Below are 72,089 nucleotides of genomic sequence, written 5' to 3' on the forward strand. Positions count from 1 at the left end.
GACTAACACCAAAATATATATATATATATAGGACAGATCTTAGTGGGTGTAGAAACCAAAGATGAAACTCTAGTGTTGTTCCTCAACTGCCATCTACCTTGTTCTTTAAGGCATGATCGATTGATCACTGACTTGAACTTATCAAAAAAGGGTAGTCTGACTGGGTAGCAAGTCCATTAGTAAGGCTCTCTCTAGTACTGGGGTTACAAGTACGTGTCACCAGTTCCAGAATTTTTACATAGGTTCTAGGGATTGAACTCAGGTTATTCTGTTTGAAAAACAGTTTACCAAGAGGCTGTCTCCTGATGCTCTAAATTCAACACACACACACACACACACACACACACACACACACACACACACACACACAAATAAAACTGATCTTAACATGGTACTGCTAAGAAAATGAAAGCACAAGTAGCCAACTAGGAGAAAATATTTCCAAGACACATTAAAGTTATATCAAAGCATATGAAAAATTTCTTACCCCTCAAAGCAAAACAATTTTAAAATGAGTGTTTAATTGAATTGCCAATAATTAAAGAAGATACACTGATGGCAAGTTAGTGCATGGAAAGATGCTCAACATCATGGTCATTAGGGAAATGAAAAACAAAGCCATAATGCGGGGTTGACGAGATGGCTCATTTGATGTTTGCTTGCCATGCAAACATGAGGACCTGAGGTCAGACCCCAGAACCCCTGTAAAAAGCTGTCTAGCATTAGAAGATAAAGGACAGCTATACTGATGGTGGCTTCTGTGACCCTGAGGCTGTTATTTCTGGGACAGGCAGATCCCTGTGGCAGATTGGCCTAGCTAATCAGTGAAAAGCAATCCAAGAAGATGCCAGAATTAGATCTGTGACCTCCACATGTGTTTGTGCATACATGCACACATACATACCATTGAAAATCTACTTGGTTATTTTTAGTACAAATGCCACTAGTGGAAGGCAACCAAAACACTTAATAGAAATGCAGAATTAAACAAAGGTTTGGGGAAATGGCTTCAGAGTTCAATTACTTATGAAATTGATAATACACTTACATTATGACCCAGGTATCCAACTAGATATCAACCCGAGCAGATATATATCTAAAAACAATGACATAACAACCTAAAACTAGAAGCACTCTAAGTGCCCTTTAATTAGTGAATATACAAACATGTTGGCACATATGCTCAGTATAATCTGCTGGGGACAAACTACACAGAATGAATAGGTACCAGTCTCAGTGAAAGACTCAAGACTAAAGAGCATATATACAGTATGAGTCCATATATATGATGTTGAAAAGGTGGAAATCATAGAAAACATTTGTTGACTAAGGAGGAGGGACTGTTGACTAAAGGAGCATGAAAGATTTGAGGGAGGCAGTGGGACTATTCTGTTTCTTAATTGTGATATTCTTTTTTTTTTCTTTTTTCTTTTTTTCAGAGCTGGGGACCGAACCCAGGGCCTTGCGCTTGCTAGGCAAGCGCTCTACCACTGAGCTAAATCCCCAACCCCTAATTGTGATATTCTTAATTTGTGATATACAACATAAGTATCTGTCAAAACTATGCCAACAAATAATTTTAATTCATAAACAATACTTTAGTAAGCTTGATTTAAAATAGAAAAAGATGCTGAAGGGAAAAAATAGAATTGAAATGAAGGTAGACCACCTGGCATCATGAATATGATGGTTCTTCTCTAAAAAGAGACAAGTTCCCTATGTGCCTAATGCACATCCCTTCCTGGGATTTTTAGTAATACTGCTACACTTTAAAATAGTTCATTTGCTCTTAGGTTTTGCATAATTGTTCAGAAACGTTGACCACTGTTGGCTACATTCTGCTCTGAAATGCCCTTCTACAGAAACAAGTAGAGAAATAAATATCACTGTTTGAGTCTGGACTCTATCTTAGCATAGTGAAATGTAAATTACGCTATAGCCTAATTCTGCTAGAAAATTTATTTTTCCTGAACTTTGTCCAAATTTGTTTTTTGTAATCTTCCTTGTTATTTAAGAAACTGTAGCCTGTGTGTCTTCTAACCAGCATAATCCAACCGAAACATGGAGTACTTTTTTCCATATATTTGGCACTAGGTAAATATTAATATTAAACTTTAATATTAAAGAGGTTACTCCCTTTTAAATACATGTCCCTCAAGCATTTACAAATTATAAATATACTCTAAAACGAGGAGTTAAAACTGGGGACTGAGTGAGTGTATAAAATCTAGCTTTGTGAGACTGCAGAGGTGACAGCTCTGGTTGCTCTTCCTGAGGGCTGGGATTCTATTTGCAACATCCCCTACCTAGAAATTCAAAACCATCTATGACTCCAGTTCCCAGGAATTCCAATGCCCTCTTCTGACCTCCAAGGATACCAGTTACGTGTGTGGACATATGCATCCATGTGGGTGAAACACGCTTACACATTTTTTTTTTGGTTCTTTTTTTCGGAGCTGGGGATCGAACCCAGGGCCTTGCGCTTCCTAGGCAAGCGCTCTACCACTGAGCTAAATCCCCAACCCCACACATTTTTTTAAAAATCTTTTTAAATATAGAGGACCTGGGGAGATCCTCTCAGTCTAAAAGATGCTTACTGTGCAAGCCTGAGGACCCTAGTACAGGCCCTAGGGCTCACTTCTGTTTCTAAAAGCCAGATCTGTTTTTTGTTTGTTTTGTGTTTGTAATAATAGTGCTGGAGCATCAGAGAGGGACTCTGGGTCTCTTTGGCAATTCCAAGCCATCATGTAAAAGAAGAAGAAGAAGAAGAAGAAGAAGAGGAGGAGGAGGAGGAGGAGGAGGAGGAGGAGGAGGAGGAGGAGGGAGAAGGAGAAGGAGAAGGAGAAGAAAGAAGAAGGAGAAGGAGAAGGAGAAGAAAGAAGGAGAAGGAGAAGGAAGAAGAAGAAGGAAGAAGAAGGAAGAAGGAAGAAGAAGAAGAAGAAGAGGAGGAGGAGGAGGAAGGAGGAGGAGGAAGGAGGAGGAGGAGGAAGGAGGAGGAGGAGGAAGAGGAAGAGGAAGAGGAAGAGGAAAGAAGAAGAAGAAGAGGAAGAGGAAGAAGAAAAGAAGAAGAAGAAGAAGAAGAAAAGAAGAAGAAGAAGAAGAAGAAGAAGAAGAAGAAGAAGAAGAAGAAGAAGAAGAAGAAGAAGAGGAGAAGAAGAAGAAGAAGAAGAAGAAGAAGAAGAAGAAGAAGAAGAAGAAGAAGAAGAAGAAGAAGAAGAAAAAAAAAAAAAAAAGACAATTGTAAGGGGAGGTTCTGATGCTAAGGTCCTGTTCCCCAATTGGTTCTTGATATGTCAGTAAACAAAGCTATGGGCCAATTGTTGGGTAGAAGATAGAGGCAGGACTTCCGGGTCCCTGGAGGCAGGCCGAGGGATGAAAGGAAGAAGAGTTTTGGGTTTTGTTTGTTTTTGCCATGCTTCGGAAGGAGTAGAACACAGCAGTCATGTGAGATCTCTGGAGGTCCTGGGGGCCAGATGGGATTAACCACTGACATTTTGGCCAGGTGGAAGAGACTGGGTTAAGAAACTGACAAAGACATGCTTTTCCAAGTGGGAGATAGTAGTGCCCAGCAATTGGCCAGAAGGCAAATTGTAAAGGAAAAACTGTGTGTGTGTGTGTGTGTGTGTGTGTGTGTGTGTGTGTGTGTGTGTGTCTTATCTTCGGATTCAAGGGAAGCCAGGAGGGGCTGGTGGCACAGCCATTCCAGAGCAAAGATGATAGTGATGAAACTATATGCTAGGGCTAGAGAGTTTTCTCAGTGGTTAAGAGCACTGACTGCTCTTCCAGAGGTCCCGAGTTCAATGCAAGAGCATCATCAGTGAAGACTAGTGTAAGTGAAGCCCAACGAAGACTAGCAAAGAGTAGCAAGGTGAACCAATGCCAGAGCGTTGGTCACTGTCTGTTGGATTATACATATACCCTTTCCAAACATTGCATGTCCTCTTAAGCTTCTACTCTAGCAAAACATCACACGCCCTTTTACCAGATCGCTTCTAGAAAAAAAAAATCACAGGATACAACTGAGTCTCCAATAAAAACAGAAATTACCATATTCATATCCTTCTTTCTGTTTAAAAAAATGTCCTTTTTTCTAACATTAGCAATCTATACAGAATAGGAATAATTATAAGAACTATAAAACTAGTATTTTGGCGCCAGAGGAAAACACCAAACGTCATCTGAAACCCTGGTGCACGGAGGCTCCCGGAAGGAGCGGCACAGATTTTCCCGGTTGCTGCCACAGCAGAGAGGACTTAGGCAGTACCCCACGAGCAAACTTGAGCCTTGGAACCACAGGTAGGACCAATTTTTCCCCTGCAAGAAACCTGCCTGGTGAACTCAAGACACAGGCCCACAGGAACAGCTGAAGACCTGTAGAGAGGAAAAACTACACGCCCGAAAGCAGAACACTCTGTCCCCATAACTGGCTGAAAGAAAACAGGAAAACAGGTCTACAGCACTCCTGACACACAGGTTATAGGACAGTCTAGCCACAGTCAGAAATAGCAGAACAAAGTAACACTAGAGATAATCTGATGGCGAGAGGCAAGCACAGGAACCCAAGCAACAGAAACCAAGACTACATGGCATCATCGGAGCCCAATTCTCCCACCAAAGCAAACACGGAATATCCAAACACACCAGAAAAGCAAGACCTAGTTTCAAAATCATATTTGATCATGATGCTGGAGGACTTCAAGAAAGACATAAAGAACTCCCTTAGAGAACAAGTAGAAGCCTACAGAGAGGAATCGCAAAAATCCCTGAAAGAATTCCAGGAAAACACAATCAAACAGTTGAAGGAATTAAAAATGGAAATAGAAGCAATCAAGAAAGAACACATGGAAACAACCCTGGACATAGAAAATCAAAAGAAAAGACAAGGAGCTGTAGATACAAGCTTCACCAACAGAATTCAAGAGATGGAAGAGAGAATCTCGGGAGCAGAAGATTCCATAGAAATCATTGACTCAACTGTCAAAGATAATGTAAAGCGGAAAAAGCTACTGGTCCAAAACATACAGGAAATCCAGGACTCAATGAGAAGATCAAACCTAAGGATAATAGGTATAGAAGAGAGTGAAGACTCCCAGCTCAAAGGACCAGTAAATATCTTCAACAAAATCATAGAAGAAAACTTCCCTAACCTAAAAAAAGAGATACCCATAGGCATACAAGAAGCCTACAGAACTCCAAATAGATTGGACCAGAAAAGAAACACCTCCCGTCACATAATTGTCAAAACACCAAACGCACAAAATAAAGAAAGAATATTAAAAGCAGTAAGGGAAAAAGGTCAAATAACATATAAAGGGAGACCTATCAGAATCACACCAGACTTTTCGCCAGAAACTATGAAGGCCAGAAGATCCTGGACAGATGTCATACAGACCCTAAGAGAACACAAATGCCAGCCCAGGTTACTGTATCCTGCAAAACTCTCAATTAACATAGATGGAGAAACCAAGATATTCCATGACAAAAGCAAATTTACACAATATCTTTCTACAAATCCAGCACTACAAAGGATAATAAAGGGTAAAGCCCAACATAAGGAGGCAAGCTATACCCTAGAAGCAAGAAACTAATCATCTTGGCAACAAAACAAAGAGAATGAAAGCACACAATCATAACCTCACTTCCAAATATGAATATAACGGGAAGCAATAATCACTATTCCTTAATATCTCTCAATATCAATGGCCTCAACTCCCCAATAAAAAGACATAGATTAACAAACTGGATACGCAACGAGGACCCTGCATTCTGCTGCCTACAGGAAACACACCTCAGAGACAAAGACAGACATTACCTCAGAGTGAAAGGCTGGAAAACAATTTTCCAAGCAAATGGTCAGAAGAAGAAAGCTGGAGTAGCCATTCTAATATCAAATAAAATCAATTTTCAACTAAAAGTCATCAAAAAAGATAAGGAAGGACACTTCATATTCATCAAAGGAAAAATCCACCAAGATGAAGTCTCAATCCTAAATATCTATGCCCCAAATACAAGGGCACCTACATATGTAAAAGAAACCTTACTAAAGCTCAAAACACACATTGCACCTCACACAATAATAGTGGGAGATTTCAACACCCCACTCTCATCAATGGACAGATCATGGAAACAGAAATTAAACAGAGATGTAGACAGACTAAGAGAAGTCATGAGCCAAATGGACTTAACGGATATTTATAGAACATTCTATCCTAAAGCAAAAGGATATACCTTCTTCTCAGCTCCTCATGGTACTTTCTCCAAAATTGACCATATAATTGGTCAAAAAACAGGCCTCAACAGGTACAGAAAGATAGAAATAATCCCATGCATGCTATCGGACCACCACGGCCTAAAACTGGTCTTCAATAACAATAAGGGAAGAATGCCCACATATACGTGGAAATTGAACAATGCTCTACTCAATGATAACCTGGTCAAGGAAGAAATAAAGAAAGAAATTAAAAACTTTTTAGAATTTAATGAAAATGAAGGTACAACATACCCAAACTTATGGGACACAATGAAAGCTGTGCTAAGAGGAAAACTCATAGCGCTGAGTGCCTGCAGAAAGAAACAGGAAAGAGCATATGTCAGCAGCTTGACAGCACACCTAAAAGCTCTAGAACAAAAAGAAGCAAATACACCCAGGAGGAGTAGAAGGCAGGAAATAATCAAACTCAGAGCTGAAATCAACCAAGTAGAAACAAAAAGGACCATAGAAAGAATCAACAGAACCAAAAGTTGGTTCTTTGAGAAAATCAACAAGATAGATAAACCCTTAGCCAGACTAACGAGAGGACACAGAGAGTGCGTCCAAATTAACAAAATCAGAAATGAAAAGGGAGACATAACTACAGATTCAGAGGAAATTCAAAAAATCATCAGATCTTACTATAAAAACCTATATTCAACAAAACTTGAAAATCTTCAGGAAATGGACAATTTCCTAGACAGATACCAGGTATCGAAGTTAAATCAGGAACAGATAAACCAGTTAAACAACCCCATAACTCCTAAGGAAATAGAAGCAGTCATTAAAGGTCTCCCAACCAAAAAGAGCCCAGGTCCAGACGGGTTTAGTGCAGAATTCTATCAAACCTTCATAGAAGACCTTATACCAATATTATCCAAACTATTCCACAAAATTGAAACAGATGGAGCCCTACCGAATTCCTTCTATGAAGCCACAATTACTCTTATACCTAAACCACACAAAGACCCAACAAAGAAAGAGAACTTCAGACCAATTTCCCTTATGAATATCGACGCAAAAATACTCAATAAAATTCTGGCAAACCGAATTCAAGAGCACATCAAAACAATCATCCACCATGATCAAGTAGGCTTCATCCCAGGCATGCAGGGATGGTTTAATATAAGGAAAACTATCAACGTGATCCATCATATAAACAAACTGAAAGAACAGAACCACATGATCATTTCATTAGATGCTGAGAAAGCATTTGACAAAATTCAACACCCCTTCATGATAAAAGTCCTGGAAAGAATAGGTATTCAAGGCCCATACCTAAACATAGTAAAAGCCATATACAGCAAACCAGTTGCTAACATTAAACTAAATGGAGAGAAACTTGAAGCAATCCCACTAAAATCAGGGACTAGACAAGGCTGCCCACTCTCTCCCTACTTATTCAATATAGTTCTTGAAGTTCTAGCCAGAGCAATCAGACAACAAAAGGAGATCAAGGGGATACAGATCGGAAAAGAAGAGGTCAAAATATCACTATTTGCAGACGACATGATAGTATATTTAAGTGATCCCAAAAGTTCCACCAGAGAACTACTAAAGCTGATAAACAACTTCAGCAAAGTGGCTGGGTATAAAATTAACTCAAATAAATCAGTTGCCTTCCTCTATACAAAAGAGAAACAAGCCGAGAAAGAAATTAGGGAAACGACACCCTTCATAATAGACCCAAATAATATAAAGTACCTCGGTGTGACTTTAACCAAGCAAGTAAAAGATCTGTACAATAAGAACTTCAAGACACTGAGGAAAGAAATTGAAGAAGACCTCAGAAGATGGAAAGATCTCCCATGCTCATGGATTGGCAGGATTAATATAGTAAAAATGGCCATTTTACCAAAAGCAATCTACAGATTCAATGCAATCCCCATCAAAATACCAATCCAATTCTTCAAAGAGTTAGACAGAACAATTTGCAAATTCATCTGGAATAACAAAAAACCCAGGATAGCTAAAGCTATCCTCAACAATAAGAGGACTTCAGGGGGAATCACTATCCCTGAACTCAAGCAGTATTACAGAGCAATAGTGATAAAAACTGCATGGTATTGGTACAGAGACAGACAGATAGACCAATGGAATAGAATTGAAGACCCAGAAATGAACCCACACACCTATGGTCACTTGATTTTTGACAAAGGAGCCAAAACCATCCAATGGAAAAAAGATAGCATTTTCAGCAAATGGTGCTGGTTCAACTGGAGGGCAACATGTAGAAGAATGCAGATCGATCCATGCTTATCACCCTGTACAAAGCTTAAGTCCAAGTGGATCAAGGACCTCCACATCAAACCAGACACACTCAAACTAATAGAAGAAAAACTAGGGAAGCATCTGGAACACATGGGCACTGGAAAAAATTTCCTGAACAAAACACCAATGGCTTATGCTCTAAGATCAAGAATCGACAAATGGGATCTCATAAAACTGCAAAGCTTCTGTAAGGCAAAGGACACTGTGGTTAGGACAAAACGGCAACCAACAGATTGGGAAAAGATCTTTACCAATCCTATAACAGATAGAGGCCTTATATCCAAAATATACAAAGAACTCAAGAAGTTAGACCGCAGGGAAACAAATAACCCTATTAAAAAATGGGGTTCAGAGCTAAACAAAGAATTCACAGCTGAGGAATGCCGAATGGCTGAGAAACACCTAAAGAAATGTTCAACATCTTTAGTCATAAGGGAAATGCAAATCAAAACAACCCTGAGATTTCACCTCACACCAGTGAGAATGGCTAAGATCAAAAACTCAGGTGACAGCAGATGCTGGCGAGGATGTGGAGAAAGAGGAACACTCCTCCATTGTTGGTGGGATTGCAGACTGGTAAAACCATTCTGGAAATCAGTCTGGAGGTTCCTCAGAAAATTGGACATTGAACTGCCTGAGGATCCAGCCATACCTCTCTTGGGCATATACCCAAAAGATGCCTCAACATATAAAAGAGACACGTGCTCCACTATGTTCATCGCAGCCTTATTTATAATAGCCAGAAACTGGAAAGAACCCAGATGCCCTTCAACAGAGGAATGGATACAGAAAATGTGGTACATCTACACAATGGAATATTACTCAGCTATCAAAAACAACGAGTTTATGAAATTCGTAGGCAAATGGTTGGAACTGGAAAATATCATCCTGAGTGAGCTAACCCACTCACAGAAAGACATACATGGTATGCACTCATTGATAAGTGGCTATTAGCCCAAATGCTTGAATTACCCTAGATCCCTAGAACAAAGGAAACTCAAGAAGGATGATCAAAATGTGAATGCTTCACTCCTTCTTTAAATGAGGAACAAGAATACCCTTGGCAGGGAAGGGAGAGGCAAAGATTAAAACAGAGACTGAAGGAACACCCATTCAGAGCCTGCCCCACATGTGGCCCATACATATACAGCCACCCAATTAGACAAGATGGATGAAGCAAAGAAGTGCAGACCGACAGGAGCCGGATGTAGATCGCTCCTGAGAGACACAGCCAGAATACAGCAAATACAGAGGCGAATGCTAGCAGCAAACCACTGAACTGAGAATAGGTCCCCCGTTGAAGGAATCAGAGAAAGAACTGGAAGAGCTTGAAGGTGCTCGAGACCCCAAAAGTACAACAATGTCAAGCAACCAGAGCTTCCAGGGACTAAGCCACTACCTAAAGACTATACATGGACTGACCCTGGACTCTGTCCCCATAGGTAGCAATGAATATCCTAGTAAGAGCACCAGTGGAAGGGGAAGCCCTGGGTCCTGCTAAGACTGAACCCCCAGTGAACTAGACTATGCGGGGAGGGTGGCAATGGGGGGAGGTTTGGGAGGGGAACACCCATAAGGAAGGGGAGGGGGGAGGGTGATGTTTGTCTGGAAACCGGGAAAGGGAATAACACTTGAAATGTATATAAGAAATACTCAAGTTAATAAAAAAAAAAAAAAAACTAGTATTTTACCTTGTATATTAAATAAATGGCTTATGTACAATATAGCGAAATAATCTAACAGCCTTATGTTTTTATCAATATACAATAATTTAAACAAAACACCCTTAAATTTCTATCAATATAATAAGCAAAAAACCTTAAATCTTTATGAATATGTAGTAATTTAAACAAACCAACCTTAAATTTCTATCAGTATGCAATAATTAAACAAAAGAACTTTACATTTTTATCAGTATGTAATAATTAAACAAAAGAACTTTAATTTCTTATCAATATACAATTAAAACAACCTTAAATTTCTTTCAATCTGTGATCATAACCAGTAACAACCTATCACCCTAGATGATAATAACCATAATATATTAAATGACCAAAACCATGCACCCCAACTTAAGGGACCATGGTCTTGTTAAAATTGCTTCCTGATGAATTGTGGCAAAGAATTCCTATACGAGGGCCAAGGGAAAAAATGGTTAATTTGTAAAAAGCTAGCTGTAGCATTTGTGGTCTCTGTGTTGTCTAATCTCTGTGTTTATTCAGTCTCTGTGTTGTCTGGCCAATCACTTTGTTTTCTAGTCTTCGTGTGATCAATCAGTTGGGCTAGCCCTTTTGAAGTTGATGTGCACGCCTATTTTGGAGAAATCAGTTAGTGAGACAGTCTGTGAAAATAAATAACCTGGGCTATTTGCTTTGTAGAGACTTTCACGTCTCAACTGATAAGATTCCCTGTTGTTGTAAAATTATAAAAAATATAATGCTGTCTTTCATCCCCATTTGGTTGTTCCCAAAGCAGGCTTTACTATGCCAGAAATATACATCCCCAACTCCGTGTCGGCCCAGTGTCTCTGCCCCCACACACTTTCCCAAATTCAATTCTCCACAAGAAAAAAACACACAACCCAATAACCTCTGATCCAATTGATAAGATATAATATAATTGCCCACCTAAACATACAAAGCCCTGTACACATCCATCCCTTAAGAATATTCCTAACAACCTGTAAATACACAGAATGGAATCTTGATGTCAGCCTCCGTGTTCTCTTGTGGCTTCTCTCCTAGTCTCCTCCAGTCTCCCCTCTCCTTCCATTCCCATCTCCTCCGTTTCCCTCAGACTTTTTTCCTGCCCATCCTTCCTTCTCATCTGATGACAGGCCTCATTCTATCTTGTACCTGCCTTCACCTGTATGACATCATCCTACAATTCCCTGGTCAGATTAAATTTTTATGTTTTGTTGGTATCCATATTTTTTTTTTACTCCCTGTAGATACATAAGCATAACCATGTCCCCACCTTGAAACTACTGCAGGTTTCCATTCTAACGTCAACACATTCCTATAGTATATTGGTTGGCCTAGTTCCTCAGTTTTTCTGATAACCCAGTGTCTCTCAGCTGCTGTTGCTTCTTTTTACCAACATAAAGAAAACTTATTTAGTCTGTCCCTGTGGGTTTTTGTTCTTCCCTTTTTGATTAATAAGCATCTCTTTCAAGATACTACTGGTTCTTTCTATAATTACTTGTCCTGTGGGACTGTGTGGTAACCAGTAACATGCTATATATTATAATATGTATGCATATATTATAATATGAATATAAAATTCATCTTGTTCGATACATGTGTGAGAGCACTATCAGTTTTAATTTGTTTAAGTATCCCCATAATTGCCATTATTTGCAATAAATGTGCAATTACACAACCAGCCTTTTCAGAACTTAAAGCAGTTGCCCATTGAAACTCCCAGTAATGTCAACAGTATGATGTATATACCTTTGTTTTTCAAACTCTGCAAAATGAAAAATATCCATTGGATGTCATTTCTTTTGGCACCCTTAAGGTTACTACCAGCAGGCAATAGAGTTTGGTTTTATAACGAACATGTAGGACTTTTTTAAAATTATCTCTTTGGCTTGTCGCCAAAAGACAGAAAAAAATTTCTTTAAACCTTTCCTGTTGATATGTTTCTCATGAAAATTTGAGGCTTCTAACACATTTCCTATTAGTAATTGGTCAATTTTCTCATTTCCTTGACCTAATGAACCAGGAAAACCTGTATGAGACTGAATATGAGTAATATATAGTGGATGGTTTCTATTTCTGATGACCTCTTGCAATTATATCAACATCAAAGTTAATTCTGAGTTATCAGGTACAAATTCAGCAGTCTCTATATGCAAAACTTTCTGAATATCAAGAAACAGTAATCATGGTAAGAGATGAAGGATAATTTACTACCATAAGGACTGCATATAATTCTGATTTTTGAACTGAGGTATATGGACTATTGTCACCTTGCTTATTTTATCTAACTTAATATCATATCCCCATTTTTTTGCATCAGGATAAAATGTTGGTGCCTCTGGAATTGATGTTCTCTTTACAATAATGGAAGAATCCAATTTTTTCATAAACTGTATATGTTTGCTTTCCAGGTATTTGTTGTTAATTTTGCCCAAGTAGTTACTATAAGCTTTTTGCCCTTATTAATTGATCAACCATAATGACACAATCTCAGCACTTGTAAATTTCTGCTGGATTTATTCCTGACAATTGACTTAGTCTTATTCTACCTTCTATAATTAATTCAGAAATATTTTCTACATGTCTTCAATTTTTTACTTTGTTTATGAGCTAAGAAAATCCATTCCACTATACTATCTTTCCTTTGCATAATAAGCCCAGTAGGAGAATGAGTTGAAGGAAAAATGACTAGAATAAAATCAAGTTTAGGATCAACTCAATCCATATATGCCTCTTGCAGTCTTTCTTCTACAAGAGTTAACTTTTTCTGCTTCAGCTGTAAGACATCTTGAACTTTTTAAATTTGAATCTTGTAATGTTTGAAAAAATTACTTAAACTCACATGTATTTAATCCAATTGTAGGCCTTCAGCCAATTTATATCTCCCATTAATTTTTGAAAGTCATTAAGAGTTCGTAGTTGGTCCCTATGGATCTGTACCTTTTGTGGTTGAATTTTTGTTGACTGATTTTACAACCCAAATAACTAAGTGATCTCTGTGGTTTTTTTGGAGCAATCTGTAACCCACAGCATGATAGAAGTCTTTGTGTTACCTTAAACATATTCTCTAAAGCATCTTTGTCACAATCAGTCAACAAAACGTCATCCATATAATAATAAATGATTCATTAAGGAAATTGTTTATGAATTATTTCTAATAGTTGTTGCACAAAATATTGGAATAAAGTTGGACTAGTTAACATTCCCTGTGGAAGAACCTTCCAGGGGTACCTTTTTATTAGACAACTGTTATTCAGTGTAGTTCCTGGAAAAGCAAACCTTTCCCTATCCTGCTCATGCAAGGATATTGTGAAAAAGCAATTGTTTAAGTCCATTATTATAGGTCATGATCTTGGTAACAAAGAAGGTAAAGGAAGTCCAGGTTGTAAAGGACCTATTGGTTGAATTACTCTATTACCATCTCTTAAATCCTGGATCCACCAAACCTTCTGTGTCTACATTTACTTGAATTCCTTTTACTGCCAACACAGGAGAATTTCATGGACTCGTAGACTCTTCTATATGTTGAGCCTCCAGCTTCTCTTGTACCAGTTATCCAAGTGCCTTCATTTTTCTTTTGTTATGGTCCACTGTTTTTGCCATACAAATTTGTTTGATAACCCATTTTAGGGTCAAGGCTATTAGTATGTGAGTATGTGGAAAGTCAATCCCTATGATGTCCTGTGTTTGGACAATGGGCACAGTTTATGGTAGCTCTCAATCACCCATATCAATTTCTTCCCCAGGGGTATTAACATATTACCCCTAATTTCCTCATGTGCTGTCCCTGGAATTGCAGAAATACTAATTTGCATACCTCCGTTGTTGTAAACATTTAATTCTCCATGAATTTATGAGTATGTCAGCCACATAAGGTCTCAACTTCCTTGATTGCCCTTCTGGCCCCACACAAATATTCCATCAGACATTTTGTCTTATTTGTGATAATACACCAATTCTTATAAATTGTGTGTAAACCTTCTGAAGTGGCCAATCTGGATTCTAAGACTTTTGGGAAGGTATACTAACATCAGCTCCTGTATCCACCAAACCTTCTATGCTGACACCATTCATTTGTATCATTAATTTGGTTCTCCGACTATTAACCATTGTATGCTAGAACACACATTTTTCAGTACTCCCCAAAACCCCTGTCCTTTCTATTGAAGTGGCCTTACCCTTGATATAAGAAAACAACAGTTGAGAAATTCTATCCCCTGCATCAATTTACATCTCCTTTTTTCACATATGCGATTTTTTTTATTTCTTCCTTGCTACCCCCATTTACTATACCTGGATGCACAATAACTCCTTGATAAGTTAATCCACTTATTTACAAGATTATTCTTACTGTCCCTGAAGGTAAAGAACCATACACAACAGTGGTTAACTTGTAATACTCAACTTTTGGGGATAATGTAAAAGGAGTGTCTATGGCCAGATCCCAAGCTGCATTTCCTTCTGTAGCATACACAAGATTTTCTTGTCCGCTTGATATCGCCTGGCTGACCAAAGGAAAATGGCTCCTCTTGTTTGCTGTGGGGCCTTGAGCTGACAAGCTCTTCTTTTTCTTTCCCAATGGCAAAGGGTTACTTTTTATGTCTCTCTTGGACTGACAATTCTAAGACCAATGCTTGCCCTTTCCACAATGGCTACAATACCCTGAAAGCCATTGTGGTTCATGGAAATCAAAACCTTGGCTGCTTGTTCTCTAGAGTCAATCAATATACTTGCTATTTTGAGCTGTGAATCTTCTTGTCTTACAATTTCTTTAGATTTCTTTGGAAATGACCAAATTCACCTCAATTAAAGCATTTGGAATTTTGATTACTGAGACTTCTAGCTACAGTTTGCCCTATAATATTGGCACGATGCTCCTGAGAGCCAATATCAACTGTTTCTCTTATCTATTCATCTATCAGGGCTCCTTGTGCTTTCAATGATCTGATTGCTCTCAGTATTTGCATTTTCAAATGCCAAGATTTTTACCCATGACTGTCTGGTTTCAGGGTCTAATATGGCTTTATTTACAGCTGAACTCAATCTTTGTAAGAAGTAGGTAAAGCCTTCTGCAGAACCCTGTGTTACTTTAGTAAATGAGGTTGATTTCCCCCCAAGCTCCTCAATCATATCCCAAGTTCTTAAAGCTGCAACATGACATTGTCCAATTACAACATCATTAGATCAGATTTGTTCTTGTAAGTCATCATAACACCCTTCACCAAGCAACTGGTCTATTTTTGTGGCTTCGTGCCTCCACCATGACAACCATTGTAATTGTTGACCAGCTTCTATTCCAGCTGACAGCAATCCCTGCCAGAGGTAGGGAATAACTCTGCGCTGCGTAGCCCCGTTACTTTACATCTCTTTAACAAATGGCAATCTGTGACCTACAACAGCCTCTTCAAAATGCTTCAGATCTGGCATTTCTGTCAGATGCCATGTCAGCTCACTCTAGGCGGGACCGCCATCCTCAGCAGGCATATGCTGCACAGAGACCGGGAAGGCCGAGGTGCCTCCTGTGTAACCCCAAGCAAACCCTCTGGTGGTGCACATGGTTGAACGCTAACCTCCTGCCCCTTTATGACCTCCTGCTCGTCCCAGCCCCTTGTCTCACAGGTGCCCTGGATGCCTGGCAGTGAGTGTGTGGAGCAGGGCAGGGTGGCAGCTGACTCTCCAGCCCAGTTTTCTTCCACCCTCACCATGTGGTAAATTCCCAGACACCAAGTCTGAACCCTGTTCTTCTCTTCCCACTGGCCCTTTTTGTTTTCCACGTACTTCTGTCTCTACCTATAAACTAAGTGCATAGCCAACACTGCAACATTCTCTAACAAAAAGAAATTGAGTGAACCTTCTGAAATTTTCAGCTTTCTCCCAATCTTATTCAAAAATGGCATATATGAAAACTATGAGACAAAGTCCCCTCTGGAAGCAAGGCAGGAGGCCACCCAGCAGCTGCTGCTGCTATTTTGCCAACTTTTTTTTTTTTAAAACAACAGAGCTAGCTCATCAAAACCTGCCAATTACTACATTAGAAATGGAGTTACCCATAATGCCTAAGCCAAGTTGGGTGCCACCTTTAGGCTTATATTTTTCAAAACCTACTTTAATAAAGGTTCTTAAATATTTCAACTTCCCCTATAGCCCACCCACCAAAGGTAGGGGAGGAACATGGATAATAGGACAAGCGTGACACTGGCCTGTTTAGAAGTAGTTCTTTGAGACAAGTCCAATCTTCATTGTCAGAAGTCTAGTGTACCGGCAAAACACCAAACATGAATTGGCAGTGGCAGCTCAGTCAAGAAGAAACCTTGAGGTTCTGGTGAATTGGCCCAAGTCCATGAAGCAGCAAGAAGCCCCCAGAATATCATGAGACTCTCTTTCCACAGAGATAAAAGTCATGGCAAGTAAAGATCAGTGAAGAAAGCAAGGCAAACCAGTATCAGCAAAACCCAATGAAGACCAGCAATGAGTAGCAAGGCGAACCAATACAAGAGTGCCATCCACTGTTGGGTTATACTTATACCCTTTCCAAACATCAGGCATCCTCTCAAGCATCTGCTTCAGCAAAACAATGCATGCCCTTTCACCAGACAGCTTTCAGAAAAATACCCCATGACTGCCTCAGCAAAACATCATCTCATAAGACAGCTTCCAGAAAACATCACATGACACAACTGAGTCTCCAACAAAACCAAAAATTCCCACTTCAATAAAGAGTGGAGCTGGATATTGATAAATCACCACAGAGGAACTATTCCTGTTACCTACATAAAATAGAAAAATAGGACAGCTACAAGCCTCTGTCTAACCTTGGGGCAAACAACTCAAACCCCAGCATTAGCTTTATCAGTGGTACGTTAGTTAGGGTTTCTAGTGCTGCAACAAAACACCATGACCAAAAAGCAAGTTGGAGAGGAAACAGTTTATTCAGCTTACACTTCCATTATCACTATTCATTACCAAAGGATGTCAGGAAAGCAACTCCAGCAGAGAAGGAACCTTATTTGGAGGCCATGGAGGAGTGCTGCTTACTGGCTTGCTTCCTGTGGCTTGCTCAGCTTGCTTTCATATAAAACCCTGGACCACCAGCCCATGGATGCACCTCCCACAATGGGCTGGTCCCCTCTCCATTGATCACTAATTAAGAAAATGCCTTACTGCTGAATCTCATGGAGGGATTTTTATCAATTGTTGCTCCTTTCTTTCTGATGATTCTAGCTTGTGTCAAATCTACACATAAAAACCAGCCAGTAGTCCCTGCTCCCAAACCCCTGGGGAGAGAGAGCTCAACGCCTGGACAGGTGGGCACTCCTGAGACTGCAGAGCGGGAGAGACCCCCAATACTCCCCACCCCTGCCCACATCCCAAGCCCAAGAGGACACTGCATAGGGCCTCGGGAACCGGAAGATAGGGGCACTCAAGTGGCAGGTCCCCTGAGGTCCAGACACCACCCAGATCTGAAGGGACCCGATCAAAAGCTCCCTGCACCCAAATCCCGTGGGAGGGAGAGCTAAACCTTCAGAGGGGCAGACATGCCTGGAAAGCCAGAAGAGACAACACTCTGCCCACATTTCTGACTCCAGTGGAAAACACCTAACGCCATCTGGGACCCTGGTGCACAGAGGCCCCGGGAAAAGGCGGCACACGCCCTCCTGGTTGCCGCCCTCACGGAGAGCCCAAAAGCAGCCCCCCAGGAGCAACTTCAGCCACAGGACCACAGGTAAGACCAACTTTTCACTCCAAGCGACCTGCCTGGTGGATTCAGGACATAGGCCCACAGGAACAGCTGATGACCAGTAGACAGGAAAGACTACAAGCCCAAAAGCAGAACACTCATTCCCATAACTGGCTGAAAGAAAACAGGAAAACAGGTCTACAGCACTCCTGACATACAGGCCTATAGGATGGTCTAACCACTGTCAGAAACAGCAGAGCAAGGTAACACCAGAGACAATGTGATGCAAGAAGTAAGCGCAGGAACCCAAACAACAGAAACCAAGACTACATGGCATCATCGGAGCCCAATTCTCCCACCAAAGCAAACACTGAATATCCAAACACACCAGAAAAGCAAGATCTAGATTTAAAATCACATTTGATCATGATGATGGAGGACTTCAAGACAGACATAAAGAACTCCCTTAGAGAAACGGAGGAAAACATAAATAAACAAGTAGAAGCCTATAGAGAGGAATCACAAAAAGCCTATAGAGAAGAATTCCAGGAAAACACAATCAAAGAGGTGAAGGAATTAAAAATGGAAATAGAAGCAATAAAGCACAAAGGGAGACAACCCTGGATATAGAAAAGCAAAGGAAGAAACAAGCATCACCAATAGAATACAAGAGGTAGAAGAGAGAATCTCAGGAGCAGAAGATTCCATAGAAATCATCGACACAACTGTCAAAGATAATGGAAAATGGAAAAGCTACCGGTCCAAAACATACAGGAAATCCAGGACTCAATGAGAAGATCAAACCTAAGGATAATAGGTATAGAACAGAGTGAAGACTCCCAGCTCAAAGGACCAGTAAATATCTTCAACAAAATCATAGAAGAAAACTTCCCTAACCTAAAGAAAGAGATGTCCATAAACATACAAGAAGCCTACAGAACTCCAAATAGATTGGACCAGAAAAGAAACTCCTCCCGTCACATAATAGTCAAAACACCAAATGCACAAAACAAAGAAAGAATATTAAAAGCAATAAGGGAAAAAGGTCAAGTAACATATAAAGGCAGACCTATCAGAATCACACCAGACTTCTCACCAGAGACTATGAAAGCCAGAAGATCCTGAACAGATGTCATACAGACTCTAAGAGAACACAAATGCCAGCCCAGGTTACTGTATCCAGCAAAACTCTCAATTAACATAGATGGAGAAACCAAGATATTCCATGACAAAACCAAATTTTCACAATATCTTTCTACAAATCCAGCCCTACAAAGGATAATAAATGGTAAAGCCCAACATAAGGAGGCAAGCTACACCCTAGAAAAAGCAAGAAACTAATCATCTTGGCAACAAAACAAAGAGAAGAAAAGCACACAAACATAACCTCACATCCAAATATGAATATAACAGGAAGCAATAATCACTATTCCTTAATATCTCTCAACATCAATGGCCTCAACTCCCCAATAAAAAGACACAGATTAACAAACTGGATACGCAATGAGGACCCAACATTTTGCTGCCTACAGAAAACACACCTCAGAGACAAAGACAGACACTACCTCGGAGTAAAAGGCTGGAAAACAACTTTCCAAGCAAATGGTCTGAAGAAGCAAGCTGAAGTAGCCATTCTAATATCAAATAAAATCGATTTTCAACTAAAAGTCATCAAAAAAGATAAGGAAGGACACTTCGTATTCATCAAAGGAAAAATCCACCAAGATGAACTCTCAATCCTAAATATCTATGCTCCAAATACAAGGGCACCTACATACATAAAAGAAACCTTACTAAGCTCAAAGCACACATTGCACCTCACGCAATAATAGGAGATTTCAATGCCCCACTCTCATCAATGGACAGATCATGGAAACAGAAATTAAACAGAGACATAGACAGACTAAGAGAAGTCATGAACCAAATGGACTTAAGAGATATTTATAGAACATTCTATTGCAAAACAAAAGGATATACCTTCTTCTCACCTCCTCATGGTACTTTCTCCAAAATTGACCATATAATTGGTCATAAAATTGGCCTCAATAGATACAGAAAGATAGAAATAATCCCATGCGTTCTATCAGACCACCACGGGCTAAAGCTGGTCTTCAACAACAATAAGGGAAGAACAACCACATATACATGGAAGTTGAACAATGCTCTACTCAATGATAACCTGGTCAAGGAAGAAATAAAGAAAGAAATTAAAGACTTCTTAGAATTTAATGAAAATGAAGGTACAACATACCCAAACTTATGGCACACAATGAAAGCTGTGCTAAGAGGAAAACTCATAGCTCTGAGTGCCTGCAGAAAGAAACAGGAGAGAGCATATATCAGCAGCTTGACAGCACACCTAAAAGGTCTAGAACAAAAAGAAGCAAATACACCCAGGAGGAGTAGAAGGCAGGAAATAATCAAACACAGAGCTGAAATCAACCAAGTAGAAACAAAAAGGACCATAAAAAGAATCAACAGAACCAAAAGTTGGTTCTTTGAGAAAATCAACAAGATCGATAAACCCTTAGCTAGACTAAGGAGAGGACACAGAGAGTGTATCCAAATTAACAAAATCAAAAATGAAAAGGGAGACATAACAAAAGAATCAGAGGAAATTCAAAATACCATCAGATCCTATTACAAAAGCCTATATTCAACAACACTTGAAAATCTGGAGGAAATGGACAATTTCCTAGACAGATACCAGGTACCAAAGTTAAATCAGGAACAGATAAACCATTTAAACAGCCCCATAACTCCTAAAAAAATAGAAGCCGTCTTTAAAAGTTTCCCAACTAAAAAGAGCCCAGGTCCAGATGGGTTCAGTGCAGAAATCTATCTGACCTTCATAGAAGGCTTCATACCAATATTATCCAAACTATTCCACAAAATTGAAACATATGGAGCACTATCGAATTCCTTCTATGAAGCCACAATTACTCTTATACCTAAACAACACAAAGACCAAACAAAGAAAGAGAACTTCAGACCAATTTCCCTTATGAATATCGATGCAAAAATACTCAATAAAATACTTGCAAACTGAATCCAAGAGCACATCAAAACAATCATCCCCCATGATCAAGTAGGCTTCATTCCAGGTATGCAGGGATGGTTTAATATATGGAAAACCATCAACGTAATCCACTATATAAACAAACTGAAAGATAAAAACCACATGATCATTTCACTAGATGCTTAGAAAGCATTTGACAAAATTCAACACCACTTCATGATAAAAGTCCTGGAACAGGAATTCAAGGCCCATACCTAAACATAGTAAAAGCCATATACAGCAAACCAGTAGCTAATATTAAACTAAATGGAGAGAAACGTGAAGCAATCCCACTAAAATCAGGGATTAGACAAGGCTGCCCGTTCTCTCCCTACTTATTCAATATAGTTCTTGAAGTCCTAGCCAGAGCAATCAGACAACAAAAGGAGATCAAAGGTATACAGATTGGAAAAGAAGAAGTCAAAATATCACTATTTGCAGTTGATATGATAGTATATTTAAGTGATCCCAAAAGTTCCACCAGAGAACTACTAAACCTGAAAAATACCTTCAGCAAAGTGGCTGAGTATAAAATTAACTCAAATAAATCAGTAGCCTTCCTCTACACAAAAGAGAAACAAGCTAAGAAAGAAATTAGGGAACCCTAATAATAGACACCCTTCATCATAGTCCCAAATAATATAAAATACCTCGGTGTGACTTTAACCAAGCAAGTGAAAGATCTGTATTATAAGAACTTCAAGCCTCTGAAGAAAGAAATTGAAGAAGATCTCAGAAGATGGAAAGATCTCCCATGCTCATGGATTGGCAGGATTAACATGGTAAAAATGGCCATTTTACCAAAAGCAATCTACAGATTCAATGCAATCCCCATCAAAATACCAATCCAAATCTTCATAGAGTTAGAACAATTTCCAAATTCATCTGCAATAACAAAAAACCCAGGATAGCTAAAACTATCCTCAAGAATAAAAGTACTTCCAGGAGAATCACCATCCCTGATGTCAAGCAGTATTACAGAGCAATAGTGATAAAAACTGCATGGTATTGGTACAGAGACAGACAGATAGACCAATGGAAAAGAATTGAAGACCCAGAAATGAACCCACACACCTACGGTCACTTGATTTTTGACAAAGGAGCCAAAACCCTCCAATGGAAAAAAGATAACATTTTCAGCAAATGGTGCTGGTTCAACTGGAGGTCAGCATGTAGAAGAATGCAGATCGATCCATGCTTATCACCCTGTACAAAGTTTAAGTCCAAGTGGATCAAGGACCTCCACATCAAACCAGATACACTCAAACTAATAGAAGAAAAAGTGGGGAAGAATCTTGAACATATGGGCACTGGAGAAAATTTCCTGAACAAAACACAATGGCTTATGCTCTAAGATCAAGAATCGACAAATGGGATCTCATAAAACTGCAAAGCTTCTGTAAGGCAAAGGACACTGTGGTTAGGACAAAACGGCAACCAACAGATTGGGAAAAGATCTTTACCAATCCTACAACTGATAGAGGGCTTATATCCAAAATATACAAAGAACTCAAGAAGTTAGACTGCAGGGAGACAAATAACTCTATTAAAAAATGGGGTTCAGAGCTAAACAAAGAATTCACAGCTGAGGAATGCCGAATGACTGAGAAGCACCTAAAGAAATGTTCAACATCTTTAGTCATAAGGGAAATGCAAATCAAAACAACCCTGAGAATCTACCTCACACCAGTCAGAATGGCTAAGAGCAAAAACTCCAGCCACAGCAGATGCTGGCGAGGATATGGAGAAAGAGGAACACTCCTCCATTGTTGGTGGGATTGCAGACTGGTACAACCATTCTGGAAATCAGTCTGGAGTTTCCTCAGAAAATTGGACATTGAACTACCTGAGGACCGAGCTATACCTCTCTTGGGCATATACCCAAAAGATGCCCCAACATATAACAAAGACACATGCTCCACTATGTTCATAGCAGTCTTATTTATAATAGCCAGAAGCTGGAAAGAACCCAGATGCCCTTCAACAGAGGAATGGATACAGAAAATGTGGTACATCTCCACAATGGAATATTACTCAGCTATCAAAAACAACGACTTTATGAAATTCATAGGCAAATGGATGGAACTGGAAAATATCATCCTGAGTATGGTATCCCAATCATAGAAAAACACACATGGTATGCACTCATTGATAAGTGGATATTAGCCCAAATCCTGGAATTACCCTAAATGCACAGAACACATGAAACTCAAGAAGGATGACCAAAATGTGAATGCTTCACTCCTTCTTTAAAAGGGAAACAAGAATACCCTTGGGAGGGAATAGGGAGGCAAAATTTAGAACAGCGGCAGAAGGAACACCCATTCAGAGCCTGTCCCACATGTGGCCCATACATATACAGCCACCCAGTTAGATAAGATGGATGAAGCAAAGAAGTGCAGGCCGACAGGAACCAGATGTAGATCTCTCCTGAGAGACACAGCCAGAATACAGCAAATACATAGGCGAATGCCAGCAGCAAACCACTGAACTGAGAACAGGACCCCCGTTGAAGGAATCAGAGAAAGGACTGAAAGAGCTTGAAGGGGCTCGAGACCCCATATGAACAACAATGCCAAGCAACCAGAGCTTCCAGGGACTAAGCCACTACCCAAAGACTACATGGACTGACCCTGGGCTCCAACCTCATAGGTAGCAATGAATAGCCTAGTAAGAGCACCAGTGGAAGGGGAAGCCCTTGGTCCTGCCAAGACTGAACCCCCAGTGAAGGTGATTGTTGGGGGGAGGGTGGTAATGGAGGGAGGATGGGGAGGGGAACACCCATATAGAGGGGAAGGGACAGGGGGGAGGGGTTAGGGGGATGTTGGCACGGAAACTGGGAAAGGGAATGACAATCGAAATGTAAATAAGAAATACCCAAGTTAATAAAGATGAAAAAAAAAAAAAAACAGCCAGTAAGAATGGTAAAGAGCTAAATGGGAATTGGTGAAAACCATCAAAATGGAGCCTTATTAAAAACCAGTCTTTCAAAACTAACCCCGAGTCACCCATGTGCAGCAGCTGTTTGTAAAGAAGGAACACTGTTGCTTACCTTGAGAATTGACTTACTTATTTAAGGATTTGCTTTTTCTTTGTGATCTCCTAGCAAGAAAGCTCTCCAAATGAACTTGGAGGTAGAGAGCTTCTTGGTTTGGCCTCTGCTGGTGAGCAATTGCCGACCGTCTTCTTTAGGCATTGAAGTCTGCTCTCTAAAGGGCATGGCCTTCATGCCACAGATAAAAGCTCAGCATACCTAGCATCTTACATCAAGTTTCCTAGCCAGTGACGATAGATTTCCACTAGCTCAAAACACTAATTTCAGGAAGTCTGCAGAAGCAAATGAGCAAGGATGGTAAAGATTCTTTTAAGGTACCTTTCAACGTCTGTCCCACATTGACTGGGAAGGAAAGTGGCAACCAACCCACCCTTATATGAGTGTGAAGAAGCCAACATTAATCTTTCTAAGCTGAAATTTATATCAGGGGTGACTTGACCTACTTTCCTTCCTTACCTTACATGAGTCTAGTCATTTCTTCTCCAAGTGAACAACTAGCTTTTCCAAGACTCTGGGCCATGCTAGTCAATTTCCCCAGAGTATGCCAGTCACACAGCCCCTGTGTCATAGCTTGGATCATCAAAGCAACAAAACCGAACAAGGATAAGCCAGCACCTTTATACTTAGAAAAATCTAGTGACCTTTGGGGGCTCCCAGAGCCTGACCCACTAGCCAAAAAGCATACGAGGGCGGGGCCTACCCTTTCCCCACATATGTAGCGGATGTGCAACTTCTTCTTCATGCAGGTCCCCCAACAACTGGGGTGGGGTCTTACCCCAGTTCTGCTGCCTGCCAGTCGAAACTGCTCCCCTAACTGGGCTGTCTTGTCTGGCCTCAGTGGAGAGGACACCTAGTTCTGCAGTGACTCAAGGTACCAAGGTAGGTTGTTTCCCCAGAGGGAGCCCCCTCCCTTCTCAGAGGAAAAGAACGAACTTTATTAAACTTAGATTGAGGGCTAAAAATACATTCTAAAGGAAAGCTTCTAAACATACAAACATATTCATGCTTTAAAATATCAAGAACTATATCCACAATCCATACTAAATTATAGTCACTTCCTTCCTTCCTTTTTCTCTTTCTTTCTTTCTTTCTTTCTTTCTTTCTTTCTTTCTTTCTTTCTTTCTTTCTTTCTTTCTTCCTTTCGGTTGTTTTGAGACAGTATTTCTCTGTGTGGTCCTGGCTGTGCTGGAAGCTGGCCTCGAATTCAGAGAGATTCACCTGCCTCTGCCTCCTAAGCGCTGAGATCAAAGGCATACGGTGCCACCACTGTCCATCCCACTCAGTCACTTCTGTCTTTGTTTACACATGCAGCTGGTGACAGAGCCCAGCATCTCAGCTTTCTCACTTTCTCCTTCCCAAGCATGCATGCTCAAGCACCATTTCAAGCATTTTGATTAAAGTTAATTATAATCCACAATTTCAACAGGATAGTCACTCCAAGTAAATAATCTTTTAAGGTTTTTATATATGCACCAGAAGTCAAATGTCTTGTAAGAAATTTGCATACCTAAAGTACACTTATCTTTGAAGTGAGGTACACGTATTGTGTTCTGATCAGGATAGCCTTTCCCTCTGGAAGCACTGTGACTGAAGAGAAGGCATGGGTAAGCAAACTTGACAGCATTGTTAGATTCCACACCTGTAGACAGAGCGACTCATCTCAATGTGAGACAGCCACACAGTACACAGGTACTGCCCTGGATTTTTATGTTAATGTTAGTTTCCAAAATGTAGCCTTAAGGACTCAGACCCAAGGTCTCTAAAAATAAGGCAATGTGGGTGAAATTCAAGATGAACACTGTCTAATGAACTCAACACTTAGCAAGGCTTACTGCATTAAAGTGTTTATTTGAAATCATAATTTAAAAAATAGTTATTAAACAACCATCTTTTTTTTTTTTTGGTTCTTTTTTTCGGAGCTGGGGACCGAACCCAGGGCCTTGCGCTTCCTAGGTAAGCGCTCTACCACTGAGCTAAATCCCCAGCCCCAACAACCATCTTTTTAATGCCCAACATTTTTTCAAGTGTTTTTATGGAAATAATAATTATAAAAATTCTTTTTTTTTCCTTTTTTCTTTTTTTCGGAGCTAGGGACTGAACCCAGGGCCTTGTGCTTGCTAGGCAAGCGCTCTACCACTGAGCTAAATCCCCAACCCCATAAAAATTCTTATAGCCAGGCAGTGGCCGTGCGTGCTTTTAATCCCAGCCCTCAGGACGCAGAGGCAAGTAGATCTCTGGGTTCTAGACCATCCTGCTCTACAGAGAAAGTTCCAGGACAGCCAGGGCTATACAGAGAAACCCTGTTTCAAACAAACAAATTCTTTTTTTAAAAAAATTTATTTATTATGTATACATCATATAAATTTCTGCCTGCAGGCTAGAACAGGGCACCAGATCTGATTACAGATGGTTGTGAGCCACCATGAGGTTACTGAGAATTGAACTCAGGACCTCTGGAAGAACAGACAGTGCTCTTAACCTCTGAGCCATCTCTCCATATGAACAAACAAATTCTTGAGGTCAGACCTTGTAGCTCAGGCTTTTAATCCCAGAACTCAGGAGACAGAGGCAGGTAGTGCTCTGTGAGTTTGAGAGCAACCTGGTCTACCTGTAGAGCTCCAAGCACAGCTACAGTTGCATGGTGAAACCTGGAAAATAAATGAAAAACTTAATACACAAATCAATAAAACTGAAATGGTCTGTAGTTGTGAAGTTGCAGATTCCATCATTAATTATCGTCATGTCAAATCCTATGTATATGGCTTCATAAACAAATTCTAGCAAAGAGATATTTATTATAGCTAAAATACTCTCCCTTAGCTATCTATGATCATCAAATAAAAATCACAGTTGAATTGTTTAGTGAATGCCCTCTAAGAATAATAAAATGAGCCAGAAGACCAGGTAGATCAGCCACCCATGGACCTTCCCCACTTTCTTGGTTCTCTTTTGCAGACACTGCCCAACCACAGCCCACACCTGTCAGAAGACCATGTAGGCACACCTCCCCCACTGTCCGTGGACTCTATGTCCAAGCCCCTTCTTGTTGCAGTATCTCAGCCCCCATCTCAGGCAGAGACTCCCTGATTGGCCACCAGAAGATCAGCCCCTGACTTGGGTGGAGACCCCTTTGCTCAGACACAGGATACATAGGCTGGAAGATCGGAGAAGCAGAAACTAAGGAATAAAATATCCATCCAATGAAAAAAGCCAGAAATTTGTACCCAGATCTAAATACACCCCAAACCCAGAAGCCTAGATGCCCGTGTAAGAACACAACAGCCAGGGCAACATAAGGGCACCAGCACACACCTATCCTACTACAGCAGGCCCTGATTATACCAACACAGCTGAAGCACAGGGAAAAGACCTTCAAGCCAACTTTATGAAGATGATAGAGGTCCTTAAAAAGTGAAGAAATTGCTTAAGGAAATTGGAGGAAATGAATAAATCCCTTAATGAAAGCCAAGAAAAAAACAAGGTGAAAGGAACAAGTCAAAATATTCACAGCCTAAATATGGAAATAAGAGCAATAAGGAAAACAAACCGGGGGAAATATGGAAATGGAAAATCTAATACATGAGCAGGAACTACAGTTGTGAGCATCAACAACAAAATGTAAGAGATGGAAGAAAGACTCAGGTGTATGACAGAAAAAGTAGACAAAGAAAATGTTAAATCTAAAAGTATCCTGACCCAAAACATCCAGGGAATCTAGGACACTATGAAAAGGCCAAACCTAAGAATATTAAGAATCCCAGCTTAAAGGCCCAGAAAATATTTTTTAATAAAACCATAGAAGAAAAATGTTCTAACCTAAAGAAAGGGATGCTTAAAAATGCACAAGAATCTTACAGAAAACCAAATAGATTAGACCAGAAAAAAAAAGCCGCCTTGCCACATAATAATTAAAACACTAACTATATAGAATTCTTATATTAAATAATAATTAAATAAGCATTAATATTAAAAGCTTCAAGGGGAAAAGGCCAAGTAATATATGAAGGCATATCTCTTAGAATTACGCCCAACTTCTCAATCGACACTCTAAAAGTCAGAAGGGCCTGGACAGACATCCTGCAGACTCTAAGAAACTACAGATGCCAGACCAGACTACTGTACCCAGCAAAACCACCACTATATCTAAAATCACTATATATGGAGAAAACAAGATATTCCATGATAAATTCAAATATATATATATATATAAATATCCAGAAATCCAGCCCTATAGAAGGTACCAGAAAGAAAATTCCAACCAAAGGAGGTTACTACCCCAATGAACATAGGAAATAATCTTACACCAGTAAGACAAAGAAGGAAAACACACACACACACACACACACACACACACACACACACACACTACCAACACCAACACCAACACCACCAGGCACAAAATTAACAATCATTGATTACTGATATCTCTCAATATCAGCTGACTCAACCCCCCCCCCAAAAAAAAAAAAAAAACCAAACCAGAGACAGGCAGAATGGATGTGGAAAGGGAATCAATCCTACTGCTGCATACAAGACACTTCAACAGCAAAGGTAGACCTTACCTGCCAAGGACCAACTTCGGCTTGGAGAAGGGTTCCTGAGAGAAGGGTTATTTGGGAGCAGTGAAACTAATGACTCGAAGTCAAATCATGGGTTACAAGCTGATGGCCTAAGTTCTGCTCAAGATAGCTCCCTGGATAGCTCTCTGTATAGCTCTTGGATCTGTAGTCTGCTTCAGATACCTTTCTGCTGAAGACAGCTCCCTGTTCAAGACGGCTCTCTGCTAGAGACAGCTCTCTCATGCTAGAAAAATTTCTAAATGACCTCTCGATAGCTCATGGGTTTTCCAATCAAAGTCAGAAAGGTTTCTAGAAAGATTTCTTGGATTTTCCAACCAAGTCAGAAGTCCTGTTGGAAAAATCCTAAAAGTAATTCTTGGGTTTTCTGATCAAAACCAGAAAGCCAGATATTTTTCTGAAAGAGCTGTATTAGCTCTTAAAACATTCTAAAAGAACTGTTCGGTCTCTCTCCCCGTCCCCCTTCCCTTCCCCCTCCCCTTCTCCCTCTTTCCCTCCCTCTCCTCCTCCCTCTCTTCCCTCCCCCTCCCCCTCTACCTCCCCCACTTCTCTGAAAATCTCCAGACCGCTGTCTAGATAGCTCAGGTCTCCCAGACCAAGGCCCAGTCTTTTATTTACATATCAATTCAGTCTTTTATTTACACATCAATTCAGTCATTACCATTCTCTTTTAATTATTCCACAAATGAACTCCCACAAGGCTGGCCACTGGATTCTTAGAGACGACAACAAGCACATTTCTTTTTTAAGATTGCAAAAGAATTCAGAGAAATGCCTGCTTTTGTTAAGCGCAGGTGATAAAATAGCTGGGTGGGACCCCACCCTTAAATTACCATTCCTACCCATTCCTATTACACCTGAGTCTGGACCTAAATTCCCCCAGGGTTCAGGCTGACCTTGAACTCAGGAATCTGCCTGCCTTTGTAAGCACAAACATCTTTCTTACTTTTGGCATCAGGAACCGACTTTATGGTTAGGAACCAGTTTTATGGTTGCCAGTCACCTCAGAATCCAGTGGTGATGTCACCCCTAGGCAACCATGAAGGGACCTGGGGCGGCACACCTGTTGCCATGGCAACTGCCATAGATTCCCAGCTCTATCTGCCTGCCAGCTGACCCACCTGGGCGAGTCAGTGCAGTGGGTGCATGTGATTACATCATGGCCCAAATAGCAGGCAGAAAGTCCCCTCCCCTCCTCCTCCCCCTTCCCCTCCCTCTCCTCCCTCTCCCCACCTCCTCCTCCTTTTTTCTTCCTTCTCTTCCTTCTCTTCTTTGCCCCCTTTGTCCTTTTCTTATCCCGAGTTCTCCCCCCAGTAAACCTCTCCTGTGGAGTTGCGCTGGCCTGGTGTGATCTATCAGGACATGAGCTGCCATTCTAACACAACATTTGGTGCGGAGACTTGGGGATCACTAGACCTAGGTGTGCCCATCATGGTGGATGCCATAACCCACTGGTGGGAACTGCTCCTGCTTTCGGGGGTTCAGAGGAGACCTGGGAGGAGGCAAAAGAACAGGGGAGAGGGGCAAAAAGAAGAGCAAGTCTATATTCTGATCAAGCTCTCAAACTTTAAAACAACAGCGGCTTATAAAGACAAGCAAGTGAGAAGGTCACCCAGGACCCAGGACCAATTTCACTACCATCACCATCCTCCCTATAGCCCTAAACTGTAAGTTGCAGGTATAAACTGATAAGAACAGATGACTGAAGACAGAAGTTGTAAAAGTGATAAGAACGGACCACTGGCTAGGTGTCCCAGAGGGTGTAAGTGGGCTTGACATTTCTGAGACAGAGGTTGCGTAAGCGGGCTTGGCTCCCACCAAGAGACTGTGACCAACCGACCACTGCAATCACTGCCACAAGGACTGCTGCCCCCACCATCACCCCTGCTGCCACCACCGCTGCCCCTGCAGCCGCCACGTGGATTTCTGCCACCACAGCTGCAGACTGCTGACACCCACCACTGCAGGGCACACAGACCTCCACCACATGAGCTGCTGCTGCTGCTGCTGTGGGACACATGGACTCCTACCATATGAGCTGCTCCCACATCAGGGCACATAGACCTCTACCAAGTGGGCTAGCTTCTGCCATATGGGTTAAGCCCCACAGGTCGAACCTCATTCAGACAGGTCCACCACCCGCACAGCTCCACTTTTCCAGCTATCAAACCAATAGACTTTCTCACACAAGCATTGGTAGATTAGTAAGGTCTTCCCTCCAGTCAGCATAGAGGGCCCAGTTCCCTCAGAAAGGTCTAGCCAACCTCTATGGGCAAAGGGGTTGGCATTTCATGTCCACAGTCAATATGAACAGCCTCCTAGCCAATGCACAAGATAGGACTTCAACCCTTGGGTGACTTCACTCTCAAAAGCGCATTCTATAACCCCCACCCCACCCCACCCCACCCCCGGGCTCTTGCAGCCATTCAGAAAAGCCTAGGCCTAGGTAGAGAAGCTTTCTGGTGAGTCCAGGACTCATCGCAGCGCCTAGATTGTTCACGTGACGACCTGGACATCTAGCCTTGCTGTACACTTGTAATTTGTTGTAGAACTTTTTCTTGGGACACCAGTACTAATAGTTCAATAAAATACCCATTATCCAATAGGCGCCTCTTTGTCTTTTACTGGGCTTCCAGGATCCCCTGAGATGTGTCCTGGAAAACCTCAAATCTCTGAAGTTAATACCCCACTTGAGGGCATCATAGTTGGTACACCTGTGCAGTGATGTCTGGATTCAGTACCCATTAGACAATGGCTCTAAATGACCACTTAATGGCACACTAGATCTGATTACTTTACGGGATCTTCACACATACTGCCAGCGGGTGGTAAATGGAAAGAGGCCCCCCTATGCCCAAGCGCTTACTATCTTTGCTCCAACCCCTTTCTCTGTTCTTTTGTTCCCCAACCCAACTTCTCTTAGCCACGAAACTTCCACCAGATAACACCACAACCCTGGATCCAGCTAATGAACTGCCTCCTTTCCGCCTCAGACATGTTTCTACGCCTTCAAAAACCCAAACCACCCAATCAATTTCTTCTCACCAGACTACCCAAGAGCCTCCTTGCTTGACCTTTTCAGACCCCTGCCCTCCTCCTGTGCCAGCTGCAGGTCGCCCCAATCACCCTACATAGGCACCTACTTTCAACCCTCCCATCACTTGCTCTAAGACCACAGCCAAAGACCACAGCCAAACCCCCAATCCCACCCCACCCCTGACTGGGACACCTGAGGCAGCATTTGTCCTTCCTTTAAGGGGTAATGGCCTAGTCAGAGTACATGTTTCTTTCTCTCTGAGTGAACTTTCTCAAACAGAAAGCAGACAGGGTTCTTCTACCTCTATCCCCTCTGCCTTTACTACAGAATTTCAGTTCATCATGCAAGCTTTACTTTCCACAGTGTGCATATGATTCTCACTAATAGTTACTTCCTGATGAAGGTAGGCAAGTTTGGGAGCAGGTGAGAATGCACGCAGACGAGACTCATCAAACAGACGGAACATATAAAATCGGATTCGAGACAGTGCCTGACCAAGATCCCTGATGGAATTATAATTCTCCAGGTGGTATTTTAGCCAGAGATAGAATCGTAACCTGCCTCCTGGCCCGTCTCCACAGGGCAGCCTTAAAACCAGTAAATTTTGAAAAACTCCAAGAGGTCATCCAGGACAAACAAAAATAATCCATATCAATTTTTAGAGCGCCTTACAAGAGCCTTATTACAATATTCTATTCTAGAACCTGAAAACCCAGGAGAAAAGCAACTTCTTTTTCTTTTTTTTGTTTTTATGTCTCAAAAAGTGGTCATTAAGTTTGGTTTATTTATATGATATTATACAACAACAGAAATAACTATATCTAACAACCAGGGAGCTCTTGAACTCTTAAGTCCATCATAAATGGTATGTACAACATATATATTACAATACATATTTTATAAAAATGTTGACACAAACTCCTTAATAGCCCATGAGTAAGCACTACAGCAAGAATAGGAAAAGGCAAAGAAAACTAAAGGTCTAGCACCAGCTTTAAATAGATACAGCCTATCTCTACGTAGGCTGCACTACGGTAATCACAGCTACATGAGAACAATTGAGACTGAGACTGGATTTTTAATTGCATTTATTTTTAGCTAAAATGGTTACTTTCAAGGTACCATGACATTAGAAAATGATAAATGTAGTGGCTGAGGACTGCTATTGAAGGATTAAAAATTAATAATAAGCCGCCTAGCTACCCAAAAAGAAGAGGTAGGGTCTGTGAGAACATGAACTTTTCGCCCCTCCCTTGCTGTGCAATGGTTCCCGGAACATTCTTGCATGAAAGGTTTCCTGGAACAGCCACAATGACCCATAGCCTCCGGCCACAATGGTCCAATGGCCCTGTAAAATGTCGCAAAGTCCTGGGTGTGTTGCCTAGTGTTGCACGTGGCTAGCATATGGCCTAGATGTATGGGCAGTTTATGGTTTTGGAATTCCCCTCCTCCCTCCCTCTTGATCCCCCTGGTTTGTGGTTTTTTTTCCTTTATAAGCTCTGTGAAAATTCAGGTCGGGGTCGAACTCCTCTACTCCCTGTGTGGCGTATGAGTCTCGACCCCAGCATGCTGGCCTGAGCTCTCGTTTCATCTCGCTCACAATAAATCTTCCTCATGTGATTACAGCAGGTCGGTGTCTGTGTCCTACTGGGTGCGCGTCTTTCCCGAGACTTGAGTGGGGGGCTCCCTTCGGGGGTCTTTCATTTGGGGGCTCGTCCGGGATCTGCGCGACCACCCAGGGGTCCTAGACCCACTTGGAGGTAAGATTCTCTGTTTTATCTCAGCGCTGTGTCTGGGTCTGTGTCTATGTTCTGTCTGGGAATCTGGTGCGATCGCTGTTTCGGTTTTGCGGACGCTCAGTGAGACCGCGCTCCAGGAAGGAGAGCGGGGTGGATAGGGATAGACGTGTCCAGGTACCCACCGTCCGTTCGCCCTGGGAGACGTCCCAGGAGGACACAAGGGGGGACCAGGGACGCCTGGTGAACCCCATCTGATAGGTCCAGAGGAGACTTTACTCCTTGACGACCGGTTTGTTAGGCAAGGTCTGCGACCTGCCGATCAGTTTCAGTGCCTCTGGTCGACACGAAGTCGACGTCGGTTTTGTTTTTTTTTTTTCTCTTTTGTTTGTGCTCGTGTGTGTGAGTGTGTGTGAATTAAGTCCTGTAGTCTGTGTTTTTCGGTACCGGTTTAAGGTCTTAGTGCACTGTCTGGGCAGATGAAGGATTCCTGCCCTGTGCACGAGAGTCTTAGTGCACTGTCTGGGCAGAAGAAGGTGAAGGATTGAAAATTTAATAAAAAGCCGCCTAGCTACCCAAAAAGAAGAAGTAGGGGCCTAGCTACTCAAAAAGAAGAAGTATAGAGTCTGTGAGAACATGAACTTTTCACCCTCCCTTGCTGTACAATGGTTCCCGGAACATTCTTGCATGAAAAGTTTCCTGGAACAGCCACAATGACCCATAGCCTCCGGCCACAATGTTCCAATGGCCCTGTAAAATGTCACTACCCCCTAATCACAATGTCACAAAGTCCTGGGTGTGTTACCTAGTGTTACACATGACTAGCATATGACCTAACTGTATGGGCAGTCTATGGTTTTGGAATTTCCCTCCTCCCTCCCTCCTGATCCCCCTGGTTTGTGGTTTTTTTTCCTTTATAAGCTCTGTGAAAATTCAGGTCGGGGTCGAACTCCTCTACTCCCTGTGTGGTGTATGAGTCTCGACCCCAGCATGCTGGCCTGAGCTCTCGTTTCATCTTGCTTGCAATAAAGCTTCCTCGTGTGATTACAGCAAGTTGGTGTCTGTGTCCTACTGGGTGCGCGCCTTTCCCGAGACTTGAGTGGGGGGCTCCCTTCGGGGGTCTTTCATTTTGGGGGCTCGTCCGGGATCTGCGCGACCACCCAGGGGTCCTAGACCCACTTGGAGGTAAGATTCTCTGTTTTATCTCAGCGCTGTGTCTGTGTCCATGTCTATGTTCTGTCTGGGAATCTGGTGCGATCGCTGTTTCGGTTTTGCGGACGCTCAGTGAGACCGCGCTCCAGGAAGGAGAGCGGGGTGGATAGGGATAGACGTGTCCAGGTATCCACCGTCCGTTCGCCCTGGGAGACGTCCCAGGAGGACACAAGGGGGGACCAGGGACGCCTGGTGAACCCCGTCTGATAGGTCCAGAGGAGACTTTACTCCTTGACGACCGGTTTGTTAGGCAAGGTCTACAACCTGCCGATCAGTTTCAGTGCCTCTGGTCGACACGAAGTCGACGTCGGTTTTGTTTTCTTTTTTCTCTTTTGTTTGTGCTCGTGTGTGTGGTGTGTGTTGTCGAGCTCGACATGGGACAGAAAGTAACGACTCCTTTGACTTTGACTCTGGATCACTGGACTGAAATAAGGACTAGAGCTCACAATTTTTCAGTAGACGTTAAGAAGGGACCCTGGCAGACTTTTTGTTCATCCGAATGGCCAACCTTTAAGGTAGGATGGCCACCAGAGGGAGCCTTTAACCTGTCTCTTGTTCTCGCTGTTAAGCGCATTGTCTTTCAGGAAGTAGGAGGACATCCCGACCAGATCCCCTATATCATCGTCTGGCAGGACCTAGTCCAGGATCCCCCACCTTGGGTTAAGCCCTGGATCACGGGGTCTGGAGTGACAGTGGCGGTTGCGGCAGCTAAACCTAAGCAGACCCAACCGTTGGCAGACCCTTCGGAACCTCCAAAGATCTACCCTGAGATCGAGGACCCTTTGTGGACGGAGCCACAGCCCCCCCCCTTATCCTCTGCCGCGACCATCTGCACCCCCGGCCCCGGCACCTGCCGAGAGGGACGGGGTGGGGGGGCCTGCGGCGGGGACACGGAGCCGGAGAGGCCGCAGCCCAGAAGGGGATTTCACTGTTGCCCTGCCCCTCCGTGCCTATGTTGGTGGCCCTCCGCCAGGCCCCGATGAACTTGTCCCTTTGCAGTACTGGCCTTTCTCTTCAGCTGATCTATACAACTGGAAAACTAATCACCCTTCTTTTTCAGAAAATCCCTCGGGCTTGACTGGGCTTCTTGAGTCCCTTATGTTTTCCCATCAGCCCACTTGGGATGATTGCCAGCAACTCCTGCAGGCCCTCTTCACCACAGAAGAGAAGGAGAGGATCCTGTTGGAAGCCAGAAAGAATGTCCCCGGACCAGATGGGACCCCCACTAATCTCCCCAATCTCATAGATGAAACCTTCCCCTTAACCCGCCCAGCCTGGGACTTCAACACTGCGGAAGGTAGGGAGCGTCTCACAGTATACCGCCGGACTCTAGTGGCGGGGCTCAAAGGGGCCGCTCGGCGACCCACTAATTTGGCTAAGGTAAGAGAAGTTCTTCAGGGACCAGCAGAGCCGCCCTCTGTTTTCTTAGAGCGATTGATGGAAGCCTATAGGAGATATACACCGTTTGACCCCTCCTCGGAGGGACAGCAAGCGGCTGTAGCCATGGCTTTCATTGGGCAGTCTGCCTCGGACATTAAAAGAAAGCTGCAGAGGTTAGAGGGGCTCCAGGACTACACTTTGCGAGATCTAGTAAAAGAAGCAGAGAAGGTGTATCATAAGAGGGAAACAGAGGAAGAGAAACAAGAAAGAGAGAAGAAAGAGGCAGAAGAGAGAGAGAACCGGCGTGATCGCCGGCAGGAGAGGAACTTAACTAAGATTTTGGCCGCAGTAGTAGGTGACAGAAGGATAGAGAAGGGACAGTCAGGGTACCTGGGCAACGGAGCAAAAAGACCTCCGGGAGGAAAAAGACTGCAGCTCGAAAATGATCAATGTGCATACTGCAAAGAAAGAGGACACTGGGCCAGAAACTGTCCTAAAAAGAAACAAAGAGGACCCAAGGTACTGGCCTTTGAAGAGAACTAGGGGAGTCGGGGCTCGACTCCCCTCCCCGAGCCTAGGGTAACTCTTTCTGTGGAGGGGACTCCTGTTGATTTCTTGGTAGACACAGGAGCAGAACATTCAGTTTTGACCAAGCCACTGGGACAATTGGGGCAAAAGAAGACTATGGTGATGGGAGCCACTGGTAGTAAACTTTACCCCTGGACCACTAAACGAGTTTTAGATGTAGGAAAAAGCCAAGTGACTCATTCTTTTCTTGTGATTCCTGAATGCCCCATGCCCCTGTTGGGAAGAGATTTATTAACCAAACTTAAGGCTCAAGTACAGTTCACCTCAAAAGGGCCAAAAGTAACCTGGGAAGAGGCCCCAGTTGCATGTTTGGTTTTAAGTTTAGAAGAAGAATACCGCCTCCATGAGCAGAATCCCAAACAGTTACTAGCCCCCGAGTGGCTGTCTGCTTTTTCCGAAGTCTGGGCGGAGCAGGCAGGGATGGGGTTAGCCAAGCAAGTACCGCCAGTAGTAGTAGAATTAAAAGCTGATGCCTCCCCAGTCTCAGTCAAACAATACCCTATGAGTAGGGAAGCTAAAGAAGGCATCCGGCCACAGATTCAGAGACTGTTACAACTAGGGATTCTAGTGCCTTGCCAATCTCCTTGGAACACTCCTCTCCTGCCTGTACGCAAGCCTGGGACTAATGATTATCGACCAGTACAGGATTTAAGAGAAGTTAACAAGAGGGTGCAGGACATCCACCCTACGGTTCCAAATCCTTACAATTTACTAAGTTCCCTACCACCAGAGCGGACTTGGTACACTGTCTTAGACTTAAAGGATGCCTTTTTCTGCCTTCGGTTACATCCCAACAGCCAGCCACTATTTGCTTTTGAGTGGAGAGATCCTGAAGGAGGACACACTGGCCAGCTGACCTGGACACGGCTGCCCCAAGGGTTCAAAAATTCTCCTACTCTCTTTGATGAGGCGCTCCATCGAGACCTTGCGCCTTTCAGGGCACAAAACCCCCAGATTTCTCTCTTGCAGTACGTAGACGACCTACTGCTTGCTGCTACAACCCAAGAACTGTGTCGTGAGGGGACCAAAAAGCTCCTAAATGAATTGGGTGAGTTGGGGTACCGGGTGTCTGCTAAAAAAGCTCAGCTGTGTCGCACTGAGGTGACCTACCTAGGATACACTCTCCGAGAAGGAAAGCGGTGGCTCACCGAAGCTCGAAAGAAAACTGTGATGCAGATCCCGACCCCCACCACTCCGCGACAAGTACGTGAGTTTCTGGGGACGGCGGGCTTTTGTAGACTCTGGATACCGGGGTTCACAACACTGGCAGCCCCTTTGTACCCTCTTACAAAAGAAAAGGTCCCATTCACCTGGACCGAGGAGCACCAAAGAGCCTTTGAGGACATAAAAGCTACACTACTGGCAGCCCCTGCTCTGGCCTTGCCAGATTTGACTAAGCCTTTCACCTTATATGTTGATGAACGGGCTGGAGTAGCCTGCGGGGTCTTAACTCAGGCTCTAGGGCCCTGGAAACACCCGGTAGCCTACTTGTCAAAAAGGTTGGACCCGGTCGCCAGCGGATGGCCCTCCTGCCTAAAAGCCATTGCTGCCGTGGCCTTACTTGTTAAAGATGCTGACAAGCTTACCCTAGGTCAGCATGTGACTGTCATTGCTCCCCATGCTCTGGAGAGTATCGTGCGGCAGCCACCGGACCGGTGGATGACTAACGCCCGGATGACCCACTATCAGAGCCTGTTACTGAATGAACGAGTGACTTTCGCCCCCCCTGCCATTCTTAATCCTGCTACTCTTCTCCCTGAGATACATAACTCCACCCCAATACATCAATGTGCCGACATCTTGGCGGAAGAAACCGGAACAAGAAAGGACCTGACTGATCGACCATGGCCAGGTGTGCCTGCTTGGTATACAGATGGTAGCAGTTTTGTGGTGGAAGGAAAAAGGAGAGCGGGAGCGGCAGTGGTGGATAGAAAACAGGTAATCTGGGCAAGTAGTCTTCCAGAAGGAACTTCAGCTCAAAAAGCCGAACTCGTGGCTTTGACTCAGGCCTTGCGATTGGCAGAAGGTAAGGCCATTAACATTTATACCGACAGCCGGTATGCCTTTGCTACAGCCCATATACATGGAGCCATCTACAAGCAAAGGGGGCTACTCACTTCAGCAGGAAGAGACATCAAAAACAAAGAAGAGATTTTAGCCCTTTTAGAGGCAGTACATTTGCCAAAGAAGGTGGCCATTATTCACTGTCCAGGTCACCAAAAAGGAGAAGATCCTATAACAAAAGGAAACCAAATGGCGGACCTCGTAGCAAAACAGGTGGCCCAGCAGGTAACAATATTAGCAGAAAAGAGTCAGACTCCAGTAAAAACTCCAGTTACTGATGACTCTAACTACATTTATTCAGCCAATGACTTTAAAATACTAGAAAATATGGTTCACAGAAAACAAGCTCAAGAATTCAGCTTTGATGGGATAGCGCGGACTATGGATGGGCGAGTGATCCTGCCAACAAAAGAAGGAATAAGTTATGTTCAAAGACTACACCAGTTGACTCATTTAGGGGCAGATAAACTAAAACAACTTGTCAAAGCTTCTAAATACCATGTGTTAAATTTAAATTCAACAATTAGGCAGGTGGTTGATTCTTGCCAGGCCTGTGCACTTACTAACGCCGCTAAGCCCTATCAAGAGCCTGGAAAAAGAAGACGAGGAGACCGACCAGGAGTCCACTGGGAAGTGGATTTTACTGAAATAAAGCCAGGGAAATATGGTAATAAATATCTATTAGTCTTTGTTGATACCTTTTCAGGATGGGTGGAGGCTTTCCCCACAAAATCCGAAACTGCTCAGGTGGTGGCCAAGAAGATTCTTGAAGAAATCTTACCCCGGTTTGGGGTACCCAAGGTAATCGGCTCGGATAATGGGCCAGCTTTTGTTGCCCAGGTAAGTCAGGGATTGGCCTCGCAACTGGGGACAGATTGGAAATTACATTGTGCATATAGACCCCAGAGTTCAGGACAGGTAGAAAGAATGAATAGAACTCTAAAAGAGACCCTAACTAAATTAGCCATTGAGACCGGTGGTAAAGACTGGGTGACTCTCCTTCCCTTTGCGCTTCTTAGGGTCCGAAACACGCCCGGACGTTTCGGCCTCACTCCTTATGAAATTCTCCATGGGGGACCGCCCCCCTTGACTGAGTCCAGTGGGATATTGGATCCCAGTGCCGACTCTTCCTCATCCTCTGCTTTGTTTACCCATCTAAAGGCTCTGGAAGTCATCAGAACACAGATCTGGGACCAGATAAAAGAAGCCTACGCACCGGGAACTTCAGAGGTGCCCCACAGGTTCCAGGTTGGAGATTCGGTCTTAGTCAGACGACATCGAGCTGGCACCTTGGAGCCTCGGTGGAAAAGACCATATCTGGTGTTGCTGACCACCCCCACGGCAGTAAAGGTGGATGGGATCGCTGCCTAGATACACGCTTCCCACGTCAAGAAGACACCCAGCCAAAATGAAGACAACAACTGGATGGTGGCAACTACTGATAATCCTCTTAAGCTTCGCCTGTGCCGCAGAAGTGAAGAGCCAAGATGCAGGAATATGGCCAGGAAACATAGGAGCTGCGAATCCTCCAGCTAGGAAACCTGCGCCTCCGAAACCCGCGCCTCCGAAACCAACGCCAGCGAAACCGGAAATCATCCAGACTGCTGCCGCCGCAAAAGCCGCCGCTACTACTGCTGTCGCTGCTACTGCTGATGCAAACCAAGACCACGCTACTACTCGTGTTCCTAACGCCAAAACCATCAGGCCTGACCGTGAGCACCCACCAGATGATTCAGTTAAGGCTGCTCCTCACTCAGGTCAGGTTTACCTACCAAATTATAACCCACATCAGCCTTTAATTCTAACCTGGCAGGTTCTTGGTCCTGCTCTGGATCAGGTTTTATTCACCACTTCCAAAATAGCACCGCCAGGGACATGGTGGCCTGACCTAGCTTTCTGCCTCAAACAGATTATCCCCACTTCCATTCCCCCTAATCAAGTAAGAAGCTATGGGTTTTACTGCTGCCCAGAGCATAATAAGCAGACTGTATGTGGGGGGCCAGCCTCACATTATTGTGCTAAATGGAGTTGTGTTTCTTCCAATGATGGTGACTGGAAATGGGACAGCGAATATACTCATGACAGGGCTACCTTTTCTTTTGAAAACTCTGGGCCAGGGAGGTATGTCATAATAGAACCATATAAAAGATCTGACTGTCGCTCTGCTGATTTAGATAGAATTCGGATCAAATTTACAGACGCTGGTAAAAATTATGATACCCAAGCATGGATGAGGGACATGAGATGGGGGGTAGTTTTTAATAACTATAATAACAAGCCTGGATCGTCAGTCATGGTTCGCTTAAGCCTTAGTAGCCCCCCAGCCCAACCTGTAGGTCCTAATGTCCTAGCTAAAGAACCTCCCTCCACTTCAAATACTCCCATACCCCCGGACACTGAAAATCGTCTGTTTAGCTTAATACAAGGGGCATTCCTGGTCCTGAATCGTACCAATCCTAACGTTACTCAGTCTTGTTGGTTGTGCTATGCCTCTAGCCCCCCATATTATGAAGGTATTGCTCAGACCAGGGGTTACAACAAAACAACAGATTCCTCTCAATGCCCCTGGGGGGAAAACAGAAAGTTAACTCTAACAGCAGTCTCAGGAAGTGGACTTTGTTTAGGCCAGGTACCTCATGATAAACAGCACCTTTGTAATCAAACACAGATCGTCCAGCCTACGGAAGGTAATCAGTATCTAGTACCCCCCCTAGACACAGCATGGGCCTGCAACACTGGTCTCACTCCTTGTGTATCAACTTCTGTTTTCAATACTTCCAAAGATTACTGTATCTTGGTTCAACTCGTTCCTAGGCTCCTATATCATGATGATAGCTCCTTTGTAGATGAGTTTGATCACCGAGGTCGTTAGAAGAGAGAGCCTATCACCTTGACCTTTGCAGTACTCATGGGACTGGGGATAGCGGCTGGAGTTGGTACGGGGGCCGCTGCATTAATTCAGACCCCCCAATATTATGAGGAATTACGAGCAGCTATGGATACTGACCTTAGATCCATAGAACAATCTATAACTAAACTAGAAGAGTCTTTAACCTCCCTGTCTGAAGTGGTACTACAGAATAGAAGGGGACTAGATTTATTATTCCTCAAAGAAGGGGGACTCTGTGCTGCTCTAAAAGAAGAATGTTGTTTTTATGTTGATCATTCTGGAGTAATCAAGGATTCGATGGCTAAACTTAGAGAGCGCTTAGATATACGAAAAAAGGAAAGAGAAGATAGACAGGGATGGTTTGAAAGTTGGTTTAATAAGTCCCCATGGTTAACCACTCTCCTCTCTACTTTAGTTGGGCCCATTATAATTCTCATGCTTCTACTTACTTTCGGGCCATGTATAATCAATAGGCTGGTGACATTTATAAAAGAAAGAGTGAGTGCTGTTCAGGTACTGGTCCTGCGACAACAGTACCAAGAGTTACAATGGGATGAACAATGGCTCTAAGATTAGAGCCGATCAAAAAGAAGAAGTGGGGAATGAAGGATTGAAAATTTAATAAAAAGCCGCCTAGCTACCCAAAAAGAAGAAGTAGGGGCCTAGCTACTCAAAAAGAAGAAGTATAGAGTCTGTGAGAACATGAACTTTTCACCCTCCCTTGCTGTACAATGGTTCCCGGAACATTCTTGCATGAAAAGTTTCCTGGAACAGCCACAATGACCCATAGCCTCCGGCCACAATGTTCCAATGGCCCTGTAAAATGTCACTACCCCCTAATCACAATGTCACAAAGTCCTGGGTGTGTTACCTAGTGTTACACATGACTAGCATATGACCTAACTGTATGGGCAGTCTATGGTTTTGGAATTTCCCTCCTCCCTCCCTCCTGATCCCCCTGGTTTGTGGTTTTTTTCCTTTATAAGCTCTGTGAAAATTCAGGTCGGGGTCGAACTCCTCTACTCCCTGTGTGGTGTATGAGTCTCGACCCCAGCATGCTGGCCTGAGCTCTCGTTTCATCTTGCTTGCAATAAAGCTTCCTCGTGTGATTACAGCAAGTTGGTGTCTGTGTCCTACTGGGTGCGCGCCTTTCCCGAGACTTGAGTGGGGGGCTCCCTTCGGGGGTCTTTCAAAGGTTTCCTGCCCTGTGCACGGGTGGAAGAAGGTTCCCCACCCCGAAATGGCGCCTGTGAGTAGATGAAGGATTCCTACTCCGAATAGTCTTTTTCTTTCTTTTTTTTCCTTTTTAGAAAGCGCACCGGGGGACGCCCCAATCGCACAGGCTCTGGGACTCGTGAGAGACGTTCCACGAGTCAGCCTTTGTTGGGTCCTGGCTCTGGGACGCGTGAGAGACGTTCCTCGAGCCGAATTTTGTCGGGAGGACCCGGCAACGGACAGTCAAAAAGATCTGACTGTGACTTTGGAGGTCATGTTCGGCTGCCTATTTAAGTATAGGCACGGACAAGTGTGCTTAGATGTGTTAGTGTTTGTTGTCTGTATTCTGTTTCTGTGTTTGGTATCCCGGAAGCAGCTAAGGTTAAGCTGAAGTTTGGGCCAGGTACTGAAGGTACCAGGCATCTGTGGAAATTGGTTATAGGATGCTTTGTCTTGGTCTTGTTTGTCTGGATTGTTTTCTGTGGTATTGTCCAGTGTTTTTTTTTTGACTTTTGTTTCGTGTTTGAATTTGGACTGACGACCGTGTTTAAAATCTTGGACTGACGACTGTGTTTGAAATCATGAAACTGTTTGCTTTGTTCGTTGAAGAGTTTTACTTGGTCCCCTTAATGCTTAGTGAGTAAGAAACTTAATCTTATGGACCCCGCTCTAGTGGCGGTGTGTTGGTTGATAGCCAAAGTTAATTTTTAAAATAGTGTTTTATCTGTGCTTGTGCTCACAGCACACAGTAGAGGGGAGCGAAATTAGCTGCGGAGCTGCTGCAGCGAGCATGGGGACTTCTCAAGTCTCACCCAATTTTTCTGGCTCTTCAGGAGCTGTTTAAAAGGAAAAGGCTTAAGGTAAAAAGAAACACTATAGAGAGATTTCTTAGTGAATTACTACACCTTGGTTCGCGATCTCTGGGAATCTCATGGTGGACAGCTGAGATAAGCTGGAAAAGGATTTAAATTTTGCTTGGGAGCAAAGAATCTTAAAGGTGGAGTTTCAGCCGGTATGACACTTAGTGCGTAGCTGCCTAAAAGATCAGAAATGCTGTTAATAGGCTATAAAAAAGGGACAGGCTGTGTTAGAAATGCTACAGAAGAATAATCTAAAAAGGCTGAGAGCTAGGTGGGGCTATAAGGAAAACAAGAACAGGAAAGGAATTTCTGACATTTGCTCACAGAAGGAGAGTGCTCATTTAGAGAAGTTCTTTAAGGAAGCCTGCCTTATCTGCTGTCTTTATTCCAAGGGAGGAGTCAGTCTCCAGCACTAAATTACTTGGAGGTAGCCAAGGTCAGGATTAATGTTTTCTTTTCCATGGGCCTTTAAACCCAGTGAGACAGTTTGGTAAAGGGCTACTACTGAGGTCCTGATAGCCCCAGGTGAACTGGTTACAATTCTTTTATCAGCCCCCTGGCATCTAGCACCCAGGTTCTAACCATCTCTCCATCCTTTTGTTATTAGTTGTTACTAGAAGCCTAGTGTCATTTGGAGGCTGGTTCTCTTGAGAGACAAAGCCATGGAGCTGACACTGACAATGGCCTTTTTGTTCCAAGAAAGGCCTCCTGGTTTAGCTGTGTGACTAAATGCTGTTTGCCCTCTTCGGTAGACTCTATTCTCAAGATTCTCTTGTTTTCTCACCATCCCATTTGATATGCTTGTTAGTAACTGTTACAGGTCTTCTTTACCACCGATGAAAGACGGAATCCTACTGGAGACCAGAAAAAAATGTTCCAGACACGGATAGAAGGCCCTCACTTCTGCCTGCTCTCTTCAGACGCCTGAAGGTAGGGAGTGCTCCAGGTCTGCCCCCAGGCTCCAAGGGTCGGTCTCCTAGGGGCTGGAAAATGCCCCACCAATCTGGCTAAGATAAGGAAAAGATATGAAGAGAAAGTTACAGAAACTTGAAGGGTTAAGCTAAGTCGCTGAGAGAGTTATTGTAAGTTGATGCATGGTTCAGGGTCTGTGCAGAAAAGTGGACAGCACCTAATAGCTGTAGAAGAAGATGCAGAGAGACAGAAAAAAAAGAAAGAAAGAAAGAAAGAAAGAAAGAGGTAAAGAGTGCAGGAAGCTAGGGAAGAAAAGAGACTAAAAGAAGAGGAAGCTAGAGAGCTAAAGAGAGATAAAAGACAAGAGAGGAACATATACTGGCCACAGTAGTTAGGGAACCTAGGAAGACAGTACCTGGCAACAGAAGAGAATTCCTGGCTAAAGATCAGTGTGCCTAATGCAAAGAAAAAAAAAGACACTGGGTCAGGGACTGCCCCAGAAAGAACAAGAGGGGACACTGGAGAGCCTCTTGGTCCTAGAGTGCTGGCTATGTACAGAGATAGAAGGGAAGTGTGGATGCAGGGACCCAATGCTCTGTGCTCCTATGCCCCCCTCCAGTGGGCCAATATCCAAAGACCTTGGGTACAGGGGCCTACTGGCAACAAACAATACTTATGGACTGCCCGAAGAACAGTGGACCTTGGCGTGGGCCGGGTAACCCACTAGTTCATAGTCATCCCTGACTGCCCCTATCCCTTGCTCATGAGAAAATTGCTCTCCAAAATGGCTTGTGTGGGCTGAAATGGCTGGGTGAGGCCATGTGTATGCATATCTACAGACTGTGTATGCGGAGCTTAAGACCTGTCTCAGTGCACCAGTACCTGATGCTGGGAGACGAATGGCTTAGCGCTGTTCTACTTGGAACATATCACTCCTGCCAGCCGGGCACTAACAATTATCACCCAATCCAGGACTTAAACTGTGATAGAGTGGCTGATGTTCTGCCTTTGAATAGAGTGTCCCAAAAGATGGGACCACTGGTTAGCTGCCATGGACTAGATTCTCCACCGGTTGGGGACAATCTGGTCACCTTGCTGCCCAATCCGGACCTGGAGCCACCACAGCACGAGTGTCAAGTACTGGCAGAAGCCCATGGGTGGAGGAAAGACCTCTGCGACTGGCTGATTGACCCCTGCTGAAAGCCGAGGACCTTGTCCACAGACGGGAACAGTTCTCTTCATGAATGAAGGTCAGAGACAAGTGGGTGCTGCCATGGTGGACAACACAATGTCATCTGGGATGGCTGAACCTCTACCCCCCCCAGTACATCAGCACTGCAGATGCCTTTACCATCTCTTGGATGCCCTGGTGAAGCCAACAACTGTGAGTACTATTCATTGCTCAGGATATCAGGAGGGAAGAGATTCAGTGACATGGGGCAATAACGAAGCAGATAAAGTGGCTCGAAAAATGGTTATGCAGGAGCCCATCCTGGTTGCAGGCCTGCAAGAGACAGCCACTGGGAACTGGGATCGGACTAAGGGATGGCCTCACTTAGAAAAGGCCCAAATTGCTTAAAAGATAAAGGACAATGGCACATTGAGGGGAAAGCTATACTCCCCAGAGAATAAAGGAAAGACTCACTTTGCCAAATACAGAAATGGACTCATTTAGGAGATAAAAAGTTTGTCCAAGTAGTTAAGTGTATGTAATAGACTTTAAGATTTTAGCCAGAGAGACAGTAGAAAGTATAAGGTATGTCAATAAGTGAATGCTTAGCAAGCAAACAGGGCAAAGAGACCTAGAGAGTTTGGTGAAAAGTCGAAGTGAACTTCACTGAGATAAAACCAGAAAAATATAATCACAAGTATCTCCTAGTGCTTGTAGATACTTTTTCAGGAATAGATAGAAGCTTTCCTCACCAAACAAGAGACGGCCTCTGCAATCATCAAGAAGATACTGGAAGAAATCTTCCTCCGATTTGGAATGCCCAAGGTAATCTGGTCAGACAACGGCCCTACTTTCGTTGCCAAGGTAAGCCAGGGTGTGGCCAAGTATTTAGAGGTCAATTGGAAATTACATTGTATTTACAGACCTCAAAGTTCAGGACAGGTAGAGTAAATAAATAGAACTCTAAAAGAGACCCTGACCAAATTAACCATGGAGACTGGCACAGACTGGGTGACACTCCTTCCCTCTTGCTCTCTTCAGAGCAAGAAATACCCCTTCCAGATTCAGCCTTACCCCCTTTGAGATCTTATATGGGGCCTCAGCCCCCCTGACTGTATTAGATGATGTTACTGAACCAACATGTCATAGTGCCATAGTAATAATGATTTGTGTGCCAGGCTAAAAGACCTACAGGTGATACAGAAAGAAATCTGCTCACAGCTGACAGCAGCCTATGCCCCGGAGACCCCTGAGACATCCCATCAGTTCCAGGTTGCAGCTACACTGAGCCCAGACATCGCTGGAAAGGACTGTACCTGGTGCTACTGACCACCCTGACAGCTGTCAATTCTCAGCCCTCACCAGCCGTGTACTAGCTGTTGGGGCTGAGAGCTGGGACCTAGAGGGAAATTCAGTCATGTTTGTCCTGGGTTCTGTCAAGATAGGTGTGGGATAGGCTTGATTTCCATTACAAATGATGTAACATTGCATATGTTAGTACTCTTAACACTTCTTGGGACTGTGCCTCAGGGATCACAGTCCGTATAAGCTTAGAAGTTCTAAAAGCTAGTCATGACCTTGGTGGATAAGCTTGGATAGTGTCCAGGTTAGAATCCTCATGTTAAGACTACAATACCAAGCTGTTATGCTAGATGAAGCTGAGTTCTCCATGAAGTTCTAGGATTAGAACTATTAACAAAAAAAGAAGAAGTGGGGAATGAAGGATTAAAAATTAATAATAAGCCGCCTAGCTACCCAAAAAGAAGAGGTAGGGTCTGTGAGAACATGAACTTTTCGCCCCTCCCTTGCTGTGCAATGGTTCCCGGAACATTCTTGCATGAAAGGTTTCCTGGAACAGCCACAATGACCCATAGCCTCCGGCCACAATGGTCCAATGGCCCTGTAAAATGTCGCAAAGTCCTGGGTGTGTTGCCTAGTGTTGCACGTGGCTAGCATATGGCCTAGATGTATGGGCAGTTTATGGTTTTGGAATTCCCCTCCTCCCTCCCTCTTGATCCCCCTGGTTTGTGGTTTTTTTTCCTTTATAAGCTCTGTGAAAATTCAGGTCGGGGTCGAACTCCTCTACTCCTGTGTGGCGTATGAGTCTCGACCCCAGCATGCTGGCCTGAGCTCTCGTTTCATCTCGCTCACAATAAATCTTCCTCGTGTGATTACAGCAGGTCGGTGTCTGTGTCCTACTGGGTGCGCGTCTTTCCCGAGACTTGAGTGGGGGGCTCCCTTCGGGGGTCTTTCACTATGACTACTCCTACCACACACAGGGTTGTGGGTCCTATCCTCAGCGCTATAAAAACCAGCAGCTAAAAGGCTGTGATGGGTGAGAGGGATGCACATGAGTGACAAAGAAAGAAGGACTCTCAGTTTGATGGCAGATGTAGGAAGTAATGCAGATGTGGGGCAAATCTGAGATGAACACCAGATGGCCCTTCTGATAAGTTAGAAAAATCTCCTGTTTGCAGTGGGATTTATCCCTGGGCCTTGCCCATGTGAGGCAAATGTTTTACTACTGAATTAATGAAAATTGAAATGTCTTGATGTTGGCCCTGGAGGCCCAGGTGGGAAAACTTGACAGGACAAATCTAATGGGAAAAGAAGGGAACGTTGGCAGGGAAGACAGAAGAGGGTCCAGCTAAGCTGGGAGTGGCAAATGCCAGAAAGGAAGATAATCACGATTACCTGATTAAGAGCAGAAGCTGGTCATCATAGACTTCATCTTTCTTTAAAAACGGACCAGTTACAATGCTTTAGTTTTAAAGACATACATACACAGGTAGAGATTCACTTTTCTGAACTGGATACTTATATTTTCCCCATAGATCAAAACCAGAAGCCCCCTTTATTTACACATTTACACTGTAGACTGACCACACGAAGCACTAGCCCGAGGTTCATGACATGGTATTATTCTGCTGAGGAATAGCACTGTACTCACAGTTCACAACAGTTACCTTGTTCCAGAACCCAGTTCATTAATTCTCTTAATCACAATTCCATATGCATTTTTCCAGGAAGAATCACAATGACAGAAGGGATCCTTACCCACTTATGGTATGTCTTACTGTGGTGTTAAGGATTTATGAAGTATTTACATCATATTTAAGGTTTCTACTCTGCAAGTCTCTGCTTAAGGAAAAAATACAGATGCCAGAGAAATTTTAGATGTTGGTAGTAATCCATACAAAGTCTAGGTCCAAGGGCCAGAGCCTGACACGGGATGGCTCTGCCCATATGCGCACTCTCACAACACTCTATTAGGCAAAAGAGAAGGATCACCTCCAACAGTATCCAATGAAAAGAGTTATTGTGTTTACTTTGTTCTTTTACGATGCCTCATTTCCTTTTTCTGCTTGAAAATAGAATTCAAGAAACACAAGTCTGTAAAAGGGTCCCCTCTTCTTAGCTTCGAATTGAGTGTCGGCTCTTTATAGCTTGTGATGGTGGTACACCTGCGCAGAGACACTGCTGGGCTGTCTTCATGCCGTTTTGGAGCCAGAGAAAGCTTCCTGCTTTTCACTATAGGATGCCGCAAACTATTGGTGACACCCGTTAGACCTCGGTGAGGTGACTCTTGAGTCTCAGGTCGGGCACCAGTGGGAACTGTGGGTGGCAGCACCTCCTCCACCGTTTCTCATCCGGATACTTAGAGCCTCTTTTAGAGCAAGACCTGGTAACTGGTTCCTCTGACCCCGTGTAGTCTTGCAAGCGCTTGTAAGGAGGCAGCTAGGGGTCGTAGTCAGACTCGCCCTCAGAGGTACTGCATGCACTTACTTCTGAGTTGATGCTGTCGGTTTCTCTATTGGAGCCATCCTTAATTTTTTGTCGGAAAGGGGTGTAGTGAACACGTTCTTTTAGATTGAAATCGTAAGCATCACTGGAACCAACACACTCATCCAGTGAATTCGGGAGTAAAGCCTGCTTTTCTTTGCCTTTGCTGCCCTTACTCCTCAATGAGAAGTTTGACTTGCATCTCTGGTTGGTTCTTCTTTACTCTGCTCTTCTTTTTTGCGCTCGTTTATGCTTGATCTCTATTTGTTCAGGCTTAGATGATGAAATGGCTTCTTGTGTTTTAGTAATCTTTGCTGGGCTAATCAGTCTAGGGCATAAGTTAATTTGCTCCTTGTTCCACAGGTAAACATTTTTTTCTACATTGTCAAGTCTATGCAGGGTTACAGTTAGGTCTTTACATCTACTGCTTTTAACCTCCAAGGACGGCTCCTCTCTTGAACTGGCTTTACTAAAGTCTTTTCTTAAGTGCTGACGGGAAGATACAGTTCTAGGTAAGACTTCATCAGTAGAGTTGACTTTACCTGAATCAAAATCACAACCCAGTATTTCTGGTGTAACAGTAGGACTTGCTCCTGTGGTTTGGTAGGGACAGTCAGTTTCTTCAAGAGCAGTTTGCTGTAAGGTCTTCACAGACAAGTCCCTGGGAACATTGTCAAAGTCCCTGGTCGTATTTTCACTGCTGGAGACCACTTCTGAGGGACGTTCTTTCCAGTTCTGCTGAGCAGTTTCTTCACTTTGTCGGGAGGTTAGCTTCTCTTTCAGTGTACACAGCTGGCAGGTGAGGTGGTAGCATTCTCTTCTCGGCTGTAGGATGTATCCTATGCTTCTCTCACTTTGGATTTCTCATTTTCCAAAGCCAAAACTAACAACATAGTGAAACTCATCTCCATTCTCACCGCCCGTACCACGCCGTACCTCAGCCGCTCAGAAAGCAACTTCTGATGACCTTTTTCCCCCAGAGCTACCCTGACATAAAAGTCAAACTTAGAAAGCTAGAGAGGGGCCCCCTAACTCCACAGGCAGATGTCTTGGTACTGGCCTTCAAAGTGTACCATGAGAGAGATGAGAAAGCCAACAGACAAAAATAGCATATGCTGGCAAAGGCTGTCTGACCAGCTCCAGCCACTGTCCCAGACTCCTGGTCTTTAAGGCTCAGAGACCACCAAGCTCCTGCTACAAATGTGATCAATAAGGTCATTGGGCGAGGGCTTGCCCTAACTTCCACAAGGAAAGGGTACATTTCCTAGGTGCCATCAGGAGGGACATTGGGCTGTCAATTGCCTTTACATTTCAAAGGACAGAGGAGCATCACTCCCAGATAATCCTCCAGTCAATCTTCTAGGCTTGCCTATGGACAACTGAAGAGGTCCTAGCTTCCTTAACCCAACCACTGCCATCACTAGCAGGTAGCCCTGGGTAGTCATCATAGTATACGGGCAACCCATCTCCTTCCACTTGGACAGTGGAACCACTTACTCAGTCCTGACAGAGTTTTGGGAACCCACTTCCCCATCTCATTCCCCTATTGTCGGGGTAGGAGGACAACTTTACCTTTCTCACCAGACCCCACCACTTAGTTACATTTTTAGGAGTGTTCCTCTCCCCCATTCCTTTTTGGTAGTGCCAGCATATCCTAGACCCTTATTGGGAAGGGATCTTCTAAGTTGGGAGCCTCTATTCCCTTTGCTTCCCCTTGCCCCACTTGCCTAAACCCAAACTTGCAAGCAGCCCCTTTTATAGTGAGTCAGGCATACCTGGCTGTTGCCAGGTAACTGTGGGGCAGAGCTTAGACAAATGCTAACACTGTCTGACAATCTGGTTCATAGTTCAGCTGCCTCCATTCCTTTAGATCTGTGAAGCTCTTTTTTTTTTTTTTTTTTTTTTTGGTTCTTTTTTTCGGAGCTGGGGACCGAACCCAGGGCCTTGCGCTTCCTAGGTAAGTGCTCTACCACTGAGCTAAATCCCCAGCCCCTCTGTGAAGCTCCTTATACAATTCTTATTGTATCTTTATACTTTACATAGTTGAGAAATTATATATTTTTGAACTCATGTTTTTAGCGTTCTTTCCCACAGCCTTGAGGGCTGTCTCGTGGTCTCAGTATTTACCATTTTGCTGAGAAATCAGTCACACCTTAGCTGCCCAAACTCTGATTATCATGGAGTTATTAACATTAATATGGAGGAGGTTTCTTTAATGTGAAAATATGTACATTATTACTCAAACAAGACTTACGCTCACAACAACCATTGATACTTATGTATGCCCATGCCCTGTTACATCTGTTGCAGGGGCAGGAAACTTGTCATGCCATTCCTGCCATGGCCAAGGCAGACTCAGCAATTACATCAGCATAAAGGATTGGAAAAAGATTTCCAAGAAATAAACCTAAGTGCCGCGCCCAACCTCGACCAGCAAGAAAGACACGACCACAGGAGATCTTCTTCAAGCAGTTTTATTCAGGAACCTTGATTCAATCTTCTGACCTCTCTCTCTTCTGGCTCTCTCTCCCCGGGGAACGCCCTGCACCACACTTAAATAGCTAGCATTGGCCAGTCCTAGCAAGCCATGTGGGTCATGTAGATAGGCTGTCACTATGTGGAAGCTAGCGGGCCAGGCAGACATAGCCAAATAAGGACTTGTTTACTGCAAGGAGCACTCACGGTTGGGAGGGTGGAAGGCGGAAACCAGCGCCATCTTTGAGGCACAGCACGTCGCAGCTCTCTACACCTAAGAAGCAAACTGATATATAGTCATTCTAATATCTAACAAAATAGACTTCAAACCAGATGGGGAAGAACACTTCATATTCACCAAAGGAAAAATCCGCCAAGATGACATTTCAAATCTTTGTTGCTCTTGTTTGTTTGTTTGAGACCTGATTTCTTTGTATAGGCCTGGCTGTCCTGGAACTAGTTTTGTAGACCAAGTTGGCCTCCAACTCATGGATATCTGCCTGCCTCTGCCTTCTGAGTGCTGGGTTTAATAGGCCTGAGTCACCACTGCCTAGCAATGTTTCAATCCTTAAGATCTATTCCTTGAATGCAAGGGCATCCAAGTTTATAAAAGAAACATTACTGAAGCTTAAATCATACATTGACCCTCACACATTGATAATGGGAGATTTAAATACCCGACTTTCACCAACAGACAAGTCATCCAGACTAGAACTAAGCAGAGAAATACTGGCGCTAACAGATGTAATAAACCAAATTGACCTAACAGATATCAACAGAACAGTTCACCAAAACTTAAAAGAATATACCTTTTTTCTCAGCACCTAACAGAACTTTCTCCAAAATTGGCCACATACTTGGCTACAAAGTCTCAATAGATACAAAAAAAATAACCCTCTGTGTTCTATCAGAGTGACCCAGATTAAAGGTGGATTTCAAAAACAGTAACAAAAGAAAGCTTATAAACTCATGGAACCTGAACAACCCTCTAGTGAATGATCACTGGGCCAAGACAGAAATAAAGGAAGAAGTTAAACACTGTCATTGAGATTTCAATGAAAATAAATGACAGGATACCCAAACCTATGGGATACGGTGAAAGCAGTGCTAAGAGGAAAGTTCAGAGTCCTAAGTGCCTTCATTAAAAAAATATTTGGTCAGATCTCTTCTAGCAACTTAACAGCACACCTGAAAGCTCTGGAACAAAGTGAAGCAAGCACATCATAGAGGAATAGATGGGAGGAAATAAACTGAGGGCTAAAAATCGATAAAATAGAATCAAAGAGAACAATAAAACAAATCAATGAAACAAAGAGTTGGTTCTTTAATAAAATCAACAAGACAGATAAACCTTTACCCAAACTAACTAAAACTTAGAAAGAAAATTTCCCAAATTAACAAAACCAGAAATGAAAAGCGAGACATAACCACAGACACTGAAGAAATCCAGAAAAATCAAAGGACATACTTCAAAAATCCATACTCTGTAATATTGGAAAATCCAAAAGAAATGGGTAAGTTTCTCAGTAGATTCCACTTACGAAAGTCAAATCAAGATCAGATAAATAACTTAAATAGACCTATAACCCTTAAAGAAATAAAAGGAGTCATTAAAAGTCTCCCAATGAGAAAAAGCCCAGGGCCAGAAGGTTTTAGTGCAGAATTCTACCAGACCTTCAAAGAAGAGCTAGTACCAATACTCCTCAAATTATTCTATAAAATAGAATCAGAAAGTACACTGCCAAATTTATTTTATAAGGCCACAGTCATCCTAATACCAAAACCATACAAAGATTAAACAAAGTAAAAGAATGTCAGACCAATTTCCCTTATGAATACATAATACAATTCCCTTATGAATACATGGTGTAAGGGTTCATGATTCGCTGAAGAATGATTGATACCCCAGACTCAAATAGTATGTAAATACTAAGAGTGTTTAGCCTGCAGACGTCCAGCATGTTGGGGTCTCCCATTACCAAGATAGAAAGACCCCAAAGTGAGCGTGAAGGCCTGATTTAAAGCACATTAGGAGAATTCCGGGGGAGGTGACCTCTATCTTAGTCTGTTGAGTCCATCTCTAGAGACATTTCACCAGAACCATTACCAGGATGTAGGGGCTGGGAACTATTGCAGAGGAAGTCTGGAAAGTACTGCTGACCATCATCCTTGTCTCAGGCCAAGTGTTGGGGCAGTTTCTGATGACAGGGTAGTTTCTGACTAGCTGCCTAAAGCATGGGTTGTTATTTTTTTTTCTTCTAGTAACTGACTTGCCTAATTCTTAGGCATAGTTTCCTGAATGGCAGTTTGAAGCCTGCCATGGAATCAGCCTAGCCTTCTCAATAGATACAAAAATATTCAGCAAAACACTAGGAAACCGGATCCAAAAATACATCAAAAACATCATCTATGATGAACAAGTAAGATGCAAATATGATTCAACATATGAAAATTTGTCAATCTAATCCACCATGGAAACAAAGAGAAGGAAAAAAAACCACACGATCTTCTAATTAGATGCCACAAAAAGGCCTTTGACAAAATCTAACACCCTTTAATAATAAAAAGTCCTTGTGAGATTATTAATACACAGGGCATACCTAAACATAATAAAGGCAATTTACAGCAAGCCTGTAGCCAACATCAAATTAAATGGAAAGAAAATCAAAGCAATTCCACTAAACTCAGAAACAAGCCAAGCAAGACAAGGCTGTCCACTCTCTCCAAATAAATTCAATATAGTACTTGAAGTATTGATCTATCTAGCAAGATAGATCAATAAGACAACTGAAGGAGATCAAGAAACTACAAATCGGATAAAAAGAAGTCAAAGTATCCTTATTTGCAGATGATACATTAGTATACATTGACCTCAAAAATTCCACCAGGGAACTCCTAGATCTGATAAGCACCTTCAGTGAAGTGGCTGGACACAAGATTAATTTTTTAAATTAGTAGCTCTCCTATATACAGATGACAAAAGGACTGAGGAAGAAATAAGGGAAACAACCTCAATCACTATAAAATATTTTAGGGTAACCCTAACCAAGCAAGTAAAAGACATGTACTACAAGAACTTCAAGTCTCTGAAGAAAGAAATTGAAAAAGACATCAGAAGATGGAAAGATCTCCCATGATCATGGATCAGTGGGATTAACACAGTGAAAATGGCCATCTTACCAAAAGCAATCTGCAGGTCCAATGCAATCCGCATTAAAAGTCCATCACAATTCTTCACAGACTTGAGAAGACAATTCTCAACTTCATATGGAAAAACAAAAAAACCCAGAATAGCCAAAACAATCCTGACCAATAAAAGAACTTCCAGAGATATCACCAACCCCGATCTCAAGCTAAACTACAGAGCTAACGGTAATAAAAAACTTCATGGTTTTGACATACACGCAAACACATTGATCAATGGACTTGAGTGGAAAACCCACACATAAATCCACACACCTACGGACACCCAATTTTTTTAGAAGGAAGCCAGAAATACACATTGGAGAAAAGAAAGCACCTTCAATACATGATGCTGCTCTAACTGGGTGTCTGCATGTAGAAGAAGGCAAACAGATCCATATCCACCGCCCTGCATAGAACTCAAGGTGGATCAAAGACCTCAACACAAAATGAGACAAACTGAACCTAATAGAAGAGATAATGATGAGTGGCCTTGAATACATTGGCACAAGAGAAAACCTCCTGAACAGAACACTGATAACACAGGCACTGAGATCAACTGGTAAATAAGACCTCACGAAACTGAAAACCTTCTGTAAGTCAAAGGATACAGTCCATGGGACAAAACGACAGCCTACAGAATGGGAACCAATTTTCACCAACTCTACATCCTGTAGAGGGCTAATATCCAGAATACATAAAGAACTCGGGAAATTAGACATCAACAAGCCAAGTAATCCAATTAGGAAATGGGGTACAAATCTAAACAGCGAATTCTCAGTAGAGGAATCTCAAATGGCCTAGGAACAGTCAACTGCTCAAAATCCTTAGCCATCGGGGAGATCAAAACTACTTTGAGATTCATCTTATACCTGACAGAATCATGCTGGTGAGGATGTGGAGCAAAGGGAACACTCTTCACTGCTGGTGGGAATGCAAACTACACAGCCACTTTGGAAGTCAATTTAGTGGTTTCTCAGAATAGATCGTCCTCAAGACCCAGCTATACCACTCGTGGCTACACACCCAAAGGACACTATAGACCACAAGGACACATGCTCTACTACGTTCATAGCAGCTTTACTCATAATAGCCAGAAACTGGAAACAACCCAGATGCCCATCAACTGAAGAATGGATAATGAAAAACATGTACCGTTGCATGACAATTATTTGACTGGTTTTTTTAAAAAAAAAATGGTATCACGAAATTTGCAGGCAAATGGATAGAACTAGAATAATTCATCCCGGAGTGCGGCAGCCGAGACTCAGAAAGGCAAACATGTTGTGTACTCATAAGTGAACATCAGCTGGTAAATGGAGGATAACCACACTACAATCCACAGACCCAGAGAGGCTAAGTAACAAGGAATGGAGGGAGGGCACAGAGGGGAGGATGCAGTCTAGATGTATTATACAAAAGAAAAATAGATAAAAAGGAAGACAAATAATAAAACCCAGACAATAACAGTGTGGAAGAAGGGAAAGAGAAAGAGGAAAAAAGGAAAACTAGTAAAATGTATATATGCAAAATGTCATATCTTCACTATTAGAAAAAGCCTACAGGCAGGAAGATTCAAAAGGCACTTGAAAAGAATTGCAAACAGAACAGAAGTTGGGTACCACGCTTCTAAGAAGGGTGATCTCCAAGTTCCGGGTGGGCTGGAAGTCCATTGGAACAAGTGATGCTGACTCATACATATCTGAGGAAGACGGACAGAAAACGGTCCTGAAGTTGGAAGTGGATTCCACCCACCAGTTCCCAGTGTCCATGATCCACAAATAAGGATCTCGACGGACCTAAAATAGCAGTTTCAGCTGTATTCCTGTGCGGGTACCATCTGGTCTGGGAAGATCTGGAAAGTAAATAATTGGTAGAGGTATGACACATGAGCTCAGGGCCTGTCACAGTCCGACTTGGATAAGGACGCCCACGTGGGGAGCATGGGTAGTCCAGAACTAGGAGAGGGAGCTTTGAGTTGCAGGGGCAATCCGGTGGAGGATAGATGGATGCCGAGCAGTACCGGTGGAGGATAGATGGATGCCGAGCGTCCTATCGAGACAGTCCGGAAGAGTTCCGTACTTGGTGGGTGACCAGATGGCGCCACATGCAGAACACCTATTTCCCTCCAAGGCTTGGAATCAGGCTTGCCTCGAGGAGGTTGTCCAGGCTGTGTACTGCTCACAGTGGTGGCTTGGGTGGGGAATGTGAATGTACCATAAAATAGTCACTAGACACCTTTCTGGAGCGATTCTAGCCCGCACTAAAATCATAGAGGAGCTGAGAGAACTGCGTGTCAGGTAAGCGGTCCAGCTGAGGCAGCAGTACAGGCTCACAGAATGGGTTTCGTCACAGCTTTATTGAGATAAAATTCACACGATTTTACCCATTTAAAGTGTACAATTCAGTTTTATGTATACTCAGAGGGGTTGAGATCATGTCTATAATCTTCTTTTTTCTGTTTCTGGTTTTTTGAAACAGGGTTTCTCTGTGTAACAGAGCCTGGCTGTCCTGTACTCGCTTTGTAGACCAGGCTGGTGTTGAACCGGCAACCTCTGCCTCCTGAGAAAGCTCTGTGCCGCCACCGCCTGGCTCTATTATCTATTTTTACAGCATTTTCATCAGCTCAAAGTGGAATCCCATGTCCGCTAGCAACCTGTTACAGTTCACAAATCGCCACTCAAACCAGACAAACACTGATCTCAGTCAAGCAAAAAGTTTGTTGAATGCACGCCTTAATACTGGATGTCCAGGACCTCAAAGAGGACTATGGCCCTAGTATGCTCTCAGGGTAGGCTTTTAATAGGAAAAACCAGGTTCAGAAGTTTAAAGGGTAAGTTGGAGAGCAGTTGGCTTACTAGACAAAGTATTATCAGTAACCTTTAAGCTGATTGGTCCTGAGTAAGGTAAGGGGTAGGGTGGATGGGTGGGGAACGGGAACTTCAGAACACTGAGGTAACAGAGTATTATAATCAGAACATTTTGGTTTATTAGTAACATTCTTCAGTGTCAGCCACAAAAACCATAGTGAACTCTATGTCAGTGGAGGAAGGGCTGCCTGGTGGTTAGCTCTGACTCAACTGATTTATACTTAATAGTTCATATTGACTTTTGATTTGATGGGTCTTATGGTGCTTTGTGGAATCTCTTAAAATTAGCAAACCTCTTACCGCATATTCAGAACATACAGAACAAAACAGGGTGTGTGGTCAGTGTGTCCTTGAGTCAATTATTTCTCTGTGTCAACCACTGGCAGGCATGTTACAACAACAGTATGAAATATCTGGAAGGCATGGGACAAAATGGCTACAGCTGTGATGGGGACATCCAGAAGTTGGCTGTGGGTTTTCTGGCTATGGGTTTACTAGTGTAGAAAGTGCATGTGAGCGGCTTGTGTCTAGCTTCTGTTCGTTTATAAAACTGTTTTGGGGGTTTATATTATAGCATTATAAAAGGAAATACTTTCTTTTCATAAAACAAATGCATCTTAATGTAGAACCCATAGGAGACATCCTTTATAAAACTGATTCATAAAGATTATAAACTGACAAGATTTTTTTAAGAAGAATAAATCATTATATATACAGCAAAACAAAACAAAACAGGAGCTTGTAGACAGACACAGTAGCACATGGCTGGAATCCCAGCTTCTTGAGAGGCTGAGGGGAAAAGCAGGAGGACTACATGTTCAAGGCCAGCCCGAGCAGTTTAGGCAAACCCTGTCTCAAAACATTTTAGAATATTTGTATGTGTATGTATGTAGCATCGGGGACGGAAGAGCACGTCAGATCTTCTGGACCTGTAGATGGTCTGAGCCACCATGCGAGTCCTGGGATCTGAACCTGGGCCTTCTTCAAAAGCAGCAAGTGCTCTTAACAGCTGAGTCCCTCTAGATCCCTCAATGTGTCTTTTAACTAACAAGGAATACTGCAGTTCAGCACTCAGGCCCATACTAGACAAAGCAAAACTCCGAATGTTGACATAGAGAATATACCTTTCGAGAACCTATTTCACAAAATTTTGCTATATTTAAGCCACAGATTTCCTGAAAATTCCAAAGAGAATTAATACAGATGACATTCTCTGATTATGACACAACAAAACCAGAAGTTAATAAACATATTAAAATAATTGTCTGGCTTAAAATGATGTAACTCTGACCATGTTGGGTTAAAGAAGGTGTAGGAGGCTGGAGAGATGGTTCAGGGATGGCTTGCTCTTTCAGAGGATTCAGATTCGGTTTCCGGAACCCATGTAGGGGCTCACAATTGTATGTAACTCCAGTTCTACAGGATGTTAGGCCTTCTTCTGATCATCGTGGATACCCAGCATGTGGCACACAGACAGACAGGCAGACAGACAGACAGATGGATAAGACATTTGTACACAGAAGATAGAAATTTTTATTTTTATTCAAAATTATTAATAAAATTGGTTGTAAAAACAGTTATTTCTGGAGAGTACCAATCACAAAGTTATACATACTAGAACTCACAGGGTATATAGTCGAAGCAGTTACACACATTGAAACTCATAGGGTCAATACTGTCAAAAACTACCATAAGTAAAACATCTGGACAGAAGTTAGCAAAGGAAATGTGTGACCCCAACCCTTGGTCTGTGGTACTTATTTCAAGAAGCCCCCAAGGGAGACACCGAGAACTGAGTTCGATGCAAACACAAAAGGTTTATTTTCCAGTGCATTGGGGTCGACCTTCAATTAGTCCCTCCAGGTAACTATACAGGGCACTTGGTCTGGGTGCCGGAGGGATCCTGGCCTAAAGACTCTTTCTTTTACTGCTTTGATCACCTGCAAATCAAAGGTCCCTATGGGTGAGCACCCTACTCTGAAGGTGGGCCATTTGGAGGAGCAGAGAGTAATTAACCTGCCCTTCTTCACTACTATTGACAAGTTTTCTCCTCTTTCCCTAACTTCCCTCCAGTGATTAACTAGGATGTTTCATGGGGTAGATTCAGTCTGTCCCATGTCCAAAAATAGCATCAGTCCAAGTCCAGAGAAAGAGAATCAATACACAGTTTGCCCCTGCCACGGGCACAGAAACCAGGTGACTTGACCAGCTCCTGCTGTTATTGAGTCTAACAGGTCCCAAAAGGAGGGTAGTCCTCCCAGCTTCCTCCCGGGCATCAGAAGCGTCCTCCAGACTCCCCGCAGTCACGACCTTAAGGCACATCTGCTCGCCGCAATTGCCCACACCAGACCAGAGGCTCTCTAAGTCTTACAGACACAAACAAGCTGAAGCAGACAACGCCAATACTGACAACAGGGATACAGACAACCGCAGTACCTGACATCAAGCTTGAGCTGGTTCCTCTGACCACTGTTCCTCACGACCTCATAGGGGGGTCTGGCTTCCCAGTCAACACATCAAATGTAAGACTCAAAGTGAGTCTTAACTACCGGGAGATTCCCCCGCCCTCCCAACATGAGATACAAGACCGGCGTTTGATGCAAATGCAAGAGGTTTATTTTCCGGTGTGCTGGGGTCAAATGACTAGAAGATGATTCCGAATGGCTATGATAAGCTGTTTTTATACTTTTTAGGGGTACAGGTTACATCAGCCAGGTTACAGTTCAAACTTGTTGGCTAAACATATTGACCTTTGAATCTATTGGTTTGCAAGCATGGGCAGATTATGGCCTGCATTCGAACTCTATCTTGGACCAGAGGGTCAGGTGACTATCAGTCAGTACATTCTATGGTTTTTCAAGAAAGTTCATGCTCCTCCTGAGAACTATGGGTGAAGAATGGAACTAAGCCTAGTCCTGACCAGAGGCGGGTGGGTGTAAGGCTGGCGAAAGCCTCTAGGGTCATTCAGTAGTATCTGTCTAGAAAAAATCATTCATTTTGTTTAGATTTTCCAATTTTGTACAGTACAGGGTTTTGAAGTAAGAACTAATGATTCTTCCAATTTCCTCAGTATCTGTTGTGATGTCTCCCTTTTCATTTCTGATTCTATTTAGATACTGTCTTTCGGTTAGTTTGGCTAAGGGTTTATCTATCTTGGTTATTTTCTCAAAGAATCAGCTCCTGGTTTCATTGATTCTTTATATTGATTGCTTTCTTTCTAGCTGATTGATTTTAGCCCTGATTTTGATTATTTCCTGACTTCTATTCCTCTTTTTGTGCTTGATTCTTTTTTTTCTCTAGAGCGTTCAAGTGTACTTTCAAATTGCTGGTGTGAGAACTTTCTAATTTCTTTATGGAGGCACTTAGTGCTATGAACTTTCCTCTTAGCACTGCTTTCATTTCAACATACACATAAATTTGGGTATTTTGTGCCTTTCATTTTCTCTGAAAGTCTTTAATGTCTTTCTTTTTTGTTTCTTCCCTGACCCAGAGATCACTGAGTAGAGATTTGTTCAATTTCTATGAATATGTAGGCTTTCCAGTTGAACTCCAGCTTTAATCCATGGTGGTCTGATAAGATACAAGGTGTTATTTCAATTTTCTGGTCTCTGTTGAGGCTTGCTTTTGACTATATGGTCAATTTTGGAGAAGGATCCATGAGGTGCTGAGAAGAAGGTATGTTCTTTTGTGTTTGGGTGAAATATTCTATAGATGTCTATTAAATCCATCTCTTTCATAATGTCTGTTAGCTTTGCTATTTCTGTTTAATTTTTGTCTGGATGACCTGTCAATTGGTAAAAGTAGGGTGTTGAAGTCTCCCACTATTAATTTTGATGTGAAGTTTAAGCTTTAGCAATGTTTATTTTACAAATGTGGGTACCTTTGTGTTTGGGGCATAGATGTTCAGAATTGAGATATCATCTTGGTAGATTTTTCCTTTGATGAATATGAAGTGTCCTTCCCTCTCTCTTCTGATTAATTTTGGTTGAAAGTCTATTTTATTAGTTATTAGAATGGCTACTGCAGCTTGCTTCTTGGGTCTGTTTGCTTGGAAACTTTTTTTCTAGCCCTTTACTCCGAGGTAATGTCTAACTATATCTCTGAGGTGCGTTTCTCATATGCAGCAGAATGATGGAACATGTTTTTACATCCATTCTGCTAGCCTGTGTCTTTCTATTGGGATGTAGTCCATTGTTGTGGAGAGATATTAATGAGCAGTGATTGTTAATTCCTGTTATTTTGATGTGAGTGGTGTGTGTGTGTGTGTGTGTGTGTGTGTGTGTGTGTGTGTGTGTGTTTTGAGCCAAGCATCTTCATTCCAGGAACTCACAGCAGCTTCTCATGAACCCATCCATACTCTTACTGTCTGGTAAGACATACTCTCTTACCCTTTTGCTTGAATAGCATTTATCTTTAGTTAGTAAATTCCAGTAGTTGTAAAGGGTTGGGAGCTCTGTAGGGAAGTTGATGGCTAATCTAGAATAACTGATATTAACCCATGGGTTGCAGTGTAGATAAACTGAAACAAAGGAAACATTAAAAATGTAGAATAACTCTGAGGGAAGACTTCAGGCCCGAGACCAGAGGTAAGACCAACTTTTCTGCTCCAAGTGACCTGCCTGTGGACTCAGGACACACACAAAAAATTCCTCTGGGACCGGGCACTTCCAGTTTCTATCTGGGGCCCAAACCTCCCTGATCCCGGCCCTTAGCTCCCTGCTCCCAAACCCCTTGGGAGAGAGAGCTCATCGCCCAGACAGGTGGGCACTCCTGAGACTGCAGAATGGGAGAAACCACCAGCACTGCCCACCCTTGCCCACATCCCTGGCCCAAGAGGAAACTGTATAGGGCCTCTGGGAACAGGAAGATAGGGGCACTGAAATTGCAGGAACACTGTGGTCCAGACTCCACCCGGATCTGAAGGGACCTGGTCAAACAGCTCTCTGCACCCAAATCCCATGGGAGGGAGAGCTAGACCTTCAGAGGGGCAGACATGCCTGGGAAGCCAGAGGAGACTACTCTCTGCCCACATTTCTGACTAGAAATGTGGAACTAGAGGAAAACGCCTAGCACCATCTGGGCCCCCTGTACACGGGGTCCCAAGAGAAGGCAGGGCAGGCCCTTCTGGTTGCTGCCCTCATGGAGAGCTGAAACCCAGCTCTGAGGAGCAACTTCAGGCCTGAGACCAGAGATAAGACCAACTTTTCTGCTCCAAGTGACCTGCCTGGTGGACTCAGTACACAGGCCCACAGGAACACCTGAAGACCAGTAGACAGGAAAGACTACACGCCTGAAAGCAGAACACTCTGTTCCCACAACTGGCTGAAAGAGAACAGGAAAACAGGTCTACAGCACTCCTGACACACAGGCCTATAGGACGGTCTAGCCACTGTCAGAAATAGCAGAACAAGGTAACACCAGAGACAACATGATGGCAAGAGGCAAGTGCAGGAACCCAAGCAACAGAAACCAAGACTACATGGCATCATCGGAGCCCAATTCTCCCTCCAAAGCAAACACTGAATATCCAAACATACCAGAAAAGCAAGATCTAGATTTAAAATCACATTTGATCATGATGATGGAGGACTTCAAGAAAGACATAAAGAACTACCTTAGAGAAATGCAAGAAAACACAAATAAACAAGCAGAAGACTATAGAGAGGAATCACAAAAATCCCTGAAAGAATTCCAGGAAAACACAATCAAACAGGTGAAGGAATTAAAAATGGAAAAAGAAACAATAAAGAAAGCACAAAGGGAGACAATCCTGGATATAGAAAACCAAAGGAAGAGACAAGGAGCCGTAGATACAAGCATTACCAAGAGAATACAAGAAATAGAAGAGGGAATCTCAGGAGCATAGGAATCATCAGCACAATTGTCAAAGATAATGTAAAACATAAAAAGCTACTGGCCCAAAACATACAGGAAATCCAGGACACAATGAGAAGATCAAACCTAAGGATAATAGGTATAGAACAGAGTGAAGACTCCCAGCTCAAAGGACCAGTAAATATCTTCAACAAAATCATAGAAGAAAACTTCCCTAACCTAAAGAAAGAGATGTCCATAAACATACAAGAAGCCTACAGAACTCCAAGTAGATTGGACCAGAAAAGAAACGCCTCCCATCACATAATATTCAAAACACCAAATGCACAAAACAAAGAAAGAATATTAAAAGCAGTAAGGGAAAAAGGTCAAGTAACATATAAAGGGAGACCTATCAGAATCACACCAGACTTCTCACCAGAGACTATGAAAGCTAGAAGATCCTGGACAGATGTCATACAGACCCTAAGAGAACACAAATGCCAGCCCAGGTTACTGTATCCAGCAAAACTCTCAATTAACATAGATGGAGAAACCAAGATATTCCATGACAAAACCAAATTTTCACAATATCTTTCTACAAATCCAGCCCTACAAAGGATAAAAAATGGTAAGGCCCAACACAAAAAGGCAAGCTACACCCTAGAAAAAGCAAGAAACTAATCGTTTTGCAACAAAACAAAGAGAAGACAAGCACATAAACATAATCTCACATCCAAACATGAATATAACAGGAAACAACAATTACTATTCCTTAATATCTCTCAACATCAATGGACTCAATTCCCCAATAAAAGGTCACAGATTAACAAACTGGATACGCAATGAGGACCCAACATTTTGCTGCCTACACGAAAAACACCTCAGAGACAAAGACAGACACGACCTCGGAGTAAAAGACTGGAAAACAACTTTCCAAGCAAATGGTCTGAAGAAGCAAGCTGAAGTAGCCATTCCAATATCGAATAAAATCGATTTTCAACCAAAAGTCATCAAAAAAGATAAGGAAGGACACTTCGTATTCATCAAAAGAAAAATCCACCAAGATGAACTCTCAATCCTAAATATCTATGCTCCAAATACAAGGGCACCTACATAAAAGAAACCTTGCTAAACTCAAAGCACACATTTCACCTCACACAATAATAGTAGGAGATTTCAACACCCCACTCTCATCAATGGACAGATCATGGAAAGAGATATTAAACAGAGACATAGACGGACTAAGAGAAGTCATGAACCAAATGAATTTAACAGATATTTATAGAACATTCTATTGTAAAACAAAAGGATATACCTTCTTCTCACCACCTCATGGTACTTTCTCCAAAATTGACCATATAATTGGTCATAAAATTGGCCTCAACAGATACAGAAAGATAGAAATAAACCCATGAGTCCTATCACACCACCACAGGCTAAAGCTTGTCCTCAATAATAATAAGGAAAGAATGCCCACATATACTTGGAAATTGAACAATGCTCTACTCAATGATAACCTGGTCAAGAAAGAAAAAAAGAAAGAAATTAAAGACTTCTTAGAATTTAATGAAAATGAAGGTACAACATACCGAAACTTATGGGACACAATGAAAGCTGGGCTAAGAGGAAAACTCATAGCTCTGAGTGCCTGCAGAAAGAAACAGGAGAGAGCATATATCAGCAGCTTGACAGCACACCTAAAAGCTCTAGAACAAAAAGAAGCACACACATCCAGGAGGAGTAGAAGGCAGGAAATAATCAAACTCAGTGCTGAAATCAACCAAGTAGAAACAAAAAGGACTATACAAAGAATCAACAGAACCAAAAGTTGGTTCTTTGAGAAAAGCAACAAGATAGATAAACCCTTAGCCAGACCAACGAGAGGACACAGTGTGTCCAAATTAACAAAATCAGAAATGAAAAGGGAGACATAACAACAGAATCAGAAGAAATTCAAAATATCATCAGATCCTATTACAAAAGCCTATATTCAACAAAACTTGAAAATCTGGAGGAAATGGACAATTTCCTAGACAGATACCAGGTACCAAAGTTAAATCAGGAACAGATAAACCATTTAAACAGCCCCATAACTCCTAAAGAAATAGAAGCCGTCTTTAAAAGTTTCCCAACTAAAAAGGGCCCAGGTCCAGATGGGTTTAGTGCAGAATTCTACCAGATCTTCATAGAAGACCTCATACCAATACTATCCAAACTATTCCACAAAATTGAAACAAATGGATCACTACCAAATTCCTTCTGTGAAGACACAATTACTTTTCTACCTAAACAACACAAAGACCCAACAAAGAAAGAGAACTTCAGACCAATTTCCCTTATGAATGTCGATGCAAAAATACTCAATAAAATTCTTGCAAACTGAATCCAAGAGCACATCAAAGCATTCATCCATCATGATCAAGTAGTCTTCATTCCAGGCATGCAGGGATGGTTTAATATATGGAAAACCATCAATGTAATCCACTATATAAACAAACTGAAAGATAAAAACCACATGATCATTTCACTAGATGCTGAGAAAGCATTTGACAAAATTCAACACCCCTTCATGATAAGAGTCCTGGAAAGACCAGGAATTCAAGGCCCATACCTAAACATAGTAAAAGCCATATACAGCAAACCAGTAGCTAACATCAAACTAAATGGAGAGAAACATGAAGCAATCCCACTAAAATCAGAGACTAGACAAGGCTGCCCATTCTCTCCCTACTTATTCAATATAGTTCTTGAAGTCCTAGCCAGAGCAATCAGACAACAAAAGGAGATCAAAGGGATACAGATTGGAAAAGAAGAAGTCAAAATATCACTATTTGCAGATGATATGATAGTATATTTAAGCGATCCCAAAAGTTCAACCAGAGAATTACTAAACCTGATAAACACCTTCAGCAAAGTGGCTGGGTGTAAAATTAACTCAAATAAATCAGTAGCCTTCCTCTACACAAAAGAGAAACAAGCCGAGAAAGAAATTAGGGAAACGACACCCTTCATAATAGTCCCAAATAATATAAAATACCTCAGTGTGACTTTAACCAAGCAAGTGAAAGATCTGTATGATAAGAACTTCAAGCCTCTGAGGAAAGAAATTGAAGATCTCAGATGGAAAGATCTCCCATGCTCATGGATTGGCAGGATTAATATAGTAAAAATGGCCATTTTACCAAAAGCAATCTACAGAATCAATGCAATCCCCATCAAAATACCAATCCAATTCTTCATAGAGTTAGACAGAACAATTTGCAAATTCATCTGGAATAACAAAAAACCCAGGATAGGGACAACCATCCTCAACAATAAAAGGACTTCCAGGGGAATCACTATCCCAGAACTCAAGCAGTATTACAGAGCAATAGTGATAAAAACTGTATGGTATTGGTACAGAGACAGGCAGATAAACCAGTGGAATAGAATTGAAGACCCAGAAATGAACCCACACACCTATGGTCACTTGATTTTTGACAAAGGAGCCCAAACCATCCAATGGAAAAAAGACAGCATTTTCAGCAAATGGTGCTGGTTCAACTGGAGGTCATGCAGATGTAGAAGAATGTAGATTGATCCATCCTTATCACCCTGTACAAAGCTTAAGTCCAAGTGGATCAAGGACCTCCACATCAAACCAGACACACTCAAACTAATAGAAGAAAAAGTGGGGAAGAATCTTGAACACATGGGCACTGGAGAAAACTTCCTGAACAAAACACCAATGGCTTATGCTCTAAGATCAAGAATCGACAAATGGGATCTCATAAAACTACAAAGCTTCTGTGAGGCAAAGGACACTGTGGTTAGGACAAAACAACAACCAACAGATTGGGAAAAGATCTTTACCAATCCTACAACTGATAGAGGGCTTATATCCAAAATATACAAAGAACTCAAGAAGTTAGACTGCAGGGAGACAAATAACCCTATTAAAAATGGGGTTCAGAGCTAAACAAAAAATTCACAGCTGAGGAATGCCGAATGGCTGAGAAGCACCTAGAGAAATGTTCAACATCTTTAGTCATAAGGGAAATGCAAATCAAAACAACCCTGAGATCATACCAGTCAGAATGGCTAAGAGCAAAAAATTCCAGCGACAGCAGATGCTGGCGAGGATATGGAGAAAGAGGAACACTCCTCCATTGTTGGTGGGATTGCAGACTGGTACAACCATTCTGGAAATCAGTCTGGAGTTTCCTCAGAAAATTGGACATTGAACTACCTGAGGACCGAGCTATACCTCTCTTGGGCATATACCCAAAAGATGCCCCAACATATAACAAAGACACATGCTCCACTATGTTCATAGCAGTCTTATTTATAATAGCCAGAAGCTGGAAAGAACCCAGATGCCCTTCAACAGAGGAATGGATACAGAAAATGTGGTACATCTCCACAATGGAATATTACTCAGCTATCAAAAACAACGACTTTATGAAATTCATAGGCAAATGGATGGAACTGGAAAATATCATCCTGAGTATGGTATCCCAATCATAGAAAAACACACATGGTATGCACTCATTGATAAGTGGATATTAGCCCAAATCCTGGAATTACCCTAAATGCACAGAACACATGAAACTCAAGAAGGATGACCAAAATGTGGTTCCCCTTTAAAAGGGGAACAAGAATACCCTTGGGAGAGGATAGGGGGACAAAGTTTAGAACAGAGACTGAAGGAATGCCCATTCAGAGCCTGTCCCACATGTGGCCCATACATATACAGCTAACAAACTAGATAAGATGAATGAAGCAAAGAAGTGCAGACTGACAGGAACTGGATGTAGATCTCTCCTGAGAGACACAGCCAGAATACAGCAAATACAGAGGCGAATGCCAGGAGCATACCACTGAACTGAGAATAGGACCCCCGTTGAGGGAATCAGAGAAAGAACTGGAAGAGCTTGAAGGGGCTCGAGACCCCTTATGAACAACAATGCCAAGCAACCAGAGCTTCCAGGGACTAAGGCACTACCTAAAGACTATGCATGGACTGACCCTGGACTCTGACCTCATAGGTAGCAATGAATATCCTAGTAAGAGCACCAGTGGAAGGGGAAGCCCTTAGTCCTGCCAAGACTGAACCCCCAGTGAATGGGCTTGTTGGGGGGAGGGCGATAATGTGGGGGAGGATGGTAATGTGGGGGAGGATGGGGAGGGGAACACCCATATAAAAGGGGAGTGGGAGGGGTTGGGGGATGTTGACTTGGAAATCGGGAAAGGGTATAACAATTGAAATGTAAATAAGAAATACCCAATTTAATAAAGATGGAGAAAAAAATGTAGAGTAAAATGCAAAAGGAAAATAATATTTTTCCTCCCTCGTAAAGCACAGGGCCTAACCAATTCCACAAGATAATTATTTCTATCATTCCTTAAAAAATACAGCAATACAAGGCTACTTAGCCATTGTAGAGCCTAGAATAGAAGGGAAACATTCAAATTCTTCCCCTTAAGTGAACTTAACAATACCAAAACCTGAGCAAAAGAAGAAAAGTGTAGACCAACATTTTATAACTATCAACAAAAAAATATCAACTAAAATAATATCAGCAGATTCAAGGTAGTGTGCCCTGGCCAAGGAGCAATAAAACAACACCAGCAGATTCATAACATGCCCTGGCCAAGGGGCTGTCCTCGGATTTTTGTCACTGTTCTTTGTCTTTTGTTTTTGAAACAATGTCCCATGTAACCCAGACTTGTCTTGAACTTGAAATGTAGCTGAGGATGACCTTGATATTTCTTTTTAAGATTTAATTTAGTGTGTGTGTGTGTGTGTGTGAGAGAGAGAGAGAGTGTGTGTGTGTGAGAGAGTGTGTGTACGTGCAAATGAGTGTGCATAAATGTGTGTGTGCAAGTGTGTGTAGGTGTGTGTGGGCAGGTATATAAGTTTGTGTATAGCTATGTGTGCAAGTATGTGTGAGTGTGAGTGTGTGTGTGTATGTGTGTGTATGTGTAAGTGTGGTCTTGAACTTGAAATGTAGATGAGGATAACCTTGGTAGTTTTTTTTTTTAAGAGTTAGTAAGTGTGAGTGTATGCAAGTGTATGAGTGAGTGTGTAAGTGGAATGCAAGTGTGTGTATGTGTGTTTGTGTGTGTTTGTGTGTGTGTGTGTGTGTGCGCCTGAAAGTGGAAGGCAGAAAACCATGTTAGATTTCTCACAGCTAGAACCATCGGTATTTTCAGGATCTTGTCATGTGAGTGTCTGTGTTTGAATTCTGGGTCTCCTGATCACTCATCATCAAGTACGGTTGACCGATCTCTCCAGCCATGCCGCCTCCTCCAGACTGCTGAGACTCTGTGCCAACACAGCTGCTTTATGTGGTGCTGAGGAGCAAACGCTGGGCTTCGAAAGTGCTGGGCAAGTACCTACCAAGTGAGCTATGCTGCTGGCCCACCAGTCTTGACTTCAAAGGCCAATAAGATTGAAATAAGTCGGGGCTGGGGATTCAGCTCAGTGGTAGAGCGCTTACCTAGGAAGCGCAAGGCCCTGGGTTCGGTCCCCAGCTCCGGAAAAAAAGAACCAAAAAAAAAAAAAAAAAGATTGAAATAAGTCTTTGATGTGATTGAAATACAGCACAGGCTCAAAACAAAAACAAAAGCTCCAACCTTATAGCTCCCAACTTTGTGCTTCATTGAAGCATTACACTAAAGCTACAAAACAGTCCACGATACTCTTCAAACTCCTCACGAATAAATACAAGAAAAACAAAGTTATATGTTGGGGAAGAAAGAAGTATGACTCGTACACTTGTAACTGCTAATAATTTTAACTCAGGAAACCGAAGGGAATCAACAGGAAAATGGCTATAAACAAGAAGAGATGTCGGTAAGGCTGACAACAGCATCAGTCTTCGCGTACATAGGCGACAGGGTCGGAAGACGATGCGTTTAAAATAGTGTAAACAAAATGAGCAAGCCGCACACCCAGGAGGAACAGATTGAATCGTACTGTATCAGGAGAGGAGCCCGTAGTAACTCTATTTTTAAAGAGAGAGATGGTTTATTTCGTTTCAGTTTAAGACGTTTTAGTCCATGGTAGTCTGGGTTCCTGTTTTCTGGGCCTGTGATGAAGCAGAATGAAAGGTATAGTGGAGGAGCGTCTTACGTCACACGTCACGTGACCAAGAAGTAGCGGATCCAACACCCGCATCTCTCGCCCCCAGTGTTTTTTTTTTTCGAGGCAAGGGTCTCATCTAGCCAGGGTTGACTCACTATGAGGCTAAAGATGACCTTGGATTCTGGATCTTTCTGCCTCATCTGCCGGACTTCATGGACTGCAGGAACACACACTTCACTTGGCTATGGTGAATACTACCAGAAGATACGAAATAAACAGAGAGACATACAGGGGTTAAATGGGAACATTCAACTTCCTGTAAGTTCACCAGGAGACCGCAGCTGAACTTGGAAATTTGAATTTGACCACGGAAGTTGTTTTGCCTAAAATGCAAATAATTCACAGCATCTCCAACAGGTGGCAGTATCTCATGGTTTCTTCACGACGGTCGAGCCAACCAAGCAGGCAAATTAGCTTTTATTTCAATACCTTTAATGTAGCGTATGGAAACCTGGGGGTGACATAAAAGCAAAGAGCATAACCTATCCCTTTGCCTGGACAGAGTTGGGGAAAGATTCAGGGAGAGAAATATCACATTTAATTTGAATTCTGTCCAAGACCTTGAGTTCAGCTGCTTGAGCAAATGTAAAACACAGCAGAAGATACTTGTTACTTTGAATGGAGGTTCCGTTTTGTGGAACTCACCTCATAGACTTGCACAGTAATTGTTGATGACCCTCAAGGTGGAGACCTTCTCTCCTGCCCCACTTTTAAAACGTTCTGCATTTGACCAAAGCAGTGTCCCTTGTCACATTGCTTCACAATCAGGGGCGAGGACAATCTTATTATGAATTCAAATCCAAGCCATTTATTTACTCATTCATGATAGAATTAGGTCCAAGTTCTGAGGTCAGGGACCCTTACGGAAGAGTTAGGGGAAGGATTGAGGGAGCTGAAGGGGATGGCAACCCCACAGGAAGATGGCAGTGTCAGTGTCTACTAACCTGGATCCGTCAGAACTCCCAGAGACTAAGCCACCAACCAAAGAGCATACACAGGCTGGTCCATGACCTCCGGCACATAGGTAACAGAGGGCTGCCTTGTCTAGCCTTAGTGGGAGAGGATGCACCTAATCCTGTAGAAACTTGATGCCCTTGCAAGAGGGATGCTGCAGGGTGGGAAAGTACTCTCTCAGAGTCAAAGGGAGGAGTGAAGAACTCAGGAGAGGGACCAGG

At 42.8% G+C, this 72,089-nt stretch overlaps 2 pseudogenes; one reads left to right on the plus strand and one right to left on the minus strand.

Annotated features, from left to right (window-relative positions):
* Positions 1 to 34,499: 34,499 nt before the first annotated feature.
* On the plus strand, positions 34,500 to 42,578 carry LOC108351431 (uncharacterized; annotated as a pseudogene).
* A 6,404-nt stretch (positions 42,579 to 48,982) lies between these two features.
* Sgo1-ps1 (shugoshin 1, pseudogene 1) lies at positions 48,983 to 50,351 on the minus strand (annotated as a pseudogene).
* Positions 50,352 to 72,089: the final 21,738 nt, after the last annotated feature.

This window comes from Rattus norvegicus, chromosome 7 (assembly GCF_021556685.1).
Source record: "Rattus norvegicus strain SHRSP/BbbUtx chromosome 7, alternate assembly SHRSP_T2T, whole genome shotgun sequence".
In the NCBI taxonomy this organism is placed as follows: Eukaryota; Metazoa; Chordata; class Mammalia; order Rodentia; family Muridae; genus Rattus; species Rattus norvegicus.